Here is a 72,089-nt window from a genome sequence, read left to right as displayed (position 1 = left end):
GCTGGGTCCACGGCCACAGCCCAGTCTTTTTGTGATTTGCCAAGTAAGTCGCTTTGTCAGGCCTGTTGGGCTGCAAATCTTTCAAGACGAGGAGAGCTTCATTCGGCTGGTCGAGAAAATGGCCTATCAGTAATGAGAAATGGCCTGTACATTTTTAAAACACATCAAACTGGCAATTAGTTTCAAATTTCTTTTTTTCATTTCGAGATTTTAAATTGCATTAATTTTTATACGTGGATAATTTGTTGGATTTTATATTGATATACATTTATTTTTAAAATCAGTTTGAATGTGACTCGAAATTTCGGGATTAAAAACAGTTCGGACCGCACCAAAATATGCAAAAATTCGTATAATTTTTTAACCGTGGCCACAATATGGGCTGTAATGCTAACAAAAAGAATATGGGCTCCAAAAAAACCTTAAGAATTAGCAAATGGGCTGTAAATTATTAGAAATGATGGCAGATGGGCTGTATGCTATTTTCCACAGATTTGAGGCTTTTCTAAAAAAAGGTTGACGCACAAGCAGTGACTGTTGGATGTCCATCCAACGGCCGTCGTGCTTCTTCAATCTCTGCTCTTCCTGCTCCAGCCGCTCAAACAAGCGCCGGCGGGACTGCCTGCTCCCTCCTTCCCGCGGCCGGCTGTGCTGCCGCGCAGGCCTCACCGCCCCATCGTACTCCCATCGCTGGCCTAGCCATCCCTCTACTCACCCACACCTGCTGTTATACTCCGGCGATGGCAGACGAACCAGTATACCCTTGTACAGTCGTACTCCCCTCCGCGTGGGAAACAACTGCCGAGTCTTCCCTGCCTCCGTGTCGTTCCCTTCCAAGGCCTCGCCGTCTTCCACCGCCCTGGTGCTCTCGGCGCGGCGTGGTCAACGTGGTCAAGGAACGACTTCCATCGGAAGAGTACTGTACGTGGAGAGGCTGACAGCTGGGTCCACGACAGCCGCAAGGAAGTGCCTCCTTATTACGCGAAAAATAATTATTCCTCTATTCCTCCACCTGACAGCAGGGACCCATCGGACGGGCCACCGTATTTGGCGAAAAAAACGTTTCCCCCTGACTGCTGGGACCCACCGGACGGGCCAACGTATTTCGTGAAAAAAACGTTCCCCCGCTGTCAGCTCGGACCCACAGGAGGTGCCTCCTTATTACGCACAAAAAAATGAATACTCCCCCTGCTAGTTGGGACCCACCTTGGTGGGAGGCTGACTTGTGGGCCTACTAAATTGACAGGGACGGAGTACTTTGTCAACTTAGTCAATATGAACGATTCTAGCTCCAGTGACCGTACGATGTCCATCCAACGGCTATAGTGCTTCTTCAACCTCTGGTCTTGTTGCTCCAGCCGCCCAAAGCAGCGCCGGTCGTGCCGCATGCTCCTACCTCCCGTGGCCGGCTGTGCTGCCGCGGAGGCCTCACCGCCCCCTACTATTCCCACCGCTGGCCAGGCCATCCCTCTACCCACCCACACCCCCTATTATTCTGCGGCGACGACAGCCTCACACCGCAGCGAACCAGTGAACCCTCGTACTCCTCTACGCATGGGCATCCACTGCCGCGTCTTCTCCGGCTCCGCGTCGTCCCCTTCCTAGGCCTCGCCGTCGTCCACCGCCCTAGTGCTCTCGGCGCGGCGTGGTCAACGTGGTCAAGGAACGGCTTCCATCGGACATGGACTGTACATGGAGAGGCTGACAGCAAGGAAGTGCCTCCTTATTACGCGCAAAATAATTATTCCTCCACCTGATAGCGGGGACCCACCGGACGGGCCACCGTATTTCGCAAAAAGAAACGTTTCCCCCTGACTGCTGGGACCCACCAGCTACATCTTCGCACGCAAGGAAGTGCGTCTAGGCAAAAAAAAAGATTCACCCCCCTGACTGCTGGGACCCACGAGACTCCACGAGATACTGTTCATCTCCATCGTCGACCCCCTCCAGCCTCCACGGGCTACTGTTCATCCACCGTCGACCTCCTCCAGCCTCCACCTGCGACTGTTCATGCACGGGCTCCTGTTCATCCAGACTCCACCGCGCGCTACTCCACCGGCTACTGTTCAACCAACCCTCTCCACGGGCTCCTGTTCAACCACCCCTCCACGGGCTACTGTTCATCCTGCCCTCCACCGTCTGCTATTCATCCTGCCCTCCACGGGGTGGTCCTGTTCATCCTGCCCTCCACGGGGTCCTGTTCATCCATCCCCAACCGGCTCGAACGATCGGGGTCCTGTTCATCCACCCCCACCGGGAACTGTTCATCCAAACCCCCCAGCAACGCTCACTGTTCATCCAGAGGCAACACCACGGGGTCCTGTTCATCCACCCCCACCGGGAACTGTTCATCCAAACCCCCCGAGCAACGCTCACTGTTCATCCAGAGGCAGCATCGATCGGCTTCAGTTAGCAGCAGTAGCGAAGGAATCACTCGATCGGGTTCAGTTATCAGCCATCGATCGATCGCTCGGGTTCAGTAACGCGTAGCCTGCAGTGCAATCGCTCGGGTTTAGTTAGAGCCCAACGCCTCGCTCGGGTTCAGTTAGAGCCCAACGCCTCGCACCCACGCGCGTCCGTGTACGAGAGAAACGCGCATCGCTCGGCCCCGACCACCCACCGTAACCAGGAACGCCCCGATATTTTCCTCGCCCTCACTTCTACCATGGTTTTTTCCGTCATGGACGGCCCAAAGAATGTCATGCAGTTGTGTCTCCGGCCCGCCCAGGACGAAAAGCCCATTTTCTGTCATTATTTTTTGTCATAGAAGTAGGACCCCACCACATCTATGATGATACCGTGTTTTGTCACAATTATTGTCATAGAAGTGTCATAAGTATGACAGAAAAGATTTTCGTTTGGCCCAAAATGTCACGGATGTGTCTTTTTTTGTAGTGTGAATGCACGCTTCAAAGGTATAACCCCGAGATGACGCCCGTGAACGAATGCATGAGTGATGTATGAGATGCCCGTGGTTGCACCGTGTCCGAGTTGTCATTGCACGTTCCTCCTAGTTTGCCATGCCGTCGACCCGTGGAAACCCGGTAACCGGGATCACCCCACCATCTTTTGCTTGCTCCGTTCATCCACACTTTCTTTTGCACCGACATCTTGATGAGTTGTCGGTTCATCTGAATGTTGCCGTGGCACCATTTCCGTTGTCGTTGCCGTGGCACCCCCTTCATTCCGCCATGTTGACCAAATGCTTCATAACATGCTCATGTCAACGTTTTCATAAAAATGCATAAACTTGTACATGTCATCCGCATCATGATAACAACATTTAAAATGTTTAAAATTGTTGCTTGCATTAAATTGCTAAATGACATGTGGGGATTTACCGGAATTGTTGTTTATTGTTCCGGCCTCTTTTAAACTTGCCTAAATAGTTAGTTTATTTATGATTCACCCTCTTGCCATGTTTAATAACATTTAATATTGTTGGGTACATAAATGAGAGCGAACTAAATAACTTGAATGTGGTTTCTCCAATATGCAACCCGTTGCATATTGAGCTCCACTTAATTTGTAGTGTTGTTTGTTGCACTTTGTCATGCCATGCCTCATTAAACCGGACATGCATCATACTTGATTGTGCATCATGCCATGTTGATGTGATGGTTGTTTACCATGTTGTTTGCTTCTTTCCGGTTTGCTTCTCTCGTTAGCTTCGGTTTCGTTCCGGAGTTGTGAGGATTCGTTCGACTAGGCCCGTTTGTCTTCTTCATGGACTCGTTCTTCTCCCTAGCGGGATTTCAGGCAAGATGACCGTCACCTTGGATCTCACTACTATCATTGCTATGCTAGTTTGTCTCGATGCTATCGCTATGTCGCGCTACTTACCACTTGTTATCAAGCCTCTCAAATTGCCATGATAGCCTCTAACCTTTTTCACCCTTCCTATCAAACCGTTTGTTTGGCTATGTTACTGCTTTGCTCAGCCCCTCTTATAGTGTTGCTAGTTGCAGGTTGTTCCACGTTGGGACATGGATTTCATGGATATCATGGGATATCACAATATCTCTTATTTAATTAATGCATCTATACACTTGGTAAAGGGTGGAAGGCTCGGCCTTATGCCTGGTGTTTTGTTCCACTCTTGCCGCCCTAGTTTCCGTCATACCGGTGTTATGTTCCTTGATTTTGCGTCCCTAACACGATGAGGGGTATGGGACCCTCTTGATAGTTCGCCTTGAATAAAACTCTTCCAGCAAGGCCCAACATTGGTTTTCCATTTGCCTAACCACCACCTATATTTTTCCCTTGGGAGTCGCCATCCCGAGGGTCATCTTTATTTTAGCCCCCCCGGGCCAGTGCTCCTTTGAGTGTTGGTCCGAACGGAGCAACCTGCGGGGCCACCTCGGGGAAACTAGAGAGCTGGTTTTACTTGTAGCTTGACTCATCCGGTGTGCCCTGAGAACGAGATATGTGCAGCTCCTATCAGGATTTGTCGGCACATTCGGGCGGTCTTGCTGGTTTTGTGTCGGAGGTTGGGTGCGACATATGCCAAATGATGGCTTATCATGGTGGGAGCGAGTAGAACGTCGCCGGTGCCCGGAAGCGGGACGAGGCATAGACACGAACGCCGGCGTACTTTACCCAGGTTCGAGGCTCTCCTAGGAGATAGCACCCCTAGTCCTGCTCTGCGGGGTCTCCGCATGATCACTAAGGCACTAGTGGATACAATGGTGCTCCTCGAGCTGTATGCTAGAGGTAGAAGAAGGCAGGCACACTCTCTCCTTCCTCTAGGTATGAGTCTAGTTCTAACAGGTTGGGAACCCTTTGCATGGGTGCCCTGGGGGGTTTATATAGGCCTACCCCCAGGGGTACAATAGTAATCTAGCCGGGTGTAGGACCCGGCTGTCAGTGTCTCTGGTCGCCGGCTTCTCCGCCGGCTGCTGGGGCCCGCCGACTGGTCTGGTACGGAGCCGACAGGCCGCTCCCGCCGCTCGCGGGTCCTGCCGGCTGCTGGTTACTGTAGCCGTGATGCTAATGACATGTACTTGGTCAGGGAAGTGTGGCTACAGTCCCGTCGACTGGTGGGAGATCACTATAGCCACTCCCTGTCTCATCTGGTTAATGGCGCATGGGCCCCAAGGGAGGAGAGGGCCGCCTGCTAGAGGCCGGCCTCCCCCGGGTCCGACTGGTCAGGCCTTCGCTGCCCTCCGGGCTCTCGCTGCCCGGTAGGGCCCGCCGCCTGCAGGCCGTACCGACAGGTCGTCGTGGGAACAGGGCTCCACCTGCCAGCAGTGACGTCAGGGGTGGAGTGGCAACAGTGCCGCGCCGGGCGGAGATCTCTGCCTGTACGAAGCACTGTGGCCACGCCCGGCCCTGGATACGGGGGTGATGGGCTACACTGTAGCCTCACCCTGTCTTGTCTTCTTAATGGGGGCGCAGACTGCGAGGGCGCCGTGGGCCGCCTGCTAGGAGCCGGCCTCTCTGGAGGCCGCCTGCCAGGAGTCAGCCTGTCTTGGTGCCGCATTCTGGAGCTTAGCCGCCTTCTGGCAGCCGGCCGCTTGGGACAGCCGGCCACCAGAAGGCGGCGCTTCATCTTGATGTCTTGAGGGGCGCAACCGGCCCCGATGTCTTGAAAGGTTCAGGGACTCGGGTTAGGCTACCAGTGGCCCATTACTCCGACAGTAGTCCCCGAAGCTGGTGAGGCGTCGCGGCTGAGGAGCCGAGGAGCCTCAACAGTTTCCTTCTCTCGGTGCTCTGGGCGGAAGCTTCATCCGACTCCCGGCATGCCGCCTGGGGGGAGTCAACCACGTCCAGACGGATTGGTCTGAAACTTCGAACGCAACGGCGGGAACTAGGTGGCGTACTAGCTAAGCCTCCAGGCCCGCCGCCCGTCGTGGGCACGCCACGTGGCGTCAGCCAGCCGGGCCAGCCTGCTAGCCCACACGCGTGATGGGACGCAAAAGCAGGCTGGGCCCGCCACTATCGGGCCTCGGCACGCGAGCGGATCCGCTGCAGTCGAGGCGGCCGGTTGAGCTTCTCCGCGGAGTTACTGTGCGCAGTAACTCACGCGACAAACGTGGGGACGTGGGGTCGTGGGCACAGTTAATCCCACGATCCCACGCCCCGCCCCCTCGGCTTCATAGCCCACCGGCTATAAGTAGGGGGAGGAGGGGGAGCGGCGTAGCACGCGCGCCCTCTTGCCCCATTCTCGCCGCAGCGCCCCCGAGCCACGCCGGAGTGCCACCGCTGCTCGCCTCCGTCGAGCTCTTCCACCCCGAGCCCTCTTGGCCCCGCACCAGCTCTCAGCTCCCCTGCCGCGCCATTTGCCTCGTCAAGCTCTTCATGGCGCGCGAGCGGGGAGGATATTGGGACGGGTCAAACGTCAACGAAGACCACATCGCCTTCCTCCGCGACACGCGGCGCCTTCCCAGCGCGGGCTACGTGAAGGCGCGCGTGCCTCCTGCGGGGGAGATTTCGCCGGCACCGTGGGAGGGCGAGCGGGTCGTCTTCCGCTCGCACTTCATCCGCGGCTTCGGCCTGCCGGCGAGCGGCTTTCTCCGCCCGTTCCTCGAGTTCTACCATCTCCAACCTCATCACATCACGCCCAACACTGTGATGTTGTTGTCCGCCTTCGTCACGATGTGCGTAGGCTACCTCGGCATCCTCCCCACCATCGAGTTGTGGGGAGCGTTCTTTTACACCAAACTAGGTACCTCCGCCAGGGAGAAGGCGGCCCAATGTGGTGCCTTCATCGCGGTGCTCCGGCCATCGCCGAAGAATGTCTTCCCCGCCATCAAGCTGCCACAGTCGGTCAAGATGTGGCAGCAATCTTACTTCTATGTGGAGAATGTCGACCCGGCAGTCGACTTCATCAACGTGCCGGCATACGAAGCCGGCCCACCGGCTGAGCCTCGGGCTAACTAGGGCTACAAGCCGAAGCCTGTGTCAGCAGACGTCGCCGCCGCCATCAACCGACTCCGGGTGCTGACCGAAGCCGAAGGCCTCAAGGCATCCGACTTGCTGGTCGCCTTCGTCGCGCGTCGGGTTCTCCCGCTCCAAGGCCGACCTCACTTGATCAGCCGGATGAGTGGGCATCGCGACCCATGCCGGTTGACCACCAAGGAGATGCCGGCTGCTAAAGTGGCGAACTTGGTGAACGAGATCTCTGACCTCAAGCTGGAGGGGTCCTGGCGGTTTGGCAAGCAGCCGTACTCCCGCGCGGACCCGCCGCCTGCCGTAAGCTCTTCAATCTTTTCCCTCTTCAATACTTCATCTTGATTCCATCTTGTGTATCGATCAGTTGGCCTCTTGCTCTTTCGAAACAGATCTTCATGTCCGAGGCGACGGCCGCCATCGTGGGGGCGGGTGGCCCCTACGAACCGGACCGAGCTGTGAGCGACGTGGACGACCCCGACTTGGGGGCGGCTGCCTTGGAAGATGACGCCGCAGGCGGCGTCTACGGGGCAGGCGGCTCCGAAGAAGGGGGCGGCGTCGAGACGTGGCCGGACGACTTTGAGGAGGAGGATGATGAGCCGCACCCTTTACGGGGCGCCAGCAAGGCAGACGTGGGCCCCTCCGTCGAGCCGATTGCTCGAGGTGGCACGCGAAAGCATAAACAGGGCGCCGCCCTCTTCGGCAGCGCGCCGAAGAAGGCCAAGAACCCGACCGCCGCGACCAGGCGCAAGGAGGCCGCCGCGAAGGCGGCCAAATTTCAGAAGCTCCCAAAGGCGCCTCCCATGGTGTCCGCGTAAGTATCTTTTTCTTGTGCTTTTTCTCTTTGCTGATTCTGTCTGAGTTTCTTTGCTTTATTCTTCTTGTCTTAGGGCCCCGCTCTCTCTTGGGAAGTCGGCCGCCGCCTCCGTCATTGGGTCGGCGGAGACCTCCACCACCAGCCGACGAATCGATCCCGCGGCCGACCTCCGGGAGGCGCGGGAATGAAACGCGCGCGAAGCGTGCGAGGAGCACGAGGCCGCCCGTCTGGAGAAGGCGAAAGCAGACAAGGCGAAGGCCGTCGCGCTGAAGAAGCTAGCGGAGGCCGAGGCTAACACCGCCGTGAAGAAGCATCTTGAAGAAGCCGCGCACCATCAGTCGGTGCTATTCGTCGTCCCCCTGAACTCCGCGGCGCCACCACCAGAATTTGTGGCGTCGACCGGGGGAGCCGGCGACGAGCACCCGATCATGGAGAGGGAAAGCGGCGACGTTGTCATGCCGGACGTAGTCGTGCCTCCACCATCGCCGTTCGAAGGAGCGCGGGACAAGTAGCCGGCTGACCCGCTGGTGTCACCAGCCGGAGACGAGATGGTGACGGGCCCGACTCCTGGGGCCCTTACACCAACGCGCCGTCGCTTTGCGAAGGCGGCCTCAGCGCCACGACCGCTGGAAGCCAGCGCCTCTAGCTCATCAATCCCCGATGCCGAAGCGACCAGCGCCACGCCCGCTGACTGGGTGCGGGGAGGCGGGATGGGCCCTTTGAATCAGGTGATCCTGGATGTCCAAGGCAAGCTCCGAGCCGAGGCCGACGCTCTGAAGCGGTGCAATAAGGCCTTCTTGGAATCGCGTGCAGCCATCCGGGTATGCTTCTCACTTCTTCATCTTTGATTTTTGTACTTCTCTATGGGGGCGCGCCAGCGCACCCATTGGGTGTAGTCCCCGAGTTACGGGCCGGCTGCTGAGCAGGCGGCTCGGAACTTTAACTGGCAAGCTCCGAGTACTAACATTGTCTGATATCTTCATTACATGACTATCATAACCTCCGCGCGGTCGCCTTCAACACTAATGTCCGAGATATGGACAAACGGACCGCCAACCTGTCGGAGAGCCGGAGTAAGTCCTTGTTTTCTTTCTCTGCGGGGGTGTGCTAGCGCACCCGCGGGTTGTAGTCCCCGAGATTCGGGACGACTGCTGAGCAGTCGGGCCAGATCTCCCCGGCAACGGTTCTTCTTCTTTGTTGATATTGATAACTTATTTCTCTGTCGGGGCGCGCTGGCGCACCCGCGGGCTGTAGTCCCCGAGATTCGGGCCGACTGCTGAACAGTCGGGCCGGATCTCCCCGGCGACTGTACTTCTTCTCTGTTGGTTGCTGATGCCTTTTTCTTCCTCCCTCCTTGCAGAGGCCAATGCTGCCCTGCAGCAGCAGCTGGGTGAAGCCAACACCGCCTTGCGCGCCAAGGAGGTGGAGTGCAACGAGCTGGCCCAAGAGCGTGACCGGCTGACCACGCAACTGGTGGAGCAGGCGGAGCTTCTCAAGAAAGCCCAGAAGGAGGCGGAGGCGAAGGATTCCAGTCTCCTTGCTGAGTTCGAGACCGAACGCTTCACCTGGATTGATAAGGAGGCATTGCTGATTGTCAGCTTCGGCAAGATTGAAGACATGGTTGACGGTAAGCTTCCTTCTTTATTCTTTCTTCAAGCCGCCAGCTGCTGATCGAGCCGGCTTCTTGTTTCTAATTTTGGCTCTTTTGCTTTCTGTTTGAGCAGACTTCTTCCCTGGTCACTCTGGCGCTGCCAATCAGGCCATCGAGGCCGATTGCGAAGGGCGGAGGGTGGAAGGTGCGCAGATTGCTGCCAACGCCCCCCGGACCCTTAGCGAACAGCTTCTCAGCATCCAGGCCCGTCTTCGGCCGGCCCATCGGATGCTGCGCCGTCTTCAGCGTGTCGGCGCCCAGGCGATCTTCGCCCTGTAGCCAGACATGCCGGCTCCGTGCACTCCCAGTCGGACTGCCGACTGGCTGGGAGTGGCAGCCGGCCGTCTTGAGGCTTGGAAGGGTTCCTCGCGCCGGGCTGGAGCACGCCGGGCCTTGGAGTTCGTCAAGGCGTGGTACCCTGGGCTAAATCTAGCCCAGTTGACCACGTTTCGACAGGAGGCCCAGGAGGAGCTGGTGGCGGTGGAACGTGATCTCATCAAGCGGGCGCGGCGATCGCCGGGTACACCAACACCAGCATCTTCGTCTCGGGGAATGGTGCCGAGGCGCCACCAGAGTGGTTCGGGCTGAACCCGGAGAATGGCGAGGACTCAGACGAAGTGATCGACTCCAGCGATGAGGGAGAAGACGAGGAGGACGAGGAAGGTGAAGAGGAAGCGCGAGAGGTTGAAGCGGACGGCCAGCCTCAGCTCGACCGCGCCTCCAGCAACGAGCCACGCCCGAGCGAGCCGACTGCTGCTGAAGGCGACCAAGCGGAGACTGACCAGCCGGCCGCTCCACCAACCGGCACCACCGACTCCATCGTTCCACCGAACCCGTCTGCTGCTCCCTAGGCTGCCAATTTATCTTTTGTTTTTACCTGCTTATCAGTCTCGACAAACTTTGTTAACTTCGCACAATTCCACCCGCGGGGTGTATTTCAAACTTCTGTTGAATGTTGGCCAAGGGCCTTTTGATATGTAAATATGCTTGCCGAGTTCTATCTTTCCTTGCTTTCTGCTCCTTGGCTTTTTTCCTTTGCCGCCCTCCCTGGGCTGCCGTCTGGCCAGCCAAACAGCCGCTCTGCGGACTGCGGCTGGGTCCAGTACTTGGCTGCTTTGGGAGGGTAAGTACTTAGCCGATTAGAGCATTTAGCAATTTAAGTAGAAGCCGGCCGGCCGGCTGCTCAGCAGCCGGTCGGTGAGGCGGGGAGCTGGCTTGAACTATGTACATGCTTTTGGGTCCTTAGCCATTTTTCATGTGGGCACCCTTTCCTGCCTTTGACTCCTGCCTACCGGACAGCCGCTCTACGAGCTACGGCTTTGGCAGGAGAAGGCTTAAGTGTCAAAGCATTACTTGTCCGGCTGCAGGAAGCATTACATAGTACAAGGCGGCGAGCCCCCGGGTCGACTGGTCGAACCCGGTGCCAGGCGGACTAATGAAATAACACATTCATAGGCATAATACTTATCATATAGATAAAAGAGGGCAGTCCCCAAGCTCTTCTCGGGGGACCCGGAGTCTTCGTACTTAATACAAAAGTTAGCGTGGTACATACTGCATCAATTGTAAAACCTTCGAAGGAGATTTGCATTCCATGGCCGCACTGTCTCCTTGCCGTAGTCGTCTCTTTTGCGTGCTCGAGGCTTCTGAGCATCGATCAGGTAGTAGGAGTCATTGCCCAACACCTTGCTGATGATGAAGGGGCCTTGCCAAGGTGCCGAGAGCTTGTGCTGGCCGGTTGTTCGCTGGATCAGCCGGAGCACAAGGTCTCCCTCTTGGAAGGATCTTGGCTTGAACTTCCGATTGTAGTACCGGTGCAGGCTCTGCTGGTTGGTGGACCGACTGAGTGCCAACAGCCGACCCTCTTCCAGCAGATCGACGCCGTCTTCTCGTGCTTATTTTGCCTCCTCTTCGGTGTACATGGTGACTCGAGGGGAGCCGAATTCTATGTCCGTCGGGATGACGGCTTCAGCACCGTAGACGAGGAAGAAAGGCGTGAAGCCGGTTGACTTGTTCGGAGTTGTGCGCAGGCTCTAGAGGAGGACCGGCAGCTCGTCGAGCCAACAGCCGGTCGAACGCTCCAGAGGCTCGACCAGTCGGGGCTTGATGCCGGATAAAATGAGGCCGTTTGCTTGCTCCACTTGGCCGTTTGACTGTGGATGGGCAACGGACACTAAGTCCAGTCGGATGCCCTGCGTCGCGCAGAAACGAGCCAAAGCGCCTTTGGCAAAGTTCGTGCCGTTGTCGGTGATGATGCTGTGCGGTATGCCATACCGGATGGTGATGTCGGAGATGAAAGTCACAACAGTCGGACCATTAAACTTCTTAATTGGCTTTGCTTCTATCCACTTGGCGAACTTGTCCACCGTGACAAGCAGATGAGTCATGCCGCCACGTGCTGTCTTGAATGGTCCCACCATGTCCAGCCCCCAGACAGCAAAGGGCGAAGCAATGGGGATGGTCTTGAGTGCAGAAGCCGGGTGATGTGGCTTGGAGCGGAACTTCTGGCACCCTTTGCATTTCTGGACCAAGTCTTTGGCGTCTTCTAGAGCAGTCGGCCAGAAAAACCCATGGTGGAAAGCTTTAGCAAAAGTGCTCTTGAAGCCGCGTGGTGGCCACACTCGCCTTGGTGGATATCTTTGAGGATTGCTTGGCCTTGCTTTGGCTCCACGCAGTGCTGGTACACACCAGTGACACTGCGCCTCACAAGTTCTCTGTTGATAATGGTGTATGCTTCCGCCCGACGTTGCACTTGTCGGGCCGAGATCTCATCAGTCGGCAGCTCTTTATTCACCAGAAAGTTGAGGATGGGCTGAGCCCAGGAAGGTGCTGCTATTTCTTCTACTGCAAGGACTGCTACTTGCACGAGGGCGGTTGGGCCAGGAGGCGGTGGGTTGGAGTCGACTGCCGCTTGTTGAGTCGATGAAGTCCCTGGGCCGACTGCTGCAGTCCCGGGCCGGGTTCTGAAGTCCCCGGGCCGGGTGCGGCTGCTGCAGTCCCCGGGCCGCCTGCCGAATTCCCCGCGCCGGCTGCTGGGGTCCTCAAGTCGGATCCGACTGCTTCAGGAGGAGCCGGCACGAAGATGGAATCTGACTTTGGCGATGGCTTGACAGACGGTTTGAGGAGGCGTTGCAGGGCGACGCCGGCTGGTATTGCTTGCCGGGTAGAGCCAATCCGTGCCAAAGCATCGGCTTGCTCATTGTCATTTCGAAGTATCCACTGAGTTGCTGTACGAGGAAGTGATAGCTCGCCATATTTGCATCCTTGGCGTCCCAGTCACCTGACGAGTGCTGGACCACCAAGTCGGAATCACCATAGCACATGATCCGGTGAATGCCGAGTTCCTTGGCAAGCCGGAGCCCGTGAATGAGTGCTTCGTATTCAGCAATGTTGTTGGAGGCGGCAAAGTGAATTTGCGACACATATCTGAGCTTGTCGCCTTTGGGAGAGGTGAGGACGATGCCGACTCCCAAACCGGGGCGCATCTTAGAACCATCAAAGTGCATCCGCCAATGGGTGGAGTCCAGCGCTGGCGGCAGGTACTGGGTCTCGGCCCAGTCGACGAGGAAGTCGGCCAGTGCTTGTGACTTGATGGCGGTGCGAGGCTGGTAGTAGATGGTGTAGGGGGCCAAATCTATGGCCCATTTGGCCACTCGGCCTGAAGCATCTCGGCTTCCAATGATCTCAGCAAGAGGAGCAGTGCAGACAACACTGATTGGGTGCTCTTGAAAGTATGGCTTCAGCTTCTTGGCGGCGAAGTGCACGCCGTAGCACATCTTCTGATAGTGGGGGTAGTTCTGCTTGGAGGCGGACAATACTTCACTCAGGTAATACACTGGCCTCTGGACTGGCAGTGCTTTGCCTTCTTCCTTGCGTTCCACAACTATGACTGTGCTGACCACCCGGCCGGTGGCGGCGATGTAGAGAAGCATGGGCTCCTTAGCAGTCGGAGCCGCCAAGACAGGCGGAGTGGTCAACATCTTTTTGAGCTGGAGAAAAGCTTCATCCGCCTTGTCGTTCCACTCGAAAAAGTGGTCTTCTTCATGAGCTGGTACAGGGGAAGAGCCTTCTCGCCCAGCCGACTGATGAAACGGCTATTGGATGCCAAGCAGCCGGTAAATTTTTGCACGTCCAGCAGTCGGGTGGGCACCTGCATCCTCTCGATGGCCTTGATCTTCACAGGGTTGCACTCTATGCCGCGCTCTGAGACCAGGAAGCCAAGAAGCTGGTCGGCTGGTACTCCAAAGACACATTTCTTCGGGTTGAGCTTGATCTGAAAGCGGCGCAAGTTTTCAAAGGTCTCCTTGAGGTCTTCTAGCAGCGTTCCACGCTTCTTCGTCTTCACAAAAACATCGTCCATATAGCCGTAGGCGTTTCTGCCGAGTTGCTTGAGGAGACACTTTTGCATGCAACGCTGAAACGTGGCGCCGGCATTTCTCAGGCCGAACGTCATGGTCAGGTAGCAGAAGGCTCCGAATGGCGTGATGAAGGCGGTCTTCAGCCTGTCGGCCGGGTTCAGCTTGATCTGATGATACCCTGAGTATGCATCCAGAAAACTCAACAGCTCGCATCCGGCTGTGGAGTCTATCAGTGGGCGCCAAATGTCGGGGGTTGGGTGCGACATATGCCAAGGGATGGCTTAGTGTGAGGGCAAGACTGTTGCCAGTATATCCGGGGACGGGTATGCGAGTAGCACACGCTAGTTTACCCAGGTACGGGGCTCTCCGGAGAGATAATACCCCTACTCCTGCATGTCTGAGTATATGTGGTATATCTGGTACAGAGTTGCTCCTGGAGCTGTATCTGAGGTCAGTGCCGCAGGCATCTGGCCTCGTATATATGTGTGTGAATGCTCGGGCATGCATGCCCGTGACCGAGTGGCTGAGTGAGCTAGTGGCCAGGCAAGTGTGCGTGGTGTGTGCTCATGTGGATGGATGGATGGATAGCTAGCTAGCTTGCTAGCTATTTGCTTGTGTGTGCGTGAGAGTACCTCCCCTGGAGGGATGGGTGAGGTCTCCTTTTATAGTGTGAAGTAGCTTAGGATGTAAGCTAGGTAGTGGTATGGGCAAGGCATGGAGGGTGTCAAGCTTGTCCCCTGGGTCACTTCATAAATAGTGCCAGGGGACAAGAGACACTATACATGATGGCTGGGGTGACACGTGAACAGTGCTCAGGTACAACCGTCTCATCGGTGTCTTGTCGGTGTCGGGTCGGGCTGCAGTCTGCAGCCAGCTGGTTGGCGCAGTCGGCAGCCGGCTGGTCAGCGCAGTCGGTAGCCGGCAGCCGGCCGGGCAGAGCAGTCGGACGGGGAGCCGGCAGGAGCAGCCGGGCAGTCGGACTGATGGGCTTTGCTAGCCCCGATGTCTTGAATTATTGTCTTGCTGTCTTCGGGGTACCCGTCGCCAATTACTCCGACATTTTGTTTTACCATCGTCGAAATGTCTTGTGCACCGGGACCCCGAGTCTGATCGGATGTCCCGCGATGGAGGATTGTCTCCGCGGATCGTGAGCTTGTCATGGGCTAAGTTGGGACACCCACTACTGGAATCAGCTAATTTGCCATCTGCCAGCTCTTTGCCGTCTGCTAGCTGACGGCAAAGAAGCTCTTTGCCATCAGCTACCCAAAAGCAGACGGCAAAGAAATGGCAGACGGCAAAGAAGCTCTTTGCCATCTGTGAGCTCTTTGCCGTCAGCCAGCAGACGGCAAAGAATCTTTGCCGTCCGCTGGCAGACGACAAAGAGAGAGGTGGCCCCCACCCCCCGCCCGTTTGGAAAAAACTTAACGGCCCAACTCTTTGCCTTCTGCCAGCAGACGGCAAAGAGGCAAAAGGGCGGACGGCAAAGAGAGGCGGACGGCAAAGAGAGGCGGACGGCAAAGAGGGCACTACCTAACGGCCCGTACCCCCCCGCCCGTTACTCTGTTCTCTCCTCGCCGTTCTCTCCTCGCCGAGCCCCGCCACCACTTCCCACCCCGCCGCCGCCCCCACCACTCGCCGCCTCCCCGGGGCCCCGCCGCCCCACCGCCCGTCGCCCCCGCCGCCCCACCGCCCGTCGCCCCCGCCGCCCCACCGCCCGTCGCCCGCCGTCGCCCCACCACCCGTCGCCCCCGCCGCCCCGTCGCCCCACCGCACCGGCTCTCCGCCGCCCCGGGGCCCCGCCGCCCCACCGACCCGTCGCCCCCCCTGCCCCGGCCCCCCGCCGCCCCGGCGCCCCGGCCCCCCCGCGCCCCGGCCCCCCGCCGCCCCAGGCCGCCACCGCGCCCCGGCCACCTCCTCCACCGCCCCGCCCCCCTCCTCCACCGGCCCTGCCCCAGGTGAGCCCCCCTATTTTTTTCTGTTTTTTTCCTTTTTAGTTTTAGTTTTAGTTTAGATTTAGTTTTACTTGTAGTTTTAGGTTTAGTTTTAGTTTAGTTTTAGTTTTAGGTTTAGTTTTAGGTTTAGTTTAGTTTGAGGAAAGAAGAAGAAGAAGAGAAAAAGAGGAGAGGAGGAGAAGAAGAAGAGGAAAAAGGAAAGGAAGAAGAAGAAGAGGAGGAGGAGAAGAAAAAAGAAGAAGAGGAAGAAGAAGAAGAAAAAAGAGGAGAGGAGGAGAAGAAGAAGAGGAAAAAGGAAAGGAAGAAGAAGAAGAGGAGGAGGAGAAGAAAAAAGAAGAAGAGGAAGAAGAAGAAGAAGAAGAAAAAAGAGGAGAGGAGGAGAAGAAGAAGAGGAAAAAGGAAAGGAAGAAGAAGAAGAGGAGGAGGAGAAGAAAAAAGAAGAGGAAGAAGAAGAAGAAGAAAAAAGAGGAGAGGAGGAGAAGAAGAAGAGGAAAAAGGAAAGGAGGAAGAAGAAGAAGAAGAAGAAGAAGAAGAAGGAAAAAAAGGAAGAATAGGAAGAAGAAGAAAAGGAAAAAACCCCGACCCGACACGACACCCCGACCCCGACCCGGCACCCCGACCCCGACCCGGCACCCCGACACGACACCCCGACCCCTAGACCCCGACCCCGACACCCCGACCCCGACCCCGACCCCGACACCCCGACCCCGAGCCTGACCCGACACCCCGACCCCGACACCGACACGGCACCGTGACCCCGACCCGGCACTCCGACCCCGACCCCGACCCCGACACCCCGACCCCGAGCCTGACCCGACACCCTGACACCGACACGGCACCCCGACCCCGACCCGGCACCCCGACCCGACAACCCGACCCCGAGACCCCGACCCCGACACCGACACGACACCCCGACACCGACACCCTGACACCACACCCACCCTTACCCCGACACCGACACGGCACCCCGACCCCGACCCGGCACCCCGACCCGACACCCCGACCCCGAGACGGCACCCCGACCCGACCCCCCGACCCCGAGACCCCGACCCCGAGCCTGACCCGACACCCCGACCCCGACACCGACACGGCACCCCGACCCGACACCCCGACCCCGAGAACCCAACCCTGACCCCGACACCCCGACCCCGAGCCTGACCCGACACCCCGACCCCGACACCGACACGGCATCCCGACCCCGACCCGGCACCCCGACCCGACACCCCGACCCCGAGACCCCGACCCCGACACGGCACCCCGAGACCGACACGACACCCCGACCCCCGACACCTCCCGAAAAGGTGTTCTTTGGCCTTTCAGAAGCCGACGGGGTCATATATTTGTGAATTATTAGTTAGGTCATATATCTTTCGATTTTGTTATGAAAAACATCATATATAATTGTGTTGATCGGGTAGTTTTAAATGTGCAGTTGTTTCATCGCTGCGAGGTTTGGTGTTCGCCGTGCGTTTGACGAGCTCTGCCCCTTCGTTCGTGGGTGAGCACAAATGACATGTCCTCCTCCCCCATTAATTATTTGATCTATTCCGATGAAACTTGATAGCTAGCTATATATGTGTCTTGAATCATCAGTATGCGTAACCAATATGTGTCTCCCGTTCGAAAGCGTCATAGTTATAAATATGCATGCATTTGCATATTTATAACCTTGATTCTTTCGAATTGTCCAACGCTATCCATGGACAGCCCGAGTATGTTTAGATTGGGTTCGTTTTCCCATATGCTTTGCTCCGGATCCGACGCATAAATTTCGTCAGTGCCTCCCCTGTTGTTCTCCGGATACACATCCTCTCTGTTTATTGCAGAGACGTGTATCAGGAGAACAGCGGGGAGGTGCTGCCGAAATTTTGCGTAGGATCCGGAGCATAGCATGGGAAAATGAACCCAATCTAAACATACTCGGGTGGGATTAGGACCTATCATTACCTATTAGAGTGTAGGTTGCATGGACGTAATAAAATTGACAAAGTAGATCAACTGATGAATATATACATGGTTAATTATATATATATATTTGTTGTGTGTCTAGTAGCTCTGAAAGTCAAGATGAGTGATCGTGCGTGGATGTACATCGGTCACACTGGTCAGAACAAATGGAGCACTGAATGGTTCACAAAAACCAAGGGGTTTGTGCGAGCCGCATTTGCAAATGGCCAGAGGAAAACCTGGTGCCCCTGTTTACGGTGCGGCAATTGGGAAAAGAGGACAGAGGCTGAAATGGGCAAACACCTGCAGAAGAGTGGTTTTACGCCCGATTATACGGTGTGGACATTTCATGGTGAGTCTGCCCAACGTGACCGAGCTGAGGTGGATCGTCGTCGCACCGATGAGCATGGTACCGGGATGGAAAACATGGTGCAAGACTTTGATGATGCTTGGGATTCGGACGAGGAGATGGAGGAATCTGCAAAGGCCTTCAATGAAATGTTGGAGTCTTCAAAACGTCCGCTCCATGAGCACACTGAGCTTTGTCAGTTGGATGCCATCTCACAAGTAATGGCTCTGAAGGCTCAGTTCAACTTGGGCAGAGAATGCTACGATGCAATGATGACAGTATTTAGACGCTTTCTACCCAAAGGCCATGTAATGCCTGCAAACCTGTACCAGTCGGACAAAATCCTCCGTGCACTGAAGATGCCCTATGATAAGATACATGCCTGTGAGAAAGGATGTGTCTTGTTTAGGCTTGACTATGCGGACTTGAACTATAGTCCCATTTGCAAGTCTTCCAGGTATGTTGTGGTAGACAACGGTATGGGTGAGAAGACACAGACCAAAATCCCCGTTAGTGTTCTTCGGTATATGCCAATCGTACCAAGACTTCAACGTCTTTTCATGGTCGAAGAGACGGCCAGATAGATGACATGGCACAAAACGGGCAAAAGAACCGAACTAGATGCAGATGGGAATCTGATGATTGTACACACATCGGATGGTGTTGCGTGGAAAAAGTTTGATGAATTACATGGTGACAAAGCGGCAGATCCGAGGCATCCTCGAGTCGGCATCAGCACGGACGGGTTCAGTGTGTTTGGTATGACGGCAGCCCAATACAGTTGTTGGCCCGTATTTGTCTTTCCACTCAATCTCCCCCCCGGACAGATTATGCAAAGAAAGAACATTTTCCTGACGTTGATAATTCCAGGGCCCAACTATCCGGGGAAAAATATGAATGTGTACATGCAACCGCTTAAGGACGAATTGCAAGAAGCCTGGGATAATGGGTTCAAGACATACGACGCCTATAGCAAACGGAACTTCATAATGCGTGTCTGGTACATGTACTCGATGCATGACTTGCCGGCGTATGCGCTATTCGTTGGCTGGTGTGTGCATGGAAGGTTCCCGTGCCCCACATGCAAGGGAGCTCTTGAGTTTCGTTGGCTTCAGGCCGGTCGCAAGTTTTCTTGCTTTGACATGCGTAGACAGTACCTGAATCCTCGCCATAAGTTCAGGAAAGACAAGAAGAACTTCATCAGAGGTAGAGTTGTCAAAAACTCTGCACCACCTGCATTGACAGGCCAACAGACCCTGGATCAGTTAAACGCTCTCGAGCCAGATCCAGAGCGTCCAGGGTACTTCAAGGGATATAATTCTAAGCACGCCTGGACTCACAAAACATGCTTATGGGATCTGCCTTACTTCAAAGACCTCCTTTGCCCACACAACATCGACGTGATGCACACTGAGAAGAATATCGCCGAGGCACTTTTTGGTACATTGTTTGGCATAGATGGGAAGTCAAAGGATAATACTAAGGCTAGAGTCGATCTGGAGGCGCTATGTGATAGGCCGTTACAAAACATGAAAGAACCGAAAGGAAAGCAGAACTGGACGAAGCCAAAGGCATGGTTCAATCTTGGAAGGCCAGCTATGAGGGAAATTATCTTGTGGGTGAAAATGCAGTTGATGTTCCCCGATGGGTATGCAGCGAATCTACAGAGGGGAGCCAGTCTTGATAAATTGAAGATATTTGGTCTCAAGAGTCATGATTGGCACATATGGATTGAGCGGGTAATGCCGGTGATGTTGCGTGGCTTCATCCCTGAGGATGAATGGCTAGTACTGGCAGAACTCAGCTATTTCTTCCGTGTTCTTTGTGCGAAAGAACTATCGCCTGGCGTGCTAGAAGAAATGGAAGAGTTGGCGCCGGAGTTGATCTGCAAGTTAGAGAAGATCTTTCCACCGGGCTTCTTTAATCCAATGCAACATTTGATTTTGCATCTCCCGACCGAGGCAAGATTGGGGGGCCTGTGCAAAATCGTTGGTGCTACCCAACTGAGAGGATGCAGAAGACGCTTCGACAAAAATGTAAAAATAAACGTAGAATTGAAGCATCGATGGCTGAGGCATTCATCACTGAGGAGGCGGCAAACTTCGTGACAGCACACTACGAAGCCAAAAATCGTCATTTGCATAATCCGAAGCCTCGGTACAATGCTGACGACCCTAAAAAGGATGGATCCAACCTCAGCCTATTCAAAGGGAATCTCGCACCAGCCAGTGTTTCAAATCCAGTATCTTTGGATAACGAACAATGGCGGACCATTTCGTTGTATATCTTCAACAACCTGATAGAAGTGCGGCCGTACATCAAGTAAGTTCTCGGTACATAGTTTCGCAACTTCTATTTCCTTTGAACTGCTCTTATTCATGGATATTTCATACAGTCGATACGTCGCCTTATTCTCGTATGGAGCGGTGATCCAAAAGGATTCTGTCGAAGAGTATGAGCTTATCGCAAAGCAAGGAGGCGGCTATCCCGGTTTCATCTCTTGGTTCAAACAAACGGTAATTTCTATTAGACTTGTAGGCTAATTTGTAGGCGGCTATCCCGGTTTCATTCGCTAATTTGTGCGTAATGCAACAATCCTTTCATATTAAACTTGTAGGCTAATTCAGAGTCTATGGACGCCGAATTGAGACAAGTCGCTAATGGTTTTGACTATAAGGTCCGTTCATTTGACAAATATGACATCAACGGGTATCGCTTTCGTACCTATGGCAAAGAGCTATCTATGGCCGACCGAAAGTCTACAAATTGTTGTGTATCTGCTATCGGCGAAGGAGGTACCGAGTATTATGGGAGAGTTGAAGCAATTTATGAACTTCTATTCTATGGTGAAAACCCACCGAATGTCGTAGTCTTCAAATGTTATTGGTTTCAGCCGAAGGAGACTAGAAGGACTCATGAACATATAGGGCTAGTTGAAATCAACCAAAGCACCCATTTAGATGTTCCTGATGTCTATATTACGCCTCAACAGGCGACCCAAGTATTCTATCTACCGTGGGCCTGCCAAACTAATCCAAATCTGAAAGGTTGGGATGTCGTTTATGAAGTGCCGCCACGTGCTAGACTATCTCCCCCAAAGGAAGAGGATTATGAACCTCACATTAACCCAGACACATATGAAGGAGAATTCTTCCAAGAGACACGTCTTTCCAAAAAGCGTTTCAAGAACCGCTATACTTCACCCCAAAACATTGAAGTAGACAGCGACAGTGAATCCGACATTACCCCAGAGGAGGAACAAGAAGAGCCGGAACAAGAAGAGGTTACTGCTGCGGATGACCTGTCATTGCTTGACCGATTACGTCAAGGTGGCCTTGCACATGTTGATGCCACTGAACCCTATGAGCCCGTCATTGATTATAGTGATGATGATGATTATGCATTTATTGATGATACTGATCGAGATTATTAGTAGTGTCAGGTATTAAATTTTTTAATGTTGTACTTGATGATGATACACTTAAGTGATACACATATTATTATTCATGTCGGTCTTTTTTTATGTTGTACTAATTTCGTTTACTGTTTGTCATGGCAGGTGTTGAAAGATGGTGGGCGCTGGTCGGGAGCGCGCCAAGGCCCCTTCTTCGTCGGCGCGTGGTCTGAGGTCTTCCATTCCAGACGCACCTCTCCGCTGAGCGTTGCTGGACAGTATGGCCACACCGCCGGGCCCTTCTTCATCGACCGCGGTGCCCAGCAGGGGACGAGGTAGGAAGAGAGGAGGTGGGGCACGTGGTCGCTGGAGAGGAGGTAGGGTGACTGCTACGGCACCTTCCTCGCCGCCACCCCCAGCTGTTTCACCCGAGCACGTGACTGCTAGGGTGGACTCGTCCGAGGAGGAGGCTACACGGACTCCGGTCCACGGGTCTTGGGCCCACGAGCCTCGGGTCGACTGGCCTTCGGCCCACGAGACCCCGGAGGAGCACACGTCCGGATGGGGTACCTGGCCGGATCAGCCCGAGGAGCCGAGTGGCCATGCTGATGATGGCGGGGAGCCGACTGATCTTGAGGAGGAGGGGGCACCGTCTACCAGCGTGGTGCTACACGGCTCCCGTCCGTGCCGGCGACCCGCGAGCAGAGGTGGTTGATTTTCCCTGATGGGGAGAGGTACGTAAGTGCATTTAATATTTTTGTACCTTCTGCATTCACGTTTCTTCAAATAACTAATGCGTTGGCCTTGTCATGCTGCAGGGGTTGGGACCACCATCATAGTGTCCGCCGGCCCAACTCCGTCCTTGGAGTTCTTTGCCGGCAAAACTTCCCGAGGTTTGTCACGTTGCCTGGTGAGGGTAGGCTTCCAGAGCTTGGATTGAGCTGGGAGCACTACGTGGCTGCCCCGGCCCCGCCGGATGAGATTATCGACGGTGTTGTGTGCGACACGAGGGCAGACATGGTGATCAGAAAGTTCTGGGTAATTTCTCCTTTACACATTTAAAAATCTTCAACTAGCTAGTTATTAATTGTACTAATCAATATTGTCTCATTTGATTGCAGACACTACAGGTGTGAGGAGGGATCCGAGGAGGACGCGGCACATGTTATCGAGAACGTCTGCAAGCGCCTACTCCAGAACTTACGGCACAAGGCTCGGGTGCAGGCTGTTCGAGACTACTACGCCTTGCGTGGTATCAAGAAGACCAAGCCGGCGTGCCGCGATAAGTTCCTGAGTAAGGAGCAGTACATGAAGGTAATTCTTAAGGCCTTCTACTTAAGTTCCTTCATTTAGTAATTCTTAGCCGTAGCGCTCAAGTTTCTATTTGCTAACTTAGGCGCCTCCGGGATGGTGTGCGGATCGGATGGATTGTTGGGAGGTGTTGGTCGATGAGTGGTGCTCAAAAGAATGGCTAGCCCTCCACAACGAGGCCAAGGACAAACGTGCCCAAATGGAAGGTGTGCCACACCATCAAGGCAGCTCCAACTTATATCAGTTTGGGCGCAACTGGGTATGTGGTTTGCTTCATGATTCATGCAATTCATTCATCATGCTAGCTTGAGCCCTTTAATTACTAATTTTCATTGTTTCTCTCTTTCAGGCACGCCACAATAAGGTGGATAAGGTGCCAGAGGTGTACGACCTGTATGCCATGGCCCACACTGCCTCTTTCAAGAAAGTCAAGGCTTTCTCTCAGTCTGACCTCGATGATGCAAACAACTTCACCAACATCTCCTCCCACAACAAGCTCGTGAGATATAGAGATGAGGGGAAGGCGAGGAAAGGGGAGGACTTTAACCCGAGCCAGGGTCCCATTGATCCAGAGCTGGTGATGATATCTGGTGGCGGGAGGTCCCATGGCTCCATAGCCATTGGAGATGGACTTATCCGTTGTCCTAGCACTCTCCCGGAGATCAAGGCGCGCCAGTCGAGCTCCGCTCCTGAGATAAGGCCTCGTGAACGGCCAGTGCAACTCGCCATCAAGGTTAGTGATACGTACTCAGTTATCTTTCTCCATTACATTGTGTGCGCTTCCATCAATGATTACAAATGGTCATGTGAGTGGTGTTGCAGGCTGCTATACAGAGTGAGAGAGATAGAACGGAGAAACTTCTGGCGGAGGCGGCGGAGAGGCAGCGGGAGTTGGAGGACGACAAAGATGATGGAGGAGGAGAGGGCACGGAATGACATGCAGGCAAGGGCCATGTACGAGCTCCTTGTGGTAAGTTTCTTCTGCAGATTAGCCAAAACATTCATGTAGTGTTTGTCTCATTACTAACTAGTATGACTGAGTCGTCGAAACCCAATGTGCAGTCTGTGTGCGAGAAGACAGGTCAGACCGCTCCGCCGATGCCAGTGATTGCTCCTGGGACCACGGTGAGTTTTATTTGAATGGACATTACTTGCTAGTCTTAACATTTGAGTGTCATCATGCTAACAAGACATTGGAAATGATCTTTGGTGCAGCATAACTCCAGACAAGCATCGCACGATCCTTCTCCAGCTACCGACACGAGCCACCCCGCTCCTACACCTCCTGGATCTTGGTAAGTTTATCTAGTGTTTTGCTTAACACATGCATAAAGACCTAGACTTAGCTTTATTTCCTCCAATGCTTACCATAATGACCTAGACTTAGCTTCTTCTCCTCCAAAATGACTTAATAAGCTTACTGACCTCCAAAACCATCCATTTTACCTAAGTTAGCTCTAAAACGATCTGTACTTAGCTTACTTATGTCAAAAATTGCATAATTAGCTTAGTTAGCTCATAAACGATCCATTTTACCTAATTAGCTCTAAAATGACCCATTTTACCTAGGTTAGCTTATAAATGATCCAGTTCATCCAAGTTAGCTCAAAAATGACCCATTTTACCTAGATTAGCTCCTAAATGATCCATTTTACCTACGTTAGCTTTAAAATGACCCATTTCACCTAGGTTAACTCCAAAATGACACATCTTACCTAGGTTATGTCATAAACGATCCATTTCAACTAATTTAGCTCATAAACGATCCATTTCACCAAGTTAGCTAAAAAACGATCCATTTCACCTAAATTAGCTCTTAAACGATCCATTTCACCTAAATTAGCTCTTAAATGATCCATTTCACCTAAGTTAGCTCAAAAAGATCCGTTTCAACTAAATTAGCTCATAAATGATCCATTTCACCTAAGTTAGCTCAAAAACGATCCATTTCAACTAAGTTAGCTCATAAATGATCCATTTCACCTAAGTTAGCTAAAAAACGATCCATTTCACCTTAGTTACCTCAAAAACGATCCATTTGACCTTAGTTAGCTCATAAATGACCCATTTCAACTAAGTTAGCTCATAAATGATCCATTTCACCTTAGCTAGCTCATAAACGACCCATTTCAACTTAGTTAGCTCATATATGATCCATTACACGTAAGTTAGCTCATAAATGACATACTCTTCTTGTTGTAGTCTTCTTCTTGTTCTACTCTTCTTGTTCTAGTCTTCTTCTTGTTCTACTCTTCTTCTTGTTCTACTCTTCTTGTTCTAACTTTCTTATTTTTCATTTTGCAGATTTCATTCACTTGACGAAAGCTTGCATAGATGGAGTGCTCCTTATCCCTTTCTCTGTTTCTTTTGTATCGTTGAACTATGCATGTATAGTTGGATGAAACTATTGTAATATATATGGTTGGATGCCTCTATGTTGAACTTGTTATGTATGATGGAACTATGCATGTAATATATATGGTTGGATGATGAAGTTATGTGTTGGATATCTTATATGTTTGCTCTTTAATGGCCTTTTGAAATATGTCTATATATGTCATATATATTTGTGATGAAAATTGTTGGATTTAATAAAAAAACAGAAAAAGAGCCAATATGCAGGCTCTTTGCCGTCTGCCACCGACGGCAACGGGCTCTTTGCCGTCAGCCGCAGACGGCAAACAAGCCACGTGGCAGCCAGTTGTGCTTCCTGGGAGCTGACCCATTTGGTCAGTTTGCCTACAGTGGCAGACGGCATAGAGTAAACGAGTTTGCCGTCAGCGGCGGATGGCAAAGGCCTGCCATGTAGTGACATGTAGATGACATCATACGGCGGACGGCAAAGACACTAGAAAGTTTGCCGTCCGCTGGTAGACGACAAAGGAACTAGAAAGTTTGCCGTCCGCGGCGGACGACAAAGGCCTGCCGTTAGCCACTTAACGGACTGAGAGCACAATTATTGCCGTCCGCTCTCTTTGCCGTCCGCTGCAGATGGCAAAGGGCCTTTGCTGTCAGCCGCCAGGAAGCAGATGGCAAAGTAGCTGTTTACCGTAGCCTACTTTGCCGGAGCCTTTTTCCATCCGCGGCTGACGGCAAAGGCCTTTGCCGTCCGCCGTTCATGCCTTTGCCGTCAGCCATGGCAGACGGCAAAATAGCTGATTCCTGTAGTGACCCCTGCAGGGTTTAAACTTTTGAAATCCGTGCCCGCGGTTATGTGGCACATGGGAATTTGTTAATATCCGGTTGTAGAGGACCTGAAGTAAACTCAATTAAAATACACCAACCGCGTTGCGTAACCGTGATTATCTCTTTTCGGGGAAGTTCGAGAGGAGAACGCGGTTGGGTTATGTTTGAACGTAAGTAGTTTCAGGATCACTTCTTGGTCATTTCTAGTTTGCGACCGTTTGCGTAGTTTCTCATATTACTCTTGTATTCGTAAGTTAGCCACCATACATGCTTAGTCGCTGCTGCAACCTCACCACTTTACCCCTTCCTTACCCATTAAGCTTTGCTAGTCTTGATACCCATGGTAATGGGATTGCTGAGTCCTCGTGGCTCACAGATTACTTCAACAGCAGTTGCAGGTGCCGATGATACCAGTGCAGGTGATGCTACCGAACTCAAGTGGGAGTTCGACGAGGACCTTGGTCGTTACTACGTGTCTTTTCCTGATGGTCAGTAGAGGAGCCCAGTTGGGACGATCGGGGATCTAGCATTTGGGGTTATCTTCTTTTCATTTGGATTTGTCCGTAGTCAGACTATGTGTGTACTCTGAATGATGTATGAATTATTTGTTCATTGTATGAAGTGGCGATTGTAAGCCAACTCTCTTTATCCCTTTCTTGTTCATTACATGGGATTGTGTGAAGATGACCCTTCTTGCGACAAAACCACAATGCGGTTATGCCTCTAAGTCGTGTTACACGGGGCTACTCTAAAGAACAATATGAAGTGCGTAAGCAATAGTATTCACAATTTTATTTTATTACCATCATTTGTGTTGAGTTTCATTCATATATATGTCTTGACCCCCTTCTTCAAATTAGATGTTTCAGATGCGGGATGAACTCCTACCACAAGATCGCATACGAGCAATTAAGAGGAATTGGCGGGATTCTTTCATGACCACGTCATCGATAAACACGGAGAATACCATGTGGAACTTGAGTTCAGATGTTAGGGGATTGTAAGAGATCTTATATTGTATATATGTAGCGAGTAGCGTCGGATAGATATACGAAAACTTGTTGTTCGACCAATCTCTCGGAGAAGGTGAGGTCGATCACTTCTCTCTGTATATGTTCATGACGATCTTCTGTACTTAATGGTTTCCTTCATTTGCTTACTAGCTAGCTAGCGTGTCGAGTCCTCTCTATACGTATAGAACGTAGCACTACTAGGCAAAAGCCTATACACAGAATCTTACCAGTAGCGCGCTTTAAAATAAGGCGCTGCTGCTAGGTAGCAGTAGCGCGCACACACAAAACTCGCTGCTGAAATAAATGTAGCAGTAGCGCGCCTGCTCTAAGCCGCGCTACTGCTATAATTGCCACGACGCCGCTGCGAGGCTAGTTCTACCAGCATCGCGTTAATACGAAGAGCGCTACTGCTACGGATCATGGCAGCAGTGCATTTCCTCAATAACCGCTACTGCTAAGTTTACTACAAAAATTTAGTCCCACCTCGCTCCGTGAAGAGAGTTTCTACCACCTTAAATATGTTACTTCTCAAACTTTCACAAGCACTTGGTCTTCATTGAACTCTATGTGTAGAATTTGTGGCCGCAATATGAGTCTTCACCAGTTCCTAAACTGGTGAGGACTCATATGGACAAATCAGATTGTACACAAAAAGATCATTGGTGAGCAATGAATTTTTGATGTCTATTTTTACATGCTGACACATACCAGTAGGCGTTCTTTGTGAAAGGCGCTACTGCTAGGTCGTTTAGCAGTAGCGCCTTTCTCTATAGCGCGCTACTGCTGAGCTATTCCATCTCCCACCCCACACTCTCCTCTATCCGATTCACTCACACTCACACTCACTGGATCTCCCCCTCAACCCCCCGCACCGGTCCTCCCCCGTCGCCCCTCCTCCCTGTTGGAAATATGCCCTAGAGGCAATAATAAAATGGTTATTATTATATTTCCTTGTTCATGATAATTGTCTATTGTTCATGCTATAATTGTGTTATCCGGAAATCGTAATACATGTGTGAATACATAGACCACAACATGTCCCTAGTGAGCCTCTAGTTGACTAGCTCGTTGATCAACAGATAGTCATGGTTTCCTGACTATGGACATTGGATGTCATTGATAACGGGATCACATCATTAGGAGAATGATGTGATGGACAAGACCCAATCCTAAGCATAGCACAAGATCGTGTAGTTCGGTTGCTAGAGCTTTTCCAAATGTCAAGTATCATTTCCTTAGACCATGAGATTGTGCAACTCCCGGATACCATAGGAGTGCTTTGGGTGTGCCAAACGTCACAACGTAACTGGGTGGCTATAAAGGTGCACTACGGGTATCTCCGAAAGTGTCTGTTGGCTTGGCACGAATCGAGACTGGGATTTGTCACTCCGTATGACGGAAAGGTATCTCTGGGCCCACTCGGTAATGCATCATCATAATGAGCTCAATGTGACCAAGTGTTTGGTCACGGGATCATGCATTACGGTACGAGTAAAGTGACTTGCCGGTAACGAGATTGAACAAGGTATTGGGATACCGACTATCGAATCTCGGGCAAGTAACGTACCGATTGACAAAGGGAATTGTATACGGGATTGATTGAATCCTCGACATCGTGGTTCATCCGATGAGATCATCGTGGAACATGTGGGAGCCAACATGGGTATCCAGATCCCGCTGTTGGTTATTGGCCGGAGAGTCGTCTCGGTCATGTCTGCATGTCTCCCGAACCCGTAGGGTCTACACACTTAAGGTTCGGTGACGCTAGGGTTGTAGAGATACTAATATGTGGTAACCCGAAAGTTGTTCGGAGTCCCGGATGAGATCCCGGACGTCACGAGGAGTTCCGGAGGTGAAGAATTATATATACGAAGTCCAGTTTCGGCCACCGGGAAACTTTCGGGGGTCACCGGTATTGTACCGAGACCACCGGAAGGGTCCCGGGGGTCCACCGGGTGGGGCCACCTATCCCTGAGGGCCCCATGGGCTGAAGTGGGGAAGGGAACCAGCCCCTGGTGGGCTGGTGCGCCCCCCTTGGGTCTCCCCTGCGCCTAGGGTTGGAAACCCTAGGGGTGGGGGGGCGCCCCACTTGACATGGGGGGCAAGTCCCCCCCTTGGCCGCCCCCCCCCCCTTGAGATGGGATCTCTGGGGGCCGGCGCCCCCCCTGGACCCCTATATAAAGAGTGGGAGGGAGGGCAGCCGCACCTAAGCCCGTGGCGCCTCCCTCTCCCTCCCGTGACACCTCTCCCTCTCGCTGAGCTTGGCGAAGCCCTGCCGAGATCCCCGCTGCTTCCACCACCACGCCGTCGTGCTGCTGGATCTCCATTGAAAGATCGTGGATGTCGCCTAGAGGGGGGGTGAATAGGCGCTTTAAAATAATTACGGTTTAGGCTTGAACAAATGCGGAATAAACCTAGCGGTTAATTTGACAAGCACAAAACCTACAACAACTAGGCTCACCTATGTGCACCAACAACTTATGCTAAGCAAGATAAACAACTAAGTGATAGCAAGATATATGACAAGAAACAATATGGCTATCACAAAGTAAAGTGCATAAGTAAAGGGTTCGGGTAAGAGATAACCGAGGCACGCGGAGACGACGATGTATCCCGAAGTTCACACCCTTGCGGATGCTAATCTCCGTTTGGAGCGGTGTGGAGGCACAATGCTCCCCAAGAAGCCACTAGGGCCACCGTAATCTCCTCACGCCCTCGCACAATGCAAGATGCCATGATTCCACTAAGGGACCCTTGAGGGCGGTCACCGAACCCGTACAAATGGCAACCCTTGGGGGCGGTCACCGAACCCGTACACTTTGGCAACCCTTGGGGGCGGTCACCGGTACCAGTCAAATTGGTCGGGGCGATCTCCACAACCTAATTGGAGACCCCGATGCTTGCCCGGAGCTTTACACCACAATGATTGAGCTCCGAACACCACCAACCGTCTAGGGCGCCCAAGCACCCAAGAGGAACAAGCTCAAGGGCACCAAGCACCCAAGAGTAATAAGCTTCTCAACTTGTAACTTCCACGTATCACCGTGGAGAACTCAAACCGATGCACCAAATGCAATGGCAAGGGAACACGGAGTGCCCAAGTCCTTCTCTCTCAAATCCCACCGAAGCAACTAATGCTAGGGAGGAAAATGAGAGGAAGAACAAGAAGGAGAACACCAAGAACTCCAAGATCTAGATCCAAGGGGTTCCCCTCACATAGAGGAGAAAGTGATTGGTGGAAATGTGGATCTAGATCTCCTCTCTCTTTTCCCTCAAAAACTAGCAAGAATCCATGGAGGGATTGAGAGTTAGCAAGCTCGAAGAAGGTCAACAATGGGGGAAGAACACGAGCTCGAAAGATAAGGTTCATTGGGGAAGAAGACCCCCTTATATAGTGGGGGAATAAATCCAGCCGTTACCCCCACTTCAGCCCCGCAGAGAGCGGTACTACCGCTCGGCCAGCGGTACTACCGCTTGGCCCTATAAGCGGTACTACCGCTCCCCCTCGCGGTACTGCCGCTCCCCCTCGCGGTACTGCCGCTGGGTCCAGAGCTGTACTACCGCGGTGGCAGGGTGGTACTACCACAAACGAGCGGTACTACGGCCCCCACTGCCGCGGCTAGTACCGTAAAACCCGACACGAAAAAGACCCCTCGAATCGAGGTGGTACTAGCACGAGACCGCAGCGGTACTACGGCTGGGGGCTACCAGCGGTACTACCGCTCTGGAGCGGTACTACCGCTTGTAGCACCCAAGCGATACTACCGCTCCGGCCCGCGGTACTACCACAAGGAAACCAAAACTGCCATAACTTCTGCATATGAGCTCCGAATTGAGGAAACTCAAGCTTGTTGGATAGAGGAAGACGAGTAGCATCAAAACAGCGAGGTATGCCAACAAATAGAGGAGTGAAACCTCCAACCGAGAAGAACCGGCATAACCTCCAACATCGAAAACATCATAGAAGATGCAAGTGAGCTCCGTTTTCGATGAACTCGAGCTTATCATCAAGATGACCGTAAGCTCCAAAACTCACAAAGAAAAGAACCAAACAAGAACCAATAAAGATGATGCAAGGATGCAATGGTTTGAGCTCTCTACGAATGATACGATCAAGCTACTCATCGAGAGCCCCCCTTGATAGTACGGAAATCGATCCTATAACCCGGTCTCTGAACTACCATCATGAGACCGGTAAAATAGAAAACCTATCAAGGACAAACCTTTGCCTTGCACATGGTCCACTTGAGCTAGATGATGACGATCTTGACTCCCTCAAGTTGGACCACCTTTCTTGGTTGTGTTGGCTCGATGAAGACAAGTTGATTGCTCCCCCATACTCCACTATGGGTGAGCCACTCTTCCGCACATCTTCACAAGTCCATTGTCACCACAATGGACGGCAAGCTTCAAGCATTTGATCTCTTCATGATGCTTCACTTGAACTTGCACACCGCAACCTAACCCCACAAAAAAAACTCTCACGAAGATCATGGTTTAGTACACAAAGCGTAATTGACAATGCTTACCATACCATGGGATCGCTTGATCCCTCGGTACATCTTGTGCGCTTTGTGTGTTGATCAACTTGATTCACTCTTGACTTAGTCTTGATCAACCTTGACTCTTTCCAACTCTCTTCATGTGGATGATGTCTTGAAGGTAAACATGAATGATCACACAATCTTCTTCTTCAAGACATGCTTGCAATAAGCTCTACTCTCACATGACCAATCTTTGGATAATTCCTTAATAACACCTTGGTCACCACATAAACTCCTTGAAACCAACACATGGACTTTCCAACTCTCTTCATTTGGATGATGTCTTGAAGGTAAACATGAATGATCACACAATCTTCTTCTTCATGACATGCTTGCAATAAGCTCTACTCTCACATGACCAATCTTTGGATAATTCCTTAATAACACCTTGGTCACCACATAAACTCCTTGAAACCAACACATGGACTTTCCAACTCTCTTCATTTGGATGATGTCTTCAAGGTAAACATGAATGATCACACAATCTTCTTCTTCAAGACATGCTTGCAATAAGCTCTACTCTCACATGACCAATCTTTGGATAATTCCTTAATAACACCTTGGTCACCACATAAACTCCTTGAAACCAACACATGGACTTCAAGAAATGCCTATGGACAAATCCTTCAAATATAACTCAAGGCAACCATTAGTCCATAGAGATTATCATCAATTACCAAAACCAAACATGGGGGCACCGCATGTTCTTTCATCCATCAACCTCTCCCTCCCCTTGCTGGATCAAGAAGGAGGAGACGTCTTCCCCAACCGTACGTGTGTTGAACGCGGAGGTGCCGTCCGTTCGGTGCTCGGTCATCGGTGATTTAGATCATGACGAGTACGACTCCATCAACCCCGTTCACTTGAACGCTTTCGCTCGCGATCTACAAGGGTATGTAGATGCACTCTTTTCCCTCTCGTTGCTAGAAGACTCCATAGATTGTTCTTGGTGATGCGTAGAAAATTTTAAATTTCTGCTACGATCCCCAGCAGTGGCATCATGAGCTAGGTCTATGCGTAGTTTCTATGCACGAGTAGAACACAAACTTGTTGTGGGCGTAGATGTTGTCAATTTTCTTGCCACTACTAGTCTTATCTTGTTTCAGCGGCATCGTGGGATGAAGCGGCCCGGACCGACCTTACACGTACGCTTACGTGAGATAGGTTCCACCGACTGACATGCACTAGTTGCATAAGGTGGCTAGCGGGTGTCTGTCTCTCCCACTTTAGTCGGATCGGATTCGATGAAAAGGGTCCTTATGAAGGGTAAATAGAAGTTGGCATATCACGTTGTGGTTTTAAGTAGGTAAGAAACGTTCTTGCTAGAAACCTATAGAAGCCACGTAAAAACATGCAACAACAATTAGAGGACGTCTAACTTGTTTTTGCAGCATATGCCTTGTGATGTGATATGGCCAAAAGGATGTGATGAATGAAATATATGTGATGTATGAGATCGATCATGTTCTTGTAATAGGAATCACGACTTGCATGTCGATGAGTATGACAACCGGCAGGAGCCATAGGAGTTGTCTTTATTTTTTGTATGACCTACGTGTCATTGAATAACGCCATGTAAATTACTTTACTTTATTGCTCAACACGTTAGCCATAGAAGTAGAAGTAATCGTTGGCGTGACAACTTCATGAAGACACGATGATGGAGATCATGGTGTCATGCCGGTGACGAAGATGATCATGGCGCCCCGAAGATGGAGATCAAAGGAGCAATATGATACTGGCCATATCATGTCACTATTTGATTGCATGTGATGTTTATCATGTTTTACATCTTATTTTCTTAGAACGACGGTAGCTTAAATAAGATGATCCCTCGCAATAATTTCAAGAAAGTGTTCCCCCTAACTGTGCACCGTTGCGAAGGTTCGTTGTTTCGAAGCACCACGTGATGATCGGGTGTGATAGATTCTAACGTTCGAATACAACGGGTGTAAGCCAGATTTACACATGCAATACACTTAGGTTGACTTGACGAGCCTAACATGTACAGACATGGCGTCGGAACACGGAAGACCGAAAGGTCGAGCATGAGTCGTATAGAAGATACGATCAACATGAAGATGTTCACCGATGTTGACTAGTCCGTCTCACGTGATGATCGGACACGGCCTAGTTGACTCGGATCATGTTTCACTTAGATGACTAGAGGGATGTCTATCTGAGTGGGAGTTCATTGAATAATTTGGTTAGATGAACTTAATTATCATGAACTTAGTCTAAAATCTTTACAATATGTCTTGTAGATCAAATGGCCCACGCTAATGTTGCCCTCAACTTCAACGCGTTCCTAGAGAAAACCAAGCTGAAAGATGATGGCAGCAACTATACGGACTGGGTTCAGAACCTGAGGATCATCCTCATAGCTGCCAAGAAAGATTATGTCCTAGAAGCACCGCTAGGTGACGCACCCATCCCAGAGAACCAAGACGTTATGAACGCTTGGCAGCAGCGTGCTGATGATTACTCCCTCGTTCAGTGCGGCATGCTTTACAGCTTAGAATCGGGGCTCCAAAAGCGTTTTGAGCAACACGGAGCATATGAGATGTTCGAAGAGCTGAAAATGGTTTTCCAAGCTCATGCTCGGGTCGAGAGATATGAAGTCTCCGACAAGTTCTTCAGTTGTAAGATGGAGGAAAATAGTTCTGTCAGTGAGCACATACTCAAAATGTCTGGGTTACACAACCGCTTGACTCAGCTGGGAGTTAATCTCCCGGATGACGCGGTCATTGACAGAATCCTTCAGTCGCTTCCACCGAGCTACAAGAGCTTTGTGATGAACTTCAATATGTAGGGGATGGAAAAGACCATTCCTGAGGTATATTCAATGTTGAAATCAGCGGAGGTGGAGATCAAAAAGGAACATCAAGTGTTGATGGTGAATAAAACCACTAAGTTCAAGAAAGGCAAGGGTAAGAAGAACTTCAAGAAGGACGGCAAGGGAGTTGCCGCGCCCGGTAAGCCAGTTGCCGGGAAGAAGCCAAAGAATGGACCCAAGCCTGAGACTGAGTGCTTTTATTGCAAGGGAAGTGGTCACTGGAAGCGGAACTGCCCCAAGTACTTAGCGGACAAGAAGGCCGGCAACACCAAAGGTATATGTGATATACATGTTATTGATGTGTACCTTACCAGCACTCATAGTAGCTCCTGGGTATTTGATACCGGTGCGGTTGCTCATATTTGTAACTCAAAGCAGGAGCTGCGGAATAAACGGAGACTGGCAAAGGACGAGGTGACGATGCGCGTCGGGAATAGTTCCAAGGTCGATGTGATCGCCGTCGGCACGCTACCTCTACATTTACCTACGGGATTAGTTTTAAACCTCAATAATTGTTATTTAGTGCCAGCTTTGAGCATGAACATTGTATCAGGATCTCGTTTAATTCGAGATGGCTACTCATTTAAATCCGAGAATAATGGTTGTTCTATTTATATGAGAGATATGTTTTATGGTCATGCCCCGCTGGTTAATGGTTTATTCTTAATGAATCTCGAACGTAGTGTTACACATATTCATAGTGTGAGTACCAAAAGATGTAAGGTTGATAATGATAGTCCCACATACTTGTGGCACTGCCGTCTTGGTCACATTGGTGTCAAGCGCTTGAAGAAGCTCCATGCTGATGGACTTTTAGAGTCTCTTGATTACGAATCATTTGACACGTGTGAACCATGCCTCATGGGTAAGATGACCAAGACTCCGTTCTCCGGAACAATGGAGCGAGCAACCAACTTATTGGAAATCATACATACTGATGTGTGCGGTCCAATGAGTGTTGAGGCTCGTGGTGGCTATCGTTATGTTCTCACTCTCACTAATGACTTGAGTAGATATGGGTATGTCTACCTAATGAAGCACAAGTCTGAGACCTTTGAAAAGTTCAAGGAATTTCAGAGTGAGGTTGAAAATCAACGTGACAGGAAAATAAAATTCGTACGATCAGATCGTGGAGGGGAATATTTGAGTCACGAATTTGGCACACACTTAAGGAAATGTGGAATAGTTTCACAACTCACGCCGCCTGGAACACCTTAGCGAAATGGTGTGTCCGAACGTCGTAATCGCACTCTATTGGATATGGTGCGATCTATGATGTCTCTTACCGATCTACCGCTCTCATTTTGGGGCTATGCTTTAGAGACTGCCGCATTCACTTTAAATAGGGCTCCGTCGAAATCCGTTGAGACGACACCGTATGAATTATGGTTTGGGAAGAAACCTAAGCTGTCGTTTCTAAAATTTTGGGGATGCGATGCTTATGTCAAGAAACTTCAACCTGAAAAGCTCGAACCCAAGTCGAAAAAATGCGTCTTCATAGGATACCCTAAGGAAACCATTGGGTATACCTTCTACCTCAGATCCGAAGGCAAGATCTTTGTTGCCAAGAACGGGTCCTTTCTGGAGAAAGAGTTTCTCTCGAAAGAAGTAAGTGGGAGGAAAGTGGAACTTGATGAAGTACTACCTCTTGAACCGAAAAGTAGCGCAGCTCAGGAAGATGTTCCTGTGGTGCCTGCACTGACTAGAGAGGAAGCTAATGATGATGATCAAGGTACTTCGGATCAAGTTACTACTGAACTTCGTAGGTCCACGAGGACACGTTCCACACCAGAGTGGTATGGCAACCCTGTCCGAGAAATCATGTTGTTAGACAACGGTGAACCTATGGGTGTTTGTAAAGTACATACGGACCTGAATGTAGCAGATCCGTTGACTAAACCTCTACCTAGAGCAAAACATGATCAACACCAGAACTCTATGGGTGTTCGATTCATCACAATGTAACTAGATTATTGACTCTAGTGCAAGTGGGAGACTGTTGGAAATATGCCCTAGAGGCAATAATAACATGGTTATTATTATATTTCCTTGTTCATGATAATTGTCTATTGTTCATGCTATAATTGTGTTATCCGGAAATCGTAATACATGTGTGAATACATAGACCACAACATGTTCCTAGTGAGCCTCTAGTTGACTAGCTGGTTGATCAACAGATAGTCATGGTTTCCTGACTATGGACATTGGATGTCATTGATAACGGGATCACATCATTAGGAGAATTATGTGATGGACAAGACCCAATCCTAAGCATAGCACAAGATCGTGTAGTTTGTTTGCTAGAGCTTTTCCAAATGTCAAGTATCATTTCCTTAGACCATGAGATTGTGCAACTCCCGGATACCATAGGAGTGCTTTGGGTGTGCCAAACGTCACAACGTAACTAGGTGGCTATAAAGGTGCACTACGGGTATCTCCGAAAGTGTCTGTTGGGTTGGCACGAATCGAGACTGGGATTTGTCACTCTGTATGACGGAGAGGTATCTCTGGGCCCACTCAGTAATGCATCATCATAATGAGCTCAATGTGACCAAGTGTTTGGTCACGGGATCGTGCATTACGGTACGAGTAAAGTGACTTGCCGGTAACGAGATTGAACAAGGTATTGGGATACCGACGATCGAATCTCGGGCAAGTAACGTACCGATTGACAAAGGGAATTGTATATGGGATTGATTGAATCCTCGACATCATGGTTCATCCGATGAGATCATCATGGAACATGTGGGAGCCAACATGGGTATCCAGATCCCGCTGTTGGTTATTGGCCGGAGAGTCGTCTCGGTCATGTCTGCATGTCTCCCGAACCCGTAGGGTCTGCACACTTAAGGTTCGGTGATGCTAGGGTTGTAGAGATACTAGTATGCGGTAACCCGAAAGTTGTTCGGAGTCCCGGATGAGATCCCGGACGTCACGAGGAGTTCCGGAATGGTCCGGAGGTGAAGAATTATATATAGGAAGTCCAGTTTCGGCCACCGGGAAAGTTTCGGGGGTCACCGGTATTGTACCGAGACCACCGGAAGGGTCCCGGGGGTCCACCGGGTGGGGCCACCTATCCCGGAGGGCCCCATGGGCTGAAGTGGGGAAGGGAACCAGCCCCTGGTGGGCTGGTGCGCCCTCCTTGGGCCTCCCCTGCGCCTAGGGTTGGAAACCCTAGGGGTGGGGGGGCGCCCCACTTGACTTGGGGGGCAAGTCCCCCTCTTGGCCGCCGCCCCCCTTGAGATGGTATCTCTGGGGGCCGGCGCCCCCTTGGACCCCTATATAAAGAGGGGGAGGGAGGGCAGCCGCACCTAAGCCCCTGGCGCCTCCCTCTCCCTCCCGTGACACCTCTCCCTCTCGCTGAGCTTGGCGAAGCCCTGCCGAGATCCCCGCTGCTTCCACCACCACGCAGTCGTGCTGCTGGATCTCCATCAACCTCTCCCTCCCCTTGCTGGATCAAGAAGGAGGAGACGTCTTCCCCAACCGTACGTGTGTTGAACGCGGAGGTGCCGTCCGTTCGGCGCTCGGTCTTCGGTGATTTGGATCACGACGAGTACGACTCCTTCAACCCCGTTCACTTGAACGCTTCCGCTCGCGATCTACAAGGGTATGTAGATGCACTCTTTTCCCTCTCGTTGCTAGAAGACTCCATAGATTGTTCTTGGTGATGCGTAGAAAATTTTAAATTTCTGCTATGATCCCCAACACTCCCTCTGCGCCACCATCACCTCCTCCTCCTCGCTAGACTCGATACCGGCCTCCTCCTCCGTCCTCCCTCCACTTGTCGCTGGCCGGCCCCTCCTCGCTCTGCCTTCCTCCTCCGTCCTCCCTCCTCCGTCCTCCCTCCACTCGCCGCCGGCCGGCCCCTCCTCGCTTCGCCTTCCTCCTCCGTCCTACTCTCTTCTCCCTCCTCGAGTCGCCCCTCCTTGTCCCTCCTCCCTCCTCCATCCACAACCCCTCCTCCCTGCTACATTTTGATTTAGTAGGCTAGTTCATATGCAACATTTTGATTTAGTTGATATGATTTAGTTGATTTAGAACATTTTGATTTAGTTGATTTAGTATGCACCATTTTATTGTTATTTTTTCTGTACATGGATAGCTAGATGCTTTTGTTTTTCTGTAATAAGTTATTTTTTGGCAAAATGTAGGTGCCAATTTAGTTAAATTTGTCACTTGTTTTTTTAATCAATTATCTTAGGCAATAGGGGCCAAATTAGATGAAATGTCTTTGTAGGTGGTACCCTGATTTGGTAGATATTTGTGAAAAGTTTTTTCGGCAATAGGTGCCACCGAAATGCTTTGGTTAGTGGTACCGTGTCATCTAATATGTGACTAGATCTTAGGATTATAATTGTTCATCAAATTGCTTCTCGCGGAAGAACAAAAAATATCACATGCTACTGTTTTTCTTTCCTGTGAAGTGGGTCGTTAATCCTTTGCTCATATTGCTTTAGGAAAATGGCGCCACCACCACCACCATGTCGACTGTGCAAGTCAAGGTGTGCCAGCAGCCTTGCAACTGGCAAGCTGTTTGGCATCTACTTCCAGCCGAGTTTTCGTCATGCGGCGGTAAGAAATTAGATGAAATGTAACAACTATTTTATTTTTAGTGTTGGCATTACTGCATTGTGTCATTTTGCTTTTTTTACACAGATCGTCCCATGCAATGTGAGGTTGAAATTCAACAAGCTGAAAGGAGACACTATGACATTTGAGACTCCTGGGGGGTCGTACACTATGGAGGTCGAGAAAGGACGCAATATGTTGCAGATTGGAGGAGATGGATGGGCCCATTTCCTCGCCCGCATGCGTCTTACTGGTGATGAGTTGATCAGCTTCTCCTTCAGAGCAGAAAGACCCAAGCTGGCTGTCATTTATATCAACCTGGTGGAAGATGATGAAGATGACGAAGATGATGAAGATAATGAGGACCCACTCGATGAAGATGATGAGAACCCACTTCGTGAAGCCATCGTAGCTCAAAGAATGAGGCTGACTGAGGAGGAGGTGTGCAACCTATGGGACATAATTCCGCCACGTGATGACTTTGTCGGGGTGCCATTCGTGACCCGCCTGACAAGTACCATGGTTGATCAGCATGAAATGGTATGTTGTACTGACTGTAGTAATTTGATGATATATATATATGCTTTATTGTTATACTTACAAATGCAAATTATCCGATGATATTCTTAGTGAATCCCATGATATGTTTAGTGTAGAGTCCAATGATATGCTTTGTGGAATATAGTCGATGATATGTGTAGTACTGTGTCCTTTGATAGTGTAGAAATCTATACTTAATAGAAATATATTTGCAAGAGTATGTGCGAGGCTATTTATTAATTGATATGTTTTTCTTATTCAGAAATTGCCAAAGAACCGATCTGTGAGTTGTGTTATCGAGCCTGATGAAGAAGGCTCAGCTGGACTACGCCTTACCGCAAGGGGCTCCGTCACCACCTGTACTTACCGCATGGACACAGATGGTCGCACACACTTAAACTCGGTTGGGTGGAAGAGATTCCTCGTTAGCAAGAATCTTTGTGTTGGACAGGCCATCCTAATTACTATCAGGAACACCCACCGCCCAGGCTTCAGGATGATGATCGTTGTCGATATCATCTAGAACTACATATGTGTGTGTGTGGCTATATCATCTAGAACTACATATGATGATCGTCGTCGATATCATGTAGAACTACATATGATGATCGTCGTCGATATCATCTAGAACTACATATGATCACTAGTAGAAAAAGAGGCTTCCATACGCCCCCATTAGTCCCCAAAACAATCGAACCGCGACAAAAGGGGCCTTTAGTCGCGGTTCGGGAGGAGACCCGCGACCAACTATCTGGGCCCAGCGCGCTCGGTCGACAGCTGGCGGACGGGAGGGGCTTTAGTCCCGGTTGGCCTGGCCAACCGGGACTAAAGGTCCCCGAAGGCCTTTAGTCGCGGTTGGCCAGGCCAACCGGGACTAAAGGCCCATCCAGCTGGCGGACGGGAGGGGCTTTAGTCCCGGTTGGCCTGGCCAACCGGGACTAAAGGTCCCCGAAGGCCTTTAGTCGCGGTTGGCCAGGCCAACCGGGACTAAAGGCCCATCCCTATATATAGGACTCAGCTCACTTCACTTCACTCAGCTCACTTCACAATTTTCAGAAGGGGGTGGTGGGTTTGCTTTTGGTTCCTCCTATGCACACAAGGTGTTCGATGAAATGCCCGAGAGCCTGAAACAAACATGATATGAAGTGTCCGAGCCACACTTGAGCTTTCTCATTTATTTTTCCTCCGTGATCGCGGTTAGCAACTTGAACCTTTCATGTGTCATTGATAAAAATATGCATGTGTGTAGTTCATTGTTTAATTTGTATTATTTCTAGCTAGTTAGTTTAACAAATGCATGATGGTTAATTATATACTTTATATAATAATAATGCAGATGAATCGACAATGGATGTACGGTCCCCGACTCTCCGGCGAGTTCACTACGGGTTTGAAAGATTTCCTCGTAGTGGCAAATGCGAACAAGCAGCAAGGTTTTATTATCTGTCCATGTGCTGTCTGTAAGAATCAGAAGGGTTACTCCTCCTCAAGAGACGTTCACATGCACCTGCTTCGGCACGGTTTCATGCCAAGCTATAATTGTTGGACCAAGCATGGAGAAAGAGGGGTTAGAATGGAAGAAGATGAAGAAGGGGATGATATCGATGACAACTATCATGATCATTTCGGTGATACTTTCATGGAGGATGATGCTGAAGGTGGGGAAGGGTTAGGTGAAGGTGAAGAAGAGGCACATGATGAGCCCGCTGATGATCTTGGTCGGACCATTGCTGATGCACGGAGACGCTGCGAAACTGACAAGGATAGGGAGAATTTGGATCGCATGTTAGAGGATCACAAAAAGTCGTTGTATCCAGGATGCGATAATAGTCTGAAAAAGCTGGGCTGCATACTGGATTTGCTAAAATGGAAGGCACAGGAAGGTGTAGGTGACTCATCATTTGAAAATTTGCTGAAAATGTTGAAGAATATGTTTCCGAAGAATAACGAGTTGCCCGCCAGTACGTGCGAAGCAAAGAAGGTTGTCTGCCCTCTAGGTTTAGAGGTTCTGAAGATACATGCATGCATTAACGACTGCATCCTCTACCGCGGTGAATACGAGAATTTGAATGAATGCCCTATATGCACTGCATTGCGTTATAAGATCAGAGGCGATGACCCTGGTGACGATGTTGAGGGCGAGAAACCCAGGAAGAGGGTTCCCGCCAAGGTGATGTGGTATGCTCCTATAATACCACGGTTGAAACGTCTGTTCATGAACAAAAAGCATGCCAAGTCGTTGCGATGGCACAAAGAGGACCGTAAGTCCGACGGGGAGTTGAGACACCCCGCTGATGGAACGCAATGGAGAAAGATCGACAGAGTGTTCAAAGATTTTGCAGCTGACGCAAGGAACATAAGATTTGGTCTAAGTACTGATGGCATGAATCCTTTTGGCGAGCAGAGCTCCAGCCATAGCACCTGGCCCGTGACTCTATGCATCTACAACCTTCCTCCTTGGTTGTGCATGAAGCGGAAGTTCATTATGATGCCAATGCTCATCCAAGGTCCAAAGCAACCCGGGAACGACATCGATGTGTACCTAAGGCCATTAGTTGATGAACTTTTACAGTTGTGGGCCAGACCTGGTGTACGTGTCTGGGATGAGCACAAAGGAGAGGAATTTGACCTACGAGCGTTGCTTTTTGTAACCATCAACGATTGGCCTGCTCTCAGTAACCTTTCAGGACAGACAAATAAGGGATACAATGCATGCACGCACTGCTTACATGAGACTGAAAGTGTACGTTTGGTTAATTGTAAGAAGAACGTGTACCTGGGTCATCGTCGATTTCTTCCCCGAAATCATAACGTAAGAAAGAAAGGCAAGCATTTCAACGGCAAGGCAGATCACCGGCCGAAGCCTGTGGAACGTACTGGTGCTGAGATATTTGATATGGTCAAGGATTTGAAAGTCATCTTTGGAAAGGGTCCTGGCGGACAATCAGTTCCGTGGGGAGTTGACGGGCACACACCCATGTGGAAGAAGAAATCTATATTTTGGGAGCTAGAATATTGGAAAGTCCTAGATGTCCGCTCTGCAATCGACGTGATGCATGTTACGAAGAATATTTGCGTGAACCTGCTAAGCTTCTTGGGCGTGTATGGGAAGACAAATGATACAAAGGAAGCACGGCAGGACCAGCAACTTTTGAAAGACCCAGATGACCGGCATCCGGAATGGTTTCAAGGTCGTGCCAGCTACGCTCTTACCAAAGAAGAGAAGTTCATTTTTTTTGAATGCCTGAGCAGTATGAAGGTCCCGTCTGGCTTCTCGTCGAATATAAAGGGAATAATAAACATGGCGGAGAAAAAGTTCCAAAACCTGAAGTCTCACGACTGCCACGTGATTATGACGCAATTGCTTCCGATTGCTTTGAGGGGGCTCCTACCGGAAAATGTTCGAGTAGCCATTGTGAAGCTATGTGCATTCCTCAATGCAATCTCTCAGAAGGTAATCAATCCAGAAGATCTACCACGGTTACAGAACGATGTGGTCCAATGCCTTGTCAGTTTCGAGTTGGTGTTCCCACCATCCTTCTTCGATATTATGACGCACCTCCTGCTCTACCTAGTCGAAGAGATTTCCATTCTCGGTCCTGTATTTCTACACAATATGTTCCCCTTTGAGAGGTTCATGGGAGTATTAAAGAAATATGTTCGTAACCGTGCTAGGCCAGAAGGAAGCATCGTCAAGGGCTATGGAAATGAGGAGGTAATTGAGTTCTGTATTGACTATGTTCCTGACCTTAAGCCGATTGGTATTCCTCAATCGCGGCACGAGGGGAGACTAAGTGGAAAAGGCAAGATTGGAAGGAAATCCACGATATGTATGGACGGTCATTCTATGACTGAAGCACACCACACAGTTCTGCAAAATTCCAGCTTTGTGGCTCCGTACTTCGAGCAACACAAGAATATTTTACGCTCGGACAACCCGGGGAAGCCTGAATCCTGGATTAGAAAGGCCCACATGGAGACTTTCGGCAGTTGGTTGCGAAAACATTTAATGAATGACAATGATGTTGGAGATCAGCTGTACATGTTGGCCAAGAAACCATCTTCGACTATAACGATTTTCCAAGGGTACGAGATAAATGGGAATACATTTTACACCATCGCCCAAGATAAAAAGAGCACCAACCAAAACAGTGGTGTCCGCTTTGATGCAGCAACCGAGAATGGGCGAAAGGTCACATATTATGGTTACATAGAGGAGATATGGGAACTTGACTGTGGACCCTCCTTTAAGGTCCCTTTGTTCCGGTGCAAATGGTTCAAGCTAACAGGAGGCGGGGTAAAGGTGGACGAGCAATACGGAATGACAATGGTGGATTTCAAGAATCTTGGTTACCTTGACGAACCATTCGTCCTTGCCAAAGATGTCGCTCAGGTTTTTTATTTGAAGGACATGAGTAGCAAACCGAGGAAACGGAAAGATAAGAAAACGATCAGTACATCATGCGATGATCCAAAGCGCCACATTGTTCTTTCAGGGAAAAGAAACATCGTGGGAGTGGAGGACAAGACAGACATGTCAGAAGATTATAATATGTTTGGTGAAATTCCGCCCTTCAAAGTGAACACTGACCCAAGCATTAAGTTAAATGATGAGGATGCTCCATGGATACGGCACAAGCGTAAGCAAGCAGGGACACAAGGGAAGAATTGATGTATAATAATTTATTATACCAAACTTTGTATTTGGTCGATGAACTGAATGATGTATCAAACCTTTTGTCAAACCTTCAAGGGATCGATGAACTGAATTTTTTGATATATTATTTGTATTTTTAAGATTTTAAAATGAATTAGTTTTATTTTTCTGATTTTTTGATATATATAATTGTATTTTTAAGATTTTAAAATGAATTAGTTTTATTTTTCTGATTTTTTTGATATATTATTTGTATTTTTAAGATTTTAAAATGAATTATTTTTATTTTTCTGATTTTTTTGATATATAATTGTATTTTTAAGATTTTAAAATGAATTAGTTTTATTTTTCTGATTTCTTTGATATATAATTGTATTTTCAAGATTTTAAAATGAATTATTTTTATTTTTCTGATATTTTTGATATATTATTTGTATTTTTAAGATTTTAAAATGAATTAGTTTTATTTTTCTGATTTTTTTGATATATAATTTTATTTTTAAGATTTTAAAATGAATTAGTTTTATTTTTCTGATTTTTTTGATATATTATTTGTATTTTTAAGATTTTAAAATGAATTAGTTTAGTTTTCTGATTTTTTTGATATATAATTGTATTTTTAAGATTTTAAAATGAATTAGTTTTATTTTTCTGATTTTTTTTGATATATAATTGTATTTTTAAGATTTTAAAATGAATTAGTTTTATTTTTCTGATTTTTTTTGATATATAATTGTATTTTTAAGATTTTAAAATGAATTAGTTTTATTTTTCTGATTTTTTTGATATATTATTTGTATTTTCAAGATTTTAAAATGAATTAGTTTTATTTTTCTGATTTTTTGATATATAATTGTATTTTTAAGATTTTAAAATGAATTAGTTTTATTTTATATGAAAAAGGACCTTTAGTCCCGGTTCGGGAGGCGGACCGCGACTAAAGGGTACCCTTTAGGCGCGGTTCATAACATGGGGCCGACAAAGAATATGTTTATGCGGATGTTACAGATGAGCATCACACCAAACGGTACTGTGTACAAGTTCATATGAGTGAATTGTTCCAGCTGTTCAATCTGCGCGACCTCGACAAATCTATGCTCAGTTGCTACGTTCTGTAAGTGATTTATTTCTACCTCATCTCGTTCTTCATTGCCTGCACTATATATATATATATATATATATATATATATATATATTGTCCTAACTATATTGTTGCGTACGCTATTATGCAGATTGAAGATTTGGGAATGCAAAATAAGAAACATCCATGATGTTGGGTTCATTGACCCACATATCGTTAATGGACATGTGTTACAACATCACCCTGAAGACGTGGAGAAAGACTTGTACAAGTTTCTTAGAAAGCATCAACTCAAAAGTCATATTCTATTTCCTTACCATTTTGGGTGAGTGTTTCTCTCTTGTGCCCATTCTCTTTTGTTTACTCCATGCATGGTATGTCTAATCGATGAGTTATGCATGACTGTGCATGTAACGTGTCCGCAGGTTCCACTGGATTCTGCTAAATATTGAACTTCACACCTACAGAGTTCTAATCATGGACTCTATGGATTCGGATCCAAAGCGTTGGGCCGACATGAGAAAAATGCTGCAAAAGTAATTATTTTCAATCATTTGAGCTCTATATCGATCGGTCTCTTTCGTTCATTTCCTAATATCAAGTAACTAATAACTCCCTTGTTCATTTAATTTTCTTTGCCCTGTAGGGTTTGGAGACGGTTCTCAGAAGAAATTGTCGGTGAATTCAAACATGAGCTAGATTTCAGAAGGTTAGTTAATGTGGATAAGCAGCCACCGGGGACCAATCTATGTGGATACTATGTTTGTGAGAACATCCGGAGACACACCTCTGAGTGGAAGGCATCGGATAGCGTGCGGAACGCGACGGATAACTTGCGGAGGAGGCTTAGTCCAGAAGCTCGCTTCCGACCAATTCAAGAAGAATTAGCAGGATTTTTCATGAGGGAAGTCATCAATCCTAAAGGAGAACACTATACCGAGGACGAAGAAATTTATATGCATACCCGAGATTGAAACTTGTTCGAAGTTGTATATGGTCATCCATCCTAATTGTGTATGGAAACTTGTTCGAAGTTGTATATGGTCACCCGAGATTGAATATATATTATATATTCCTCTTGAATTCTTCTTGTTTGAAATTTCATATGCATGTATATAGTAGCGTAGAATATGTGTACTGAAACTTCATCAAAATTAAAATAAAACACAAAATAAAATATAAAAGAAATAAAACACTCCAAATTAAAAAGAAACCAGGTTTAGGGGGGCTAAAACCCTAAACCTGCGGGGGAGGCCTTTAGTCCCGGTTGGCCACGAGAACCGGGACTAAAGGTCCTCCGCCCCGACGGACCACTGGCGCCCACGTGGACGGGCCTTTAGTCTCGGTCAGCCACAAGAACCGGGACTAAAGCCTTTAGTCGCGGTCCGTAAGAGGCGCGACTAAAGGGGGGGGGGTCTTTAGTCGCGCATATTTAGTCCCGGTTGCACAGCCGGGACTAAAGGCTGTTGCGAACCGGGACTAAAGGGCTTTTTTCTACCAGTGGATGATCGTCGTCGATGTCACCTTGTACTGCTTGAGGATGCATGTTGACTATATATAAAATTGTTATCTAGTACTCCCTCCGTTCCAAATTACCCGTCGTGGTTTTAGTTCAAATTTGAACTAAAACCACGACGAGTAATTTGGAACGGAGGTAGTACTGCCTAATACCTATAATGCTTTATGAAATTGATATCTAGTAGTACCTAGTATCTGAAAATTGCAGTTTATTGAAACTGAAACTGGGTAGGAAGCGAGGGAAATGATGAAACACATAGCAGTAGCGCGGGGCTAGGAAAGCGCTACAACTAACTAATAATAGCGTGTTTTGGAAAAACGCTGCTGATATAGTCAATAGTAATAGCGCGGGTGCAGACCGCGCTACTAACAGTTAGCTGTAGCGCCTTATTAGTAGCGCGGCTGCCCGCGCTGCTGATAGCCTCTAAACACGCGCTACTGCTAGGGTTTTCCCTAGTAGTGTAGCGTCGACCAAGCACGGAGATAAGAGAGGACACTTCTCTCTATTAGCTATAGCTAACACAATATATGAAACCCCTAAATTAACCCTACAAAACCCCAACCCCTCCCCTCCCTTAAAAAAACAAAAACCCCAGCCCCTGAACTGCTGACGCGTGGATGCCTTTTGGTCCCGGTTGGTGCTACCAACCGGGACCAAAGCCCCTCCTGCCTGGGCTCGCCGCAGTGGCCACGTGGAGGCCCATATGTCCTGGTTCGTATAAAAACCGGGACTAAAGGTATTGGGTTTTAGTACCGACCCTTTAGTCCCGGGTCAGGAACCGGGACAAATGGGCCTTATGAACCGGGACAAATGGGCCTTTTTCTACTAGTGATTCTAGGCCAGTCACGAGGAGGTGAATTGATAACTTGCTTATTTTCATTATTACATTTATTTCACTATTTGCATTCTCACCTAAAGGTGAATTTATAAATCGCAACTGCTTGCTTTGGCAATGGCTGGCGGAGATGGTCAATCTTCGTTGCACACGAACTCTCTAAGGCAAATGACTCCCAAGAGAACAACTGCATCAACTCTCAAAAGGATAACCCCAAGGAAGAACAAGAGGAAGCTTTTACATGTGAACTTGAGATTTGCTCTATTTTATGATACGTTTGTGATGTGTTGGGACTTGAAATTTTCTTTGTGACGTGTTGCTCTATATTGTGATGTAGAATGAAAATTGGAACCATGTAATGGGAAACTTCATCTATTTGTGTATTGCTAATGTGCCAAATTTGTTGGATATTGAGTATATATGCCATTTTCTTCGCTATAGCTTCTTCGAATTGACTGAAATTCGAAAAGCACACTACTATGAATATACTAGTTTTTTTGTAATTTGTTCCCATTTTTCTGGAAAGTTCAAAATTTCACTCAGAATTTAAACAAATTTGGACAGAAATTAAAAATCTCATTTTCTCTTTGATACTTGTTTAGAATTGGCTGAAATTTGAATAGTACACTATTACGGATATACTTGGTTTTCTGTATTTTTTGAGATTTTTCTGGGCAGTTCAATTTTTTCGCCCAAAATATAAACAAATTGAACATAAATCTGAAATCTTGATTTCTCTTTGCTCCTTGTTCATAACTGGTTGAAATTTAAACAATAGGCTACTATGATTATACTTGTTTTTATGTAATTCTTTAAGATTTGTCTGGGCATGCTAGTTTTTGGATATTTTTTTAAAATTCATACGGATTGCATGAGCTACTAACATTTTTTTTATAAGGGGTATTTTGGTTTTTTCCACCTCTCATTTCTATCATACGATAAAGATACACCATCAATATAAGTATGTGTCATTTTGTATAGACAAAGATGAGCCATGTTATCAATTGCGTTATAAGACAAGGGCATATGGGCCTAGGGTGGAGTAAAAGTGGGGCAAACGATCAATTGGCCTCAATGCCGGAGAGGCCGTCTGGTTTATTTAGATGCTCTTCTCAAACAAGGCAGAGGACCTGGTGGGTAGTACCCATTGATGGCTGGCTCAAGCTTAAATACAGACGCAGCGGTAGACGACAGTGGTGGATATGTAGCAGCAGGTGTGATAGCCCGGGATCATGTGGGAAGTTTCATGGCGGCGAGAATGGTAAAGCTCACTGGACTGACGAATCCATACTCTGCCAAGCTACTAGCTGTAAGAGAGGTGGTCTACCTAGCAATGAAGAAGAACTGGCAGTATGTGACCATTAAGACAGACTGTCAAGCTATTAGAGAGGAATGGGAATCTGAGGATTGTACGGTGGGGAGTTTAGTATTCAGAGTGACCAGATCCGACATACTCGAAAGGAACCCAATGAGGCTGCTCATTGGTGTGCAAAGAAGGGTTTAGTTTCTTCCTCGTGTGTAACCACATTTGATGTATGCCCTGATTTTCTGATTGCTGTTATGCAATCTGATGTAAACCGTCTTATTATTGAATAAAGTGCCAAGAGGATGGTTTTATAAAAAAAAGACCCTAATAAGTGCCATACGTGTGGCACGAACATATGGCAATTCCCAACTTTATGATGGCAATTTAGGGGCTATTTGATTCGCTTCCACAAAAACTAACCCTGAGTGAGGCATGAATCTAAGGCAATTTTGGAGGCCTGAGGCTGAGATCTGTGCCCGACAAAGGAGCTGTCTGATAGGCCTCCATCCAAATAGCTCATTAGTGACACGAGGATGACAACTGTAGTTGTCAAGCATGACAACTTTATTTTTTCAGATAGCAAGTTCTAGTTTATTTTTTGTTTTAGACGACAACTTTAATTATAAAAAAATAAGACCGGAGTGCTTCGCGTCACACGTATAACACTTATCATTCGAATTTTGTTTTATTCGGAGACGAGTTGTGGGGGCGCACCATTTCCCCATCACGGCAGACTTCCGTTTGATAGCTGCACCAGTAAAAGACTTGTGGTGGTGGTTGGGTGGGTATGACTGTGCAGCGAGGACCGAGCAGGACAGCAGGGCTGCATTCGTGTTCTTCTCTCGCCCACATTGAGAGCGGAGGCTGTAGCCCCGGATGTCGTCGGCCGGGAGGGCGAGGGCCGCGAGCCTGGCGGCGGTGGCGGTGCGGATGGTGGTGGGGGCGGCAGCGCGGCCCGCGCCGAGCGCGGCGCTGATGATGGCGGCGGTGCGGGGGGAGGACACGGAGTTCGGGACGGCGTCCTGGTGGGCGTACGCGGCCCTGTCCGCCTTCCTAGTGCTGCTGGCCGGGATCATGTCGGGGCTCACCCTGGGCCTCATGTCGCTCGGCCCCGTGGATCTGGAGATCCTCATGCGCAGCGGCACCGACGCCGAGAAGGCCCAGGCCGGTAAGATCCCCATACACTCCTCCCCCGCTCCCGCTCCGTCGGAAGAAGGGCTGGGCCGGTCGTCGCCGGAGAGGGGCGGGCTGGTTAGGATTGGATTGGAAAAGATAGGAGTCAGCTGCCCGGCGGCGGAAAATATCGTGGGTGGGGCCTACGGCTGGATAGTTGGACCAGACGCCCTCCTCTTCCCGTTGTCTATTCCGTAATTTCCATTCCTCAGTGCTCAGTCTCACATTAGGACAAAACATCAGTCGTCTTAGGCAATTATATTACACATCTCTATGTGGACATCCCAGAGTTCATCTGCCAGGATTTACAAATTTTATTTCTAATGGCAGCAATGATCCCGCTTGTTGACTGTTACTAGTACTAGCTAAATGCTGCATCATTCAGCGCCGTAGCTAGTGTTCGAATGATGCAAATGAACACAGCTCATCTCCTTTACCTGATTCGCATTTTCTGTTGCTGTTCCTGTTTAGGTTACTGATGTACTATTATGTTTGCTGCAGCTGCGATCCTTCCGGTTGTAAAGAAGCAGCACCAGCTTCTTGTCACTCTGCTGCTGTGTAATGCTTGTGCCATGGAGGTACGTAATTTTGGCCACATTTTCTGACGCTTACTGCATTGATTTGCACCCCATGGATATGGCTGAAACAAGCTAGTTTCGTTTCGAGTTTCTAGCTCAGGCGCTTGAAAAGTCATTGACCTCGAACACCTTGTTCACTTTTGTCTGTATTAAGTCACGTCGCTGCATGATTTCTGGTATATGATCATTCTACATGTGGGAGTCAGTATTTGCATGTGTTATACTTTTAAATGTTTGCATTCTTTTGAAGAGAAAAGAGATGTTAGTTCTGTGTTAGTGCCTTATGAAGTTTAGATTATCATGCTTTGCATCCAATATAAATTTACTCTGAAGTGATTTACTTGGGAATGTACCAAAATGGCGTAGCTATGATTTACTTGAGAATGTACCAAAAAGGCGTAGCTAAATTAACATATTACCGAGCATTCAGTATCAGTGCTAACTGCTAAGTGATTTCGTAACACTCATGTCAGTATCTTTGCTCGCCCCATTGGTATAGTTGGTCAGCTCTGCACTATGGATCTTCAACTTAAATATTTGCAAACTTTTCCCCACCTTACGCGTGGTACTTTCTCCTAGTTTAGGTGACACACATGTGTATCTTTTTCTGTGCTTCATTTCTGAATTGTTGAGCTGTTTGTAGACAGAGAATCCATTCTTCTGTCGTGTCTTTTTTGTGTTATTTTGTTTTAACCAGTGGCTCTTCTGCTTACTTCTTTGCGTCCTTTTCAGGCTCTCCCTATATTCCTTGACAGGATTTTCAATCCTGTTCTTGCTATTATATTGTCAGTGACTTTTGTTCTTGCCTTTGGGGAGGTAATGAATCTTATGTCCAAGCATTTATATTTCTGTTACCAGCCCACAGATTATCTGATTGATCATTACATTTCGACAACCAGGTTATACCTCAAGCAATATGTACTAGGTATGGGCTGGCAGTGGGTGCTAGCTTTGTCTGGCTTGTACGCATCGTCATGGTCATTGCCTATCCTATTGCTTACCCGATTGGGAAGGTAAATCAGCAAAGTCACATTACTCAATATCCTTTGAAGCTTATCCAGTGGCCTAGATTTTGAATTCCAATGAATTAGACTATTATTATGAGGCTTGTGCTCACTGCTCCTTGGTGCCGTTGTCGATGGACAAGGTCATGAAGTGATATTTTGGTTACACTTTTCTAATTAGGTGATTCTGGTAACATGCGTGCGAGTGATTTCTTGTTTCTATTCTTATTTAGCCCTGCCCCTCATAGCTGGTATTCAGATTATCATAGATATCCATTGTTGCTTTATGTTCCATTTCAGCAACCTTGTTGGTTTGTATATGCTGATCTAACACAAACTTTAAATATCTTACAAAAGAACATGTAGTTCTATTTATTTATTAGGTGTTGTATGTTGGGACTTGAACTAGTGCTGCCGGATGTCTCAGAAAGAAAAACTTAGTTACTAGAAATTGTAGGATGGCCCATGTCTGCGTGGTGCAAAAGAATAATAGAAGGTAGTGCTTGCTAGTTATGGTTCTCTACTAAATAGGGTGTTATTGGTGGGTTTAAAGAGTATCTTACAATTTCCAGGCATTTGTTTCCAGTCAGAAAAATGAATCCTTCTGAAGTTCGTCCATGTTATGATATTTAGGTCTTTCTTAATGCCTTGCATTAGTTTGGTGATGCTAATTTTCTTCTGGGAAAGCAATCATCAACAGTTAACTTTTGTGTCCAAGCATATTTAGTGAACGCCCATTGCTGTAGCTGCCTAGCTTGTACCAAGGTTTCTGTAGCTAAGAGCCATGCACAATCTGTTTGTACCTTTTGTTCTATTTCAAACAAAAAATATTTAGTCTTTATGCGTGATTGAAAAATTGCAATTAATGTGCACGGCTCATGCAGTAATTAAATACAAATGTTATAGATTAATGTAGCATCTTTTTTTACCCTTTAGTAAACTGACATGGAATAGTATGTAACCTTATCTGTTTAAATTTTTTGTTCAAAGTTTAACCTTGATATGATTTATCTATTGGTGACTGAAGTGGTTGACATTTTATATTGCCCCACAGCTCCTAGACTTTGCTCTTGGGCATGAATCTGCGCTTTTCAGGCGAGCTCAATTGAAAGCTCTTGTTTCTATCCATAGCAAAGCGGTAATATGCTTTTAACATGTAATCTTATAAGAAGTAGGCACTTGTACCAATGTTATCTCACAGTTAATTGCCTCTCTCATGGCAGGCTGGTAAGGGTGGAGAGCTTACCCATGATGAGACTACAATCATAAGTGGAGCGTTGGACTTAACTGAAAAGGTGTGCAACATCTTCATAGTTTTGGTCCTAACCTGTTTTTCACGAGGGAATTGAGGATTTGCCCCATAGTTGAGGTGACTTTGAGGATTTGCTCGACTTTATATAATCTTTGACATATCAACCTCAGTTTGAGCACTTGGTTCTTTCTCTTCAAGAATGAAGGAGCGAGCTGCTACCCTTAGCATCTCGCTTGATGTGCTGGCCTAGATCACCTTGCACATACGCTTGTACATTCTTCATTCTTCTTGTTCTCTTCCCCTATATACCCCCCCCCCCCCCCTCCCCAGCGGCGAAGCCAGCCCCAACAATCTGTGGGGTCATCCAAAACTAAGTTTAATATATATTGAAAGGCTTGAGCAGTCAACAATAGTGTGCTTCTTCTTTTATTTGTATTGAATTCAGGATTAGGTGCCTCAGTTTCATTTATGAAGCAAATATTTTGGTTACGATTTCACGGTGTAGTGCTTCACTGTGAATCGGAACTCAATTTTATATGGTTGACTTCGGCTGAAAACTCATTTTATTGTGTGTGTAGACTGCCGAAGAAGCTATGACACCTATTGAATCAACTTTCTCTTTAGATGTGGACTCCAAGTTGGATTGGTAAAAATGCATTTCCATTTGGTAGAACATTATCTCAATGGTGTTCCTTATTACCATTGATCTAATGGTTCTCTTGTTGTGTTTTGCTATTCTTTTCCCAATTCTTTGCTTTCCTCATGCTAGATAAATACCCATGAGTGTCTATGGAGAAACACATGTACTATGTTAGCGTTGCTCAAAATATATTCCTCATCCTAGGAAAATAATGATACGCATGTTACCAAGGTCCAAGAACATGCGTATTTGTTATGAGCTTCTATGCCTAAATATATACACGTAAATGTGTGGTAAATATGTAGAGAACACTTTATACAATTGGGTGATAAAACACACTAGAACTAGGTAAACATGCTATGTATACACTATAGATAGCTAACAACCCCTTTTCAAAATCAGGGTGAATCAGACACACTTAGTTTGGTCAACTGAAGCAAGCTCTGAAGGCACATACTCAAGACTAATAGCTTGATCATGTACTTGTGACTGTGTATCAAGCATCAACACTTGTGACTGTGATTCTGGTCGGTGTGTGTATGCTTATTGATGGCAGATAACAAAGTTGAATCATATTAGTTTTAGATTCGTTGAAGTATTAAGTCATTCAGTTGAAAGGTTGCAATGAGCAGTTTGCATTGTCCATTTGTGCCATTTTCTGCTTCTAATTTTGTTCGTTCTTCTAGCAAGCATATTCCATTGATCCTGATTGAATTCCCTTAGCATTTTCTCTATGTGTGGTTCTATACTTCGGTGATGTAATCATTTTAAAGTTTGACCTAGATATAATAAACAGTTGTGAATAGTATATATCGAGAGGACTCAGCTGTGCAACTTTTGAGATGCTTATCACATACTGTTATTTATAGTGAACCTTCTTTACTTGTATTTACAGGGAAACAATTGGTACAATTCTTGCCCGGGGCCACAGCCGTGTACCTGTGTATTCAGGAAACCCTAGAAATGTTATAGGTCTCCTATTGGTAGGTAAAAATTATGCCATGGAGAATTACTCCGTGATCTTTTTTTATGTACTTTACTAACTTAGAGCCATTTAAATATTATTTAGGTCAAAAGTCTTCTGACAGTTCGTGCTGAAATAGAGACGCCAGTTAGTGCTGTTTCTATTAGGAGGATTCCAAGGTATATACCCCAATTCTATTCAAATATAAATTGGAAAACATCTCTTTCAAAATGTGATACAATTGCTCGAATTTTTGGAGTGTCCATGTTGCTCTATTAGTAGTACTAGTGTATAAACTGTTCTGACTACAATTGGTAAATATTAATCTCTCCCAGGGTTCCTTCAGACATGCCTTTGTATGATATACTGAACGAGTTTCAGAAAGGTGGTAGTCATATGGCTGCTGTTGTGAAGGCAAAGCCTAAGAACGCACCACCTCATGATAAAACTGAACCTGGTATGGAGTCGGCTGGGGCAACACAACTGACTGCACCCTTGCTAGCCAGTACTGATGAAAGGGTGGATACTATTATTGTTGATACTGAAAGACAACAGAACATGCAGGTTAATAGAAATAAAGCCCACTCGATGCAGCCGAATGATACACCGTCAAATGCACTGGCTCAGTTATCAGAGGATATGGATAATGGTAGTGTCATTGGTATCATCACACTGGAAGACGTATTTGAAGAACTCTTGCAGGTAAGATTTAAACACACTAAGTTGCTCTTCTTTGGAAGGTAGTGTTGCCATTCTTCTGGTGTATGGTGGACAACTGCATTTGGAATTTAGGAGCAGAAAAACACAGTGCATATGGAGTAAACTGTAACAATAGACGTTAGGTGCATAAATTTCAGCCTTTGTCTTGCAACCACCAATTTAACTCTACATTGTTCATTGAACAACCAAAGTTTTGTTTCTCAGGGAGAGAGATACACTGTTTTCGCGATAATTTACATAATTCAGTTTAATCATTTTGGCAAATTGGAAAAAAAAATCATGTTTGAACTTGTTAAGTATAAATTTCGTTTCTGTGTATGGCCAACTTGTGCACGTACCACAAGTAAATATGAACCATGTTCTCTACTTCTTCCATTTAACATTCTTAACTTTCTCTGTCATGATAATGGAATTAATCGTGTTGCCATGATAATGGAAAAACTTGTTGTGGAAATCAATTTTGCTATGCATATACTCCTCATCTCCTTCGTCCATTTACCCAACACATGGCGTACTAAATGACTATCTCTAACCACATATGTACTCACATTGCCAGTTTTTTTAATATTCTCAAAAAGTTGGAATTGTATATCTACGCTAAGGTGATAAATTGCTCAACGTACTACATAACCACCTCTAACCAGATCTATAATCAGATTGCCATGTTTGTTTTGATTGTTTCTGAAAAGCTCTAGCCTTGTTACTATAAGTCTGGGCTTTCAACTGGAAGTATCATATTTGTTAAGTTCTTAGTTTTGATTCGATTCAAACTTTTTGAGTTCCTCACCATTCTGACTTTTGGAGTTTACAGGAGGAGATAGTTGATGAGACGGACGAATATGTTGATGTCCATCAAAGGTATGTCTCATCCTTCCTGGAGCTACCTGCTCCTGGCATTCTTCACATTCTGCCAAGTGATACTGTATGCAACTTAATTCCCTCCCTCACAGGATTCGAGTGGCTGCTGCAGTCGCTGCATCAGCAGTTGCAAGGGTTCCATCTTATCGAAAATTATTGAGTCAAAAGGTAAGTTTCCACTTTTATTTACGATGCAAGCTGATTAACAAAATATACATGAATATCTTGCATGATATGTTATCCTAGCACAATTTTTTCTCGACTCTTGAAAATTGGAGTATGAGTCAATTTTCTTAATTTTGATCGTTAGAGATGATACTATAAAATTTTGTGGATAGAGAGGGTAGGTATGATATGAATACAAATCTTGTTATCTTGATTTCGCTGTTGTTTGTTTGTCCAGTAGGGAACTGTTCACACGATTTAGACAGAAAATCTCCTTCAGTTTGACTTTCTCGTCGACATTCCCAAACTATTGAATTAGCTGGTTTTAACATTTAACATAAACTTCGATGATAGGCTTCCGGCAAGTTTATGAGCTGTGATGATTATCTTTAAATCACCGCCTAAACTTGTTTTGCAACAGTTAAAATGTAGTTAGAGGCTTAGTAAGAAGTATGTGTGTACCCTATTACTTAGGTCTAGTCTCTAGTGCGATCTTCTGAACAGATGCTGTCGTTCTTGCCTCGCCAGACCGGATGTAATAAAATCCCAAATGGTCGTGGGGGCTCGTAGTCGTAGGCCAGTCCAATTCACCCTCTCTTAGTTGCAAAGATAGACTTGCCCAATGTTGTCTAGAATTCAGTCTCACTCAAACCCATGCTCCTGTATCTATCTCATCTTTGCGGAGATGCTGGTTTTAGTCCAATCTGTATTAGCAGTGACGTAGCCTTTTTGTCTTGTTTTGAAGATTATGGTTGTTCGTAATAACAGTTTTGTCTGTGCTTCCATGAATTTCTGGTGGAAGTCCCTTAGATGTTCAATCTTTTGCATTTCCTTCAGGGTGCACAGGGACAGGGTCAGCCAGGGCAACAGCCTACCGGAATTCTGAAGAAACCTAGTGGTGATTCAAACAAGTCAAAAAATAAAGTGAGCCTTGTTGAGCCTCTTCTATAAAACGGGAGGTAATTTTAGATGTATCACATCAATGTAAAGATGGAAGAGCACAGGAGTATTGGGAAACTTTTTTCCGTTCTTGCAATCTTCAGCAAGCAATAAATGCAAGCGAACTTGCTCTGTAAATTCCAAGTACAGCAACATTTGATGACCACTTTTGAAACCACTGATCACTGAACCATAAACATAAAACTGATTGGAATACTGACCGTGGAAACTTGGAATGGCGGTATATGGTAACATGGCGGGTGAATCCTTTTTTCTTCTGAGATCAGTGAATCGTATTCCGCGCATGCTGCATGGAATGATGACCATGGGCAGGGTTGCGCGGATGTTGGGCTCGCCCATTTGCTGTCAAAGTGATTTTTGCGATTTCCTTTTTCCTCCAGTGATTCTTCCGGTTTCTTCTTTCTGGGTTTTCCTTTAACTTTTCCTTTTTTCATTGGTTTCTTCTGAAATTTTACTGTTTAAAAAAACCGCAAACATCTTTAGAAACTCATGAAGGTTTTTAAACTATTAGTAACACATTTTAAAATTTGTGAGCAAATTTGTAACTTGTGAATTTTTTTAATACACCGTGAATATTTTTAAAATACATGAACATTTTAAAGATGTTCATGTAATTAAGTATCGATGAATGTTTTCAAAATGTGTTATAATTTTATGAACATTTATATGCATGAACTTTTTCAATTTTCATTTTTCACTATTTCCCCCTGTTTTAAAACTTACTAACATTAAAAAACCTATGAAATAAGAACATTTATTTTTCATGAAAGAAATAAAAGAAACTGGTGAGCTGAGCTGAGCTGCAGGTTTGCTCGGAAGTCATAACAGAAGATCTCAACATGGTGGAGTAACAATTTCAAAAAAATTCAAAAGAAAACATGGTGGAGTAACACTAATAGCTGGCGCACGCCAATTTTTGTGCCTCCAGGCCGAAACATTTGTGACCCTAGGCCGGGTCTTATTTCTTTGACCCAACAAATCATGTGGAATCTCTCCTGCTTCAAATATGTAAGAATACACTCTGCATGATCCAAACGCAAAGTCCAGTGAGAACTTGAACTTTCACACAGATCCAACTAGTGTATTATAAAATTCCATTATAACAGTCCAATTCGATCCCGGAAATCAGGCACGAGCAAGGTATCCTCTTGCAAGCAAAGGAGTTGTCGAGGCAACACCGACGCTCGTGGATTTTCTATGCTAGCTCATGCATGTGAAAAGTAGGAAAGGCTTCGGATCCTAGACTGCGAAACAAAATTTACTTCAATAATTTGGAGAGATTAAAGGTGGACCTTCGATCAGTACCTTTTGCTCAACATAGCTCTAATTTCATTTTTTTTGAAGATTACAAGAGTGTTGTGTTTTCATTAAGAGAAAAAAAAAACTTTGAAGTTACTATGCTCCCAGGAAATGGGGCGCTCTCCGTGCTCTGGGCTATTTGATCATTTCTTTCTCCGGGTGACATTCGTTTGACCGTTCCCCTCGCATGCCCCTGTTGTATTTGTGCCATTTGGTCGTCTATGGAAACATACCCATTGCTTACGGATGTCCTTATCTCTTCCCCTTGCTTCACACATTCGTGACCGCTCCCTCTCTCTTGTTTCTTATACGCGAAGCACAAACTGATCTCCACAACCTCACCTGCCCCTCCCATGACGCGCAACACCATGGATTCACGGCTTCGCGGCGATCTCCAACCTCTCTCGCCCCTCCGCTGATATAGGGTGCAATGTATTCACGACTTTGTGCTCCGCCGGCGACAAAGAATGCAGCCAACTGAGGTCGCATGACGTGCTTGAAAGGATTGGTATGATCGATTAGAGGGAGGATGAATAGGTGACTAACAATTTTTATAGGTGTATATCATATTTGATTACATGGAAACATGTGGGGTCATGGCTTTGAAATTAAAAGGAAATCTCGGTATAGTGTGTTGTTTTGTAGAACTTTTAATTACCGTGAGCAATCCATATATCAATTATATTATAGTGTGTTGGTATATATGCAGAACATACTAGCTTTGATGTAATCCTTTGGCTGATTACAAATTGCAATGCAGAATCATTGATATTTTTCAAGTTATTCCATTGCGTGTTCTATTTTGTGTGAAACAAATTATAGTATGTGGTAAGCGCAATGATATTATTTCTTAGACAATGAAGCTATCAATACAACGTGGATCGGAATTTTCATGTTATTTACCTACTGATTTTGTTAGAACAATATGTAGAGTATAACCGACATAACAAGAGAAAACTTTCAGGCACAATGGCTTTTGACAAACAGCACGACAAAGTGTGCTTTTGCTTTTTGACGGAGGAGGATTGTAGTGACATGGAAACACCTTTTGTATTGTGTGTCTTGTGTCTGACTCCAGGTTTTATTTTTAAACATTTGTACCCCTTCTGCGGAATAGAAATGACAAAAACACATCCCTTTAAGTAGAAATTATCAGAAATGCCTTGGCCGGAAGAAGCTAACGACATGTGTAAGATTCCGTCTTGAGCCGTGGCGGGAAGTACTCCCTCTGTTTTTATTTACTTTGCATATTAGATTTGATTGAAGTCAAATGTCGTAAAATTTGACCAAGTTTATAGAAAAAATATGATTATTTACAATAGCAAATTTATATGATGTGAAAGTGTATTCAACAATGAATCTAATGTTATTAATTTGTTATTGTATATGTTAATATTTTTGTCAATAAGTTTTGTCAAGTTTATAAAGTTTGACTTTGATCAGAACTAATTTAACATTCTTAAGAAGTTGATCCCCACTACTACCTATTCTCTCAACATACACACCGTCCACATCGTCAACATGCCACGTCAAGTTTCAGTTCGCAAAAACAATCAATCGGCATGATTCCCCTACGGCCACGGCGGTGGAAAAAGCACTAATTTTTTCCCTCAACTCGTGAAGCACGGCCGCAGTTCATCCCGCACAGGGGATTTCAACCATGTCCGCTCACTAATCCCGCACGGCCGGCGGTCCCAACCGAATCTGCACTGCCGGCCCGCGACCACGCCTCCATCATCCCTCCGGTCCCCTCCTCCTCCCGCTGCGCGCTGCGCCAAACCATGCCTCCCTCCGGTGTCCTCCTCTTAACGCTGCACGCTGCGCCCAACAATGCCTCCACTATCCCACCTCTAGAGCGCCAGCCGGCCGCCTCCCTTCATCCTCTCCTCCCGCTGCGCGCTGCCACACGCGCCTCCGCTCCTGTACGCCTCCTCCAGCGCAAGGCTGAATCCTGGCGCCACCTCCAGGCCAACGCCGCTGCTCACTGCCCAGCGTCACAGCACACCATCCTTCTTGAAGAGCAACAGGAATTGGGCTGGGTGCACCCCGCCTGGTTCCTCTGGTCCGAGCGTGTACGCGCAGTTGGGGCGCCGCCACCGATCGACCACCAACGTGGCTCCGGCGTCATTCGTGGCGGCGAGGATTATCTGTGCGTGATGGCGCTCCTCCGGCACAACCTCCGATGCGGGTCGTCTCCATCGCTGACTGGGACTCTCCCTTGCCGGTGCCATGCATGCGTCTTTGAGCTGGTGTGTGTGGTGCTCTGCAGGTACGAGCCGGTGTCCATGGTGCACTGGTTCGCCTCTCCATTCTCTCTCCCTTGCGGCCAAGGTGCTCTAGCGTCGCTGGGCAGTTTGTTCCGGTATGTCCCAATAGAATCAGACCAGCTGATGGGGCCTCGCCTGAAAGGACGCTTTGCCCGGCGACACAGGAGTGGACGCCGCGCCAGGCAAGTCCCCAGGCGGTCGACGGATTTCTTTTCAGCCTCGAAGGGCTCGGCTGGTGCTGACGGCTGTGTACGGCCTCCATTGAAAGCCACGGGCTTGAAGGAGCGTTCGATCGACCTCCTCCCGCAGGTGCCACCCCGGCTGATTCCTTTTTCAGCGAGCGACATTGTACTGTGGCAATAGTGTAATTTTTTGGGCAAGCTTACCTACTGCATCTGTGGCGAAGTCCTGCTCCTTTCTGTTGGTAATGGATTGCAGGCAACGATATCAATCTTTCGACTGCGGCCACCACATCTCTGGGGTTCAAGGTTTTGTACCTTAAGAGTTCAGTATTTGGTATTTTTTTACCAACAGTATTTGGTATTTTGTCTTCAGTATTTCTTATACTTTACTAGCAAAAACGCCCGTGCATTGCAACGGGAGAAAAAAAAATCACTTGTCCTGCTTCTGTGATGTCTCAACACCCCTCTCCTCTCTCACACACATACACACACATGCATGTGCCTTCTATTTTGACATGACACCCGAACTCACGTCGGCCGTTCACCACCTGATCACAATGTATTCGGACATGGTTGATACCAAGGCGACGAGCTCATCCACGACACTGCCGGAACCACACCCGTGCAAGGGAATGTTCATATAAAACATAAAAAAGCAATCTCATCGAGCTAGATGTGAGGACCGTCCTCGGCAATCTACTCCCTGATTCCCGTGGGTTACTATGCCATAAAAATTCTCTCACAATCAATATTTCGACAATTCGGTAAAGAAAATTACTACATCAACCTTAAATTTGGAAAAAAATATAAAAACAGGAAACATAATTAATAGTGAAACCTAAAGTGTTAAGAAATAACCTGATACACCGTTCCATCTATCAATGGAATAATTTTTTTTCTGCATTAGCCTTAAATTTTGGAGTAGTATATTAAAAAAAGAAACATAATTAATTGCAATAGAAACCTAAATTGTTAACAAATCACCTGACACACCTTTCCATCTATCAATGAAATATAAAAGGATAACTAGACTTCATTTTTTTAGGATAACTTACTTATCTATTTATTCAAAAAACTCGAACGTCCCTGAGGCAACGATCTGCAAAATACAGTCTGGTGGATTATCAGTCCACACATTGTTTAATTCCCTACAAACTCCCTCTCGAGCTAACCCGTGAGCAGCTCCATTAATGGAAAGATGCGCCAAGCTAATCTTTGTATCTTGAAAGTTCGTAAGCATGGCTTTAATCTCTTCAATGACCGGTCCAACAGCTGCTAGGTTCTTCTCCCTAGCGTTCAGCATGCCCACCACCGTTATTCAACTCATTCAAGCACTGGCTCTGCTGCCATGACCTCTAAGCTCTCCTCACGCCGCCTCCTTCTTTACTGGGTCTGTCATTGTCAGATTATACCCACACCTCACCCTTTGTTTTGTTTATATTTCCGTCATTGCCAGATTATAGCTAGACCTCACCCGCATTCTTTTTATTATTTTCGAAGAGGCTTGTTGGTTGTGTATTTGAGGCCATATATAAATTAATGGGATCATGTGTATATTTGCGAGGTGGTACTACTAATTCTCTTTTTAGGAATAGATGATACTATTAATCAATAAAGAATTTTTTATAGTACCAAAAGCTGGCCCAATAAAGAGAATACTAAACTGGATGGGCTGAATCATAGGACATGGCATCCCGTGCCCGTCAAATAAAGAACGCTTATGTCTCAAAAAAAAAAGAACGCTTTCCCCTAAACAAAAGTGAAATAAAAAATGGTTCTTCTAAAAAAAGGGAGCCTGTGCCCGCTACAGCCAGCAGCCGTCGTTGCGCCCGAGCGAGCGAGGAGAGGCCGAGCTCTTCCTCGGGATGCCATCTCCGCCGCCTTCCTCTCGCCTCCGGCCGGCGAGCCCAACTGCCGCCGATAACCTCGCGCCGCCGCCCTCTTCTATGCCTTCTCCACTCCCTTCCTCCCTCTCCCTGGTCCTCTTCTTCTCCCGTCTCTCTCCTCCCTCCACGCAGGAACTCAGCCGAGCCGCCATGGCAGTATAGCTTCGTGGCCGCCAGCCTCTTCCCTGCCTTCTCCCTTCCTTTCCTCCTTCCTCTCCCCTCTTATCTTCACCCGTTTATCTCCTCCCTCATCTCTCTCTCTCCCCTTCCAGCGCAGAAACCCAGTCGAGCCGCCATGGCAGAGAAGCTTCGCCGCCATCGCGTTTTGCTCCAGATCCACGCCATGACGCCGCTCCTGCATTGGATCCACGGGGAGCGATGCGCCCGCCGTCGTCCGACTTCGTCTGCTCGCCCCCTGAAAGCCCTGCCGGAGTGTTGCACTACCGTCGCCCAATTTCTTTGCCGCCTTGATGTTAGATCTGTTCGGCGTTGACCGTCTGAATACCCTACGCATGCCGCCACAGCTGCATCTGGCCCAGACGCGGGAGATGATGGGCTGAAGCCCAAGTGCGAAAGACTGCCCAGGCGCGAAAGACACATGATTGAATCTTCGAACGCTTTAGTACCACCTTGAATATGTTTTAAATTCAAACTGAAAGCGTAAATTCACAGGAAGAAAGCGTATTGTGACGGTGAACCCACGGAGTCAATCCGTGCTTTATTATTAAAAATAATAATAATATAATATATATATATTATTATATTTTATAGGGATAGATTTCACAACAACCTCCCTCATCTATTGCGTCTATTGCAGGTACCAAATAATTGACATTTGGCGCTCCCTCTCCTAATAATATCCGGGACGGTGCTCTGCTTCCTCTCGCCACGATCTCCACGAGTAACTGATCGTTGTTGTTTAAAGTCTGTTCTCGCCTCAACTCATTTCCAATCGTCTGCCACACCACTCCTACTGCAGCCACAGGTCAGCAACCCCCCTCCCATTTCCTCCATATTCCGTAGGACATGTTGCCGCTTGATTTGCAATTCCTCAGGTGGTGTGTGCTGGACGATGACCAAGTAGTCATCTTCGTTGGCCCCTTCAGTGCATACGCGTACTGCTCCGATTTTTGCCACCTACCGGTACATATTCTTCCCAAGTTCCCATCGGTTGCTAATTCTATAATATTGTTTGCTCAATTAAATCTGAATTTTAATTTTGCTTGATTGGATATGTAACCTTGTATTCTAATCCTTCCATGTTTGGTAAATCAAATGCTTGATGTGTAATTCTTCATAAACTTCCTTTCTCATCACATCTGGAGCAAAAAGAATTGATTTTGCCGAGGATGATGCCGAAAAATCTAACAGGTATCACAACACTCACATGCCTATAAAGCACATGGTTTCATAATAACTACTAAACTGCATACATGCTGTCCTTTCTATTGATCAGTTGCTTTACCCCCTAAACTATCTTATCTTATCTAAACAAGGCAATCATAGGAAGATAGAGAAGGCATAGGAGTAGCTTAGTTTTACCGGAATTTCTTTATGTGCCGTTTTCCCGGAATTGTTCTCTATTCTTCTATTCATTTATACAATATGTACTTTTTTTCTCCCAAACTTTGCGGAATGCTATAGATATAGTATAACATTATGTTGTGTTTAATGCGATCAATTTTGTGAGTGCAGCTTAAAGAACAGGACCGTGGTCCTTCGAAAAGGCACAAGCAAGAGTATGTATTGCTTCTCAATGCCTACAGAAAATAATCTCACAAATCTTTTTTCCTCCAAATATTTGCAATTCCAAATATTATCCTTATGCAGCAATGCAGAAAATCAAATCCAGCAACCAAAACATGAACAGCCAGAGTGCCGGAGTAAACCAAATACGCAGACCAAATAGGTAATGTATGTTAACATTATGTGCTTCAATTTTTCATTCTAACCTTCAGTATCTTCTTATGCTATGTTTCAAAAAAAAGGCAGGACAAGTTCCGTTGTGCTACAAACAAAAATAACATTCACTGCATATAACCAGCAACATATTATTTATTTGATTCACATCCATGTTGCTCACCTTCAGTTGTAATCGAGAAATGTTTTCATATGGACTATATTTTCTTTCATGCAACAATAGATCTATGATATAGAGTTAGACCACATGCATCAGTATGTGCTTAAATTTCCTTGGAGTTGTCGACGCTGGTGCCTTCTTCCATGAGAACAATTTGTGCCCGTGGAGTTCCTTTGTTCATGTACTCGAAGATGTATTTGGCACCCTGAACACCACTATATACATGCTTCAACAGTACAAATCACACAACCAAATTTCTTCAAAACTATTCCAACCAATCCCCGCAGCAACGCGTGGGGAATTGTCTAGTATACAGAGTAAATAAAAACAGATGAAGTACCTACATGCATCTCCCATGGCGAAAACTGCTTTCTGACTCGCCGCATGGCGGAAGGACGTGTGCCAGGGGCATGCAGAGTGTGTGCTGCACGGCCCTTCCGCCTTGAGGCCTGGCCATGACGGCGAGCGGAAGTGCCTCACGTACGATGAAAGCTGGTCCGATTTGGTACGATAGTGTAATCCACCGTAAACTCACCTTGTGCCAGCATTGATCAATGGTGGCCATACTACTTCGTAAAGAAATCGTAGATATTCTGTCGTACGTGTAGCAATGCTCTTACACAAGTACACGAGCACGTACGAGCAACCTGCTTGATCAATCGTTCCTGGACACACACAAGATACGCCCTTTTCAAAAAAAAAAAAAACACACACACAAGATACACGATCATCGTGTTGTCTTCGGCTGTGATGACGGAACTGAATAAAGAAGTTTAATATTCTTTCCTAACGAGGCGGTCAACTTTATGATTGGGGATGGATTTGAAAACCATCTCAAGCGCGGACGGCATGGGGACGGCAGCATCCTCAGGCTCCGCCGTTGTGACAGCGTTTGCTACAGCGCTGGCGTGGAGTTTGGGATGTAGTTCAGGAGCGCATGCAGATTGTGTTCTGCATTGGCAGCATTTGAAAGATGATGGATCATGTGCTGGGTCTATGGTCCGTTGCTGACAGGTACGGTTTCCCCCTCCGACATCTCTGTCGCGAGGAGGTGCCATATCTGAAGTTCGAGGCATGTCTGGAGTGTTGCCCCGGTCTGATTCATTCAATGATAATGTCTTCGCCTTTGATGAGTCACCTTGCAGGCCCGTAAAGCTGCATATCAACACGATGAAGCCGTGTCGAGCTCAAGCGAGAAGGTGATTGGTTTTGCAAGCTCCTGTACTTGGCAATATGTAATGTAGAAAAACCCAGACTCAAGAAGTGCAGGTGCGAGGGGGCAGCATGGCCACATGACCGGGAGGAATTTAGATGGGGAAATGGGTGGTATCAATGCATTCTTTGGCTCGCTTTATGGAGCAATGCACGTCCGGGTTTTGTTGGATTGATCCCAGTGTACGAAGAATCTTCTCTCTGGACTAGCCAGGTACGGTACAAAGACGTCCGATTTACTGTAGCTGACGACCAAAACAACCACAAACACCGTCGTCAAGCGAGGAGCGAGGAGCGATGACCGACCATAGGGGCCAATTTCACCGCACGAAGGTGACACCGACTACTTAATTGTCTGTAATAGTGATTTGCTAATTTACTATGTCCAACGGTTGCACACCGGCTTCGCTTCTTTTCCAAAAAGCCCAAGAGTTCATGAAAAGTTGCAGAGAAGACTTGGAAAAATTGTGGAAAAGCTCAATAATTTTGGAGAGGTAAAAAAAGTACCGAAGAATGCTGAAAAGTCAATAAAAATCACTTGGACTCGGAGGAAAAATAAGGAAATTTCCAAGAAAAGTGATTTTTTTTGTCGCCGCCTCTTTTTCACCCCTTCGCCGAAAGAAATCCTTGCACTCAGCTCATTGCCGACCTGGTTTCCGCTAGAAGATTGAAGATTTCTCTACTCAAGAGCAATGGACATCAAATGCCGTAAATACGAATAATTCAAAGGAGAAGTAAAGATCACATGAAAATTTGACCCGCAACCACGAGAATGACTATGGTGACTACGACTCAAAGGGGCTCTCATTGGGGAAATAGCTAGTGCAGATTTATATGTACAAGAAAGGGATTCTATTGAAGGGGAAGAGAATCCCACTCCCCAACAAAACAAACATCTACGTGCTACCAAACAATGGAGCAAGAGCCATCCAACGCTCTGTGATATGATATGATGTCCTCGTGAGACATTAAAAGCACTATTTTTTTCATTGAGGAGCTTGCCTTCAAATATTGGAGTAACGCATCTCCAATAACACATTTAAAGTATGATAAAGACTTCCTAGCCGTAATGAAATAATATTTGGTAAACAAAATATTATTAAGAAAAAGAGAAAATCTACCCTTCTTTCCCAAAAGATGGATTCACTGGGTCGTCGTGCATCCATCTACCCAGCTAGCAACCCATAAAATGTGAGAAATTATTTTAAAAGAGTGGACTAACAAGAGAAACGTTATGTTTTGAGCAGTGCTGCGCGGACGACCAAATTCAGATGATTGGTGCACTACGATTAAATTCAGCCTTGGAATCTCATCCTCCACCTCTACAGTGGCCGCTGAATTGTGGGTCGTCCACAGATCGTTCACACTTTGTAGTGTGTGGAGATAGATACAACACCTCATCTCCTCATTCCAATATGTCCATTTATCAAATTCAAAATATTTGTATTTTAAACCATTGGTCCGATATAAAATCCAATTTCACCATTAAATCCGCCACGACGAACCTTTTGAAACTAGATTTAGTGTTGGTCACTAGTGCAGAACCGGGCTTTAGCGCCGGTTCGTAAGGGCCTTTAGTGCCGGTTCTGCAACCGGCACTAAAGAGTGGAGACTAAAGCCCCCCCCCCCCCCCCTACTATCGGTTCGGCACGAACCGGCGCTAAAGTGCCACCCCGTGGTACGAGCCAGGCCCGGGTGCTGGTAGAACCAACTGGTACTAAATGTTTGAGGGGGGGGTTGGTTTTAATTTTTATTTTTCCATTAATTTTGTGTTTTCCATTTAATTCTTTTTTGTTTGCTGGTATTTTACGATACTACATATTGTACACGTTATGCATATATATAAATAGATTTTCTCGTAGAACCGATCATATATATATATATAATCGAATGTCTCACAACCACCATTAATTATTCACACATACACATGTATATATATACAATTTCTCCTACATGTTGCCTTGGTGCCTTCGGAGCACGATGACAAGTGGTTCATGGGGCGGTAGCGGGTAATAGTATTCTCCTTTGGGATCTATGACCTGGTCGAGCAAAAATCCCGCTATTTACTCTGAAAGTGCTCGTATGCGCTCTGTTTATAGGAGCTGGTCCCGCACGTCTTTGAACTGTTAAGAAGGAGATCAATATGCATGTGTATTAGTTGTGTGACTAGATATCGACAATCATGTAAGATTTGTGAATAGTGTTTTGGCAAATGTACCTATTGCTATCTATCAGATCTGCTACTTTCAGACGCCATCATGCGAATGTTCTCGCAAACGTAGTATGCACACACTTCAGTCCCGGCGCCTGCTTCAGGGCCTTTACGAGAATAGAATTTAATCAGATAATAATTAATCAAGCATGTTAATTAATTAATGGTATTGAAACAAGAATTAAAGAGATGGTAGCTAGCTAGCTAGTACTACTTAATTACTTACCTTGGGTCGATACCAAAATAGCTTTTGTCGCCATTTTCCTGGAGTCACCTTGATGTACTTTGCCCAAGCCCTGCCCGCCGGCAAAGAAAATTAATAAAGGGGTTATTAAAAATAGTTCATATCAGGAAATGACGAACTAAATAGGCCGAGATATAGTTAATAATGATCCTGTTGACTATCCCCTTCACAATGTTGTAGTCACTTTCTTTTTTAAGTAGTGAGTCTAGTACTTCAACTTTTCCTTCGTCAACTTTAATGTCTAACAAGATCCAGTGAAACCTGCATGCGCATACGTTTGCATGTATAAATTAAGCGGGCATGTGCATAACACTAATCAACTATAACCCTAAATCCTATACACTTATTAACATCTAGCTAGTAAGCAAAAACAGAATTTGTAGTACAAGACAGTGTGACTCACTCGAAGTTGTAAGGAAGTAGTATATCTTCATTGCTATTGAGGCGCTTCAAGAACTCTAGCATGTTTTTCTCTACATCTTGTCTACATCATTCCAATTTCCATGTGTATTCATTAACGGTATTTGGGTCAATGAACCCAATGCCATAACGTCCAGCTTTTTTCATTTCATACATCTTCATCCTGCATAATACCACAGAAAAGAATATATAGTGAGGATATATAATTACAGGTAATTAATGATCAATCAATGAGCACTAGAGCTAGCTTGAGACTTAAATTACAGAAAGAAATCACTTACAGACAATAACAACTGACGATCGATTTGTCGAGTGCATCTTGATTGAATAACTGAAATAGTTCTGAATACTCAACGGACAGAGCTTTCTTATTGAAGTAATGATCTTCCTCGACTTGCATCATGAGGGACTCTCGATTGGAACTCTTGGTAATTTTCATGTACCAATCATGCAATTCATACATTCTCGTTGGGAGGTTCTTGACCTCCTCGGGCTCGACCAAAGGTTGGCCCCGGACATATTTCCGTTTTATTTCCTCCTCTCTAAGCGGAGACATGGGCTCGATATCGAGGAGTTGTCCAACAGTGATCTTGAGCGTTTCAGCCTGCATTATATGCTCCTCGGTTATTACCACATCGCCCAGCTCGGGAACGTAAACGGTTTGCCCACAATAATATTGGGCGTGCGTACTCTCATGTGTTGTTGGCACAACAAGCGGGGGGATCGATTGCGCCGCCTGTTCTCCCAGCTGGGGAACGGTTTTCTCGGATTTTTTGACAGCTGCTTGTTGGCTCGAGCTCGAGCTCGCTTCTTTCTGTAGTCGTGCTCGATGTGCCTTCCTGATTTGGCGCTCATAGTCTGAGTCAACAGGCTTGGGAGCTGGTGGTCTAGCCATACGAATGAAGTGGTCAATCTTTTCCTCAGGCACTTTCTCCCTCGGCGGCGGTGCCGGTTTTGGTCCAAAATGGGCGACCACTTCGGCCCGCACTATGGCATCGTTTTGCTCCTCGGTCATGTCGTAAGGCCTTTGAGGAAGAGGAGCGAGGCTGCTTGGACCATATTTATATCACTTGTCTCCGCCTGTACTTCCTGTACTACCTCGACTCGTATCGCCACACACCATAGCTGCGGCGTGTCTCTTCTGCGATTGCTGAGGCGGCGGAGACGGCTGACGTGGCTGAGTTGGAGTAGGAGGAGTGGCCTGACGCTGTGCCAGACTTGAAGCAGGAGGTGTGGCCTGACACGGTGTCGGACTTGAAGCAGGAGGTGTGGCCTGACGCTGTGCCGGACTTGAAGCAGGAGGTGTGGCCTGACACGGTGTCGGACTTGAAACAGGAGGAGTGGCCTGACGCTGTGACGGACTTGAAGCAGGAGTCTGCTCACGCGTTCGTGGACTTGGAGGAGCGGGAGTCTGCTGACACGATGGCGGACTTCGAGGAGGAGTCGGCAGACACGGTGTCGGTGGACTTCGAAAGATGATGCAATCCTTTCTCCATAGGATGATACGATGTATGGCCTCTCCCAGTGTGTGCTCGTCGTCACCTCCAGGAATGTCAAGCTGTAGCCCCGAATATGGGTCCACCACCTCATCAACCAAGACACGAGCATAGCCCGCTGGAATCGGGGCGCAATGGAAGGTTGCTTCGGGGGTAATTGTAAAAGCAACGGCGTCCGCCACCTTCATGGATATGTTCTTCATTTTGAAGTGTAGCTCACAGTTAGTGTTCTCTATGATGTCATCCACAGGGTATGTATCCAGCAGTGCGTCGCCCGGGGCGGAACCAACGCTGCTTCTCGGCATGGATGGGACGGTGCTATTCAATGCTGGATGATCATCCGCTTGCTGCTGCCGCTGCTGAGACCCCCTTTCCTGGCTAAGTGAGTCGATCTGCTGCTGTTGCTGCTGGAATTTGAGTGCCAAGTCCGCGTGCCTTGCTTCTAGGCCTTGAAGGCGTTCCGCGTCTTGCTTCCTCTGCTCCTCCTCCAGCTTCCTCTTCTTCTCCTCCTCCATCTTCTTTCTTGCACGGGTCCTGTAGTCGTCGTTCCATTCCGAAAAGCCCTCACACCAGGGAATAACGCCCTTGCCTCGTGTTCTTCCCGGGTGTTCAGGATTTCCCAGGGCGCGCGTAAGCTCGTCGTTCTCTCTGTTGGGCGTGAACACCCCCTTTCGAGCATCTTCTATTGCGTCAAGTAACTTTTGTTCTGCTCCTTTTAGACTTGCCTTCTTCGAAACCAGGCCTGTCTTCGGGTCCAACGCCCCCCATGCGCATAGAACCAAGTTCTGCACCTGGGGGGCCAGCTCCTAGTAACCGGAGTGACCCCCGCATCCTCCATCTCTTGCTCAGACTTATCCCACTTAGGCATTGCCACCACGTAGCCACCTGGACCCAGCCTATGGAACTGCGTCTTTTTTGCGGCATTGGCCTTGTTTTTTCTCGACCGTTCCTTAGATAATTCTGATTCCTTGAATTTCATGAAAGCGGGCCAGTGTTCTCTTTGCTTCTCCAGTGTTCCCTTGAATTCTGGAGTCTTCCTTTCTGCAACGAGGTAGTTGGCCCATACAGTTTTCTTGTGGGTGTTGAATGCAATTGCCATCTTCTTAAGAGCAGCGTCCTTGACTTTCTGCACATCTGCATCCGTGAAATAATCTGGTAGGGTGAAATGTTCCATCAGAGATTCCCAAAGCTTTTGTTTTGCTCTGTCGTCGACCCAAGTAACATCTGGGCGTTTAGTTTTTGGCTCTTTCCATTCTTGAAAAAATGGAGATCGGGAGTTGGTCCTTCACAAGAACTCCGCACTGACGAACGAACTTGTTCGCAATGTTCTTAGGCGTGAGGGGTTCGCCACTAGTTTTGATGGAATCGATGTTGTACTTTACACCCTCCTTCAACTTTTTGCCCGGGCCGCGCTTTGTCCTGCTGTCTGTAGAAGCAGATTTGCTCAATCCGGAGGGCTGAAAGAAGAAAGATCGATTCGTTAATATATCTTCAAATAAAAAAAATGTGATGATCACTAGATGCCTGCTTATATAAATATACCTCGCCGGTAGTCTTTGTTATTTCAAGATCAACATTGTATTCGTCATCATAATCATTGTCTGCGTCATCATAATCATAATCATAGTTCATGACTTCATCAGCTCGGTCGTCGAGATCGAATATCTTATCATCACCCTCCCCGGTATTGTTCAGATATTGGGAGCTGTCATTTGCTTCCT

General features: G+C 47.5%; 1 protein-coding gene across 2 annotated transcripts; it reads left to right on the top strand.

Annotated features, from left to right (window-relative positions):
- Nucleotides 1-49,507: 49,507 nt before the first annotated feature.
- On the top strand, nt 49,508-57,265 carry LOC109774884 (DUF21 domain-containing protein At4g14240). 2 transcript variants are annotated; one of them, XR_006666537.2, is made up of 14 exons: nt 49,530-49,924; nt 50,431-50,507; nt 51,240-51,323; nt 51,407-51,520; nt 52,566-52,649; nt 52,735-52,806; nt 53,342-53,409; nt 54,299-54,386; nt 54,473-54,546; nt 54,703-54,824; nt 54,932-55,069; nt 55,899-55,945; nt 56,038-56,113; nt 56,948-57,265. XR_006666537.2 is itself a non-coding variant. In XM_020333650.4 (13 exons), the coding sequence occupies exons 1-13, from the start codon at nt 49,633-49,635 to the stop codon at nt 57,059-57,061; spliced, it is 1,557 nt and encodes a 518-aa protein (XP_020189239.1). In that variant the 5' UTR covers nt 49,508-49,632; the 3' UTR covers nt 57,062-57,265. The 2 variants fall into 2 exon arrangements, 1 of the variants encoding a protein (XP_020189239.1); XM_020333650.4 differs by having other exon boundaries at nt 49,508-49,924; nt 54,703-55,069.
- Nucleotides 57,266-72,089: the final 14,824 nt, after the last annotated feature.

This window comes from Aegilops tauschii, chromosome 7, assembly GCF_002575655.3.
Source record: "Aegilops tauschii subsp. strangulata cultivar AL8/78 chromosome 7, Aet v6.0, whole genome shotgun sequence".
In the NCBI taxonomy this organism is placed as follows: domain Eukaryota; kingdom Viridiplantae; phylum Streptophyta; class Magnoliopsida; order Poales; family Poaceae; genus Aegilops; species Aegilops tauschii.
This window is presented reverse-complemented; position numbering and strand designations above follow the sequence as displayed.

What these genes read in the sequence shown, in the direction of transcription:
- LOC109774884 (XM_020333650.4), top strand. Translation starts at nt 49,633, where the DNA reads ATGTCGTCGGCCGGGAGGGCGAGGGCCGCGAGCCTGGCGGCGGTGGCG. An exon ending in ATGTTATAGGTCTCCTATTG is followed by an intron (nt 54,387 to 54,472) that starts GTAGGTAAAAAT and finishes AATATTATTTAG; the next exon opens with GTCAAAAGTCTTCTGACAGT. An exon ending in TCTATTAGGAGGATTCCAAG is followed by an intron (nt 54,547 to 54,702) that starts GTATATACCCCA and finishes AATCTCTCCCAG; the next exon opens with GGTTCCTTCAGACATGCCTT.